At 40.7% G+C, this 72089-nt stretch overlaps 1 protein-coding gene across 1 annotated transcript; it reads left to right on the top strand.

The window, feature by feature from the left end:
• The first annotated feature begins 1364 nt into the window (after positions 1–1364).
• On the top strand, positions 1365–34446 carry LUM (lumican). Its single transcript, XM_040344143.1, has 3 exons — positions 1365–1448; positions 21766–22677; positions 31926–34446. Exons 2-3 carry the CDS (start codon positions 21786–21788, stop codon positions 32075–32077), a joined length of 1044 nt encoding a protein of 347 aa, XP_040200077.1. The 5' UTR covers positions 1365–1448; positions 21766–21785; the 3' UTR covers positions 32078–34446.
• The last annotated feature ends 37643 nt before the right edge of the window (positions 34447–72089 follow it).

Below are 72089 nucleotides of genomic sequence, written 5' to 3' on the forward strand. Positions count from 1 at the left end.
TTAGCATTAAAAGGGTTGTAAAGGTACAATTTTTCTTTCCTAAATACTGTTAGCTTCCTTTACCTTAGTGCAGTCCTCCTTCACTTACCTCATCCTTCCATTTTGCTTTTAAATGTCCTTATTTCTTCTGAGAAATCCTCACTTCCTGTTCTTCTGTCTGTAACTCCACACAGTAATGCAAGGCTTTCTCCCTGGTGTGGAGTGTCTGGCTCGCCCCCTCCCTTGGACTACTGTACAGGAGAGTCAGGACGCTCCTGTACAGTTGCAGATAGAGAAAGTAGCTGTGTGTTAGTGGGCGTCCTGACTCTCCCGTAGTCCAAGGGTGGGGGCGAGCACGACACTCCACACCAGGGAGAAAGTCTTGCATTACCGTGTGTAGTTACAGACAGAAGAACAGGAAGTGAGGATTTCTCAGAAGAAATAAGGACATTTAAAAACAAAATCGAAGGGTGAGGTAAGTGAAGGAGGACTGCACTAAGGTAAAGGAAGCTATTTAGGGAAAACAAATTGTACCTTTACAACCCCTTTAATACTGGCTCTTCCCTATATGTTTCCTAAAATGACAAGCTCATTAAATAATGGATCCAATCCTACTCTCATTTGTCACTCTGAAAGAATCTGTCGCAAATGAATCTGATGGAAGATAATGTCCTGTGCAGCAGTTCTAGGGCAGTAAAATTGAAACTACTCCACATCACTGCAAGTGACATCACTGCCCTTCAACTACTACATGGCTTACGAGTCAGGCAATGGCACCTTCCAAAGAAGATTTGGAGACACAAAAGTTTTCCAACAGAAAAGAACTGTAGGAAACTAGAAAGTGATAATGTCACAGAGCACGTGAAGGCTACATCAACCACCTGGAACCCATTATGTCAAGTAAATAATATTTTAGTTTATAGTATGTTTGCACTGAATTATGCTTTACCAAAGAATGCTAAAAACAATATCTAAAATGTGTCAAAGTTTCTTAGCTGAGAGTATTGCTAGACTGAGACAAGGACTGCTGCAAATGCCTGGTTTCTGTAGTTTACAGAGAAAACAGATAGTATCTTTCTTTGTTCCCTGTCTTTCATTCCTTAGCAATCCTTTGGATAGTAGATTACTATATACGTTATAAAACTCTCAGAAGTCTTTTTTTTTTTTTTTAACTCTGTTGATTTCTTTGTTTGAAGGGTGCAACAGATGGGCTGTACTTTGATAGCCTTCCACCTGCACTTACTCAGTATATTTTGCATGCCACACCACAAACTCACCATGATGACATAAGAGCTATGTGACTAGTTTTTTTTTTTTTTTTCCTTCTTCTCTCTTTTTCTTTTTGCTGTTCTGTATTACAGTGGTCCTGGCAGGCAGTTCTCTCCTGACACTGTTTACAGCACATGATACTTGATTCAGTCTCTTTTTTAATCTGCGTAGGGAATTAAAGAGAGCAGCATCAAACAGAGGTAAGCAACATTGTGGCTCATGTTTACATTTGCAATTGTAATGATAACAATAATTTTCTTTTGTAAATCTCTGCCAGTTCTTAAGGATTTCCTACCGAATCTATGTCTGATTTTGTACATTTATTTTCATTTATACTAAATGTTTTGATAGCAATTTTGCAGACAGTGAACACACTGTGGTTTAGTTTTACTACCATTACTTATACTTATACTTATTACTTATAATGAACATTCTATTTTTTTTTGAGTAATGCTTCCTTTTTATTAGCAGACTTTTGAAAAAATTATTTGAGTTTGATTCACATAACTGTGGATGTTAATTCCAGTACAGCAAGCATTTAAAAAGTCTGTGTGTAATAGAAACTGCAGGATTAAATACCCTGCTATAAAGACAACAACATACTTCAAATAGAATTCTTTGAGATACGTTTTCTTAATTTTCCATCCACTGATTTATTTATTTTTTAAGATCATTGGGCAGATACAGTTGTATTATATTTTAGGGTTATATATACTTGTATTATTACATTTGATGTAGAAAGAATGTGCAAATATAATGTGCATTTTATTGCAGATAATAGAAAAACATGCCAACACCTTGTTTTCTGCATGTGGTTAACACTTAATTGTCTCAGTATCCTTATGCAGAGCCTTTAGAAATTAAAATACACAGTTTAGCACTAGTTTTAGAACTAATTGACAAATTAAAAAAAGCACTTTTGAATCCTGGCTTTCAAATTGTCATATGCCCTAATTTAAATTTGATTAGACACATGTATTTTTTACTGCAATATTTTTTCAAATGTGAAAAAATTATGTTTATTGAGATTTTTGTGCCCTGTGTGCACACAGGTGAATCAATTATTGTCTTACTCTTAAATCTATGTTAGCTTTAAGTATTTATTAATTCAATTGATTAGTTATACAATTGCGTAACAAACATTTTATTGTGCAGCTTTTAAATCAGCTTTTGATTCAGACAGAATAATATACCAGTAGAACTTTTATTGACCATTTATAAATACACAGATACTTTAGAAACAAACTGCCCATTTTAGTTTTGAGTAAACTCTGCTAGTGTGTCACAAAAGTTGACGTTCCCCATTATTTTCAAGACAGTAAGTCACCTGCAAAAGGATTCTTCTTTTTGGAGTACCAACCCTTGAAAATCTCCAAGGACTACACCCAGAAAGTGGGATGTCTTAGACTACAGCTGCTTCCAATCTGCTACGTGACACATCATTCAGCAACTTATCTTTTATCTTTTATATACGATTTTTTAACCTATGCAATGTTTTCCACTATATAAAATAGACCTTAAATCAACAGCCTTTCCAAAATATGATATTAGCTGTCCTATTTGCCATACTATTTGAAAAAATCGAGCTGTGCTTCTAAAAGCTTTGTTTGGCGAATGTTTCTTATAAAAAAAAAAAAAAATTAACTACAAAGACTCCATGATTCCCTATGTTTGTTGTTGGCTAATACTAGTGTGCTTTATACAAATTCTAGTGTAGAGACAAAGGGGTGGTTTACTAAAGGCAAATAGACTGTGCACTTTGCAAATTGCAGTTGCACTCTACAAGTTCAGTTGCTCCAGAGCTTAATAAATGAGGTAAAGATTCACTTTGCAAAGAATATCCAATCACATGCAAGGAACATTTTAAAAACAGCATTTTTCCTTACACATAATTGGATGAGGAAAGTCAGCAGAGTTTCTGCTCATTTACTAAGCTCTTGAGCAACTTCTCTTGCAGAATGCAACTTCAAAGTGCACAGTCTATTTGCCTTAAGTAAATCAACCCTAAAGAGTAACATGTGACATCTTTCTTGTTAGAGATTACAGTATAAAGAGAACCTGTAGTGAATAAATCAGCAAAATTAATAATACATTTATCTGTTGGTCTGACAAACAGTTTCCTTTTGAACTATGTAATTACATGTTTTACTATTAGATAGGTGCATGTACAGACCTCTCGCTTCACTATCTGAAATCATGTCATCAATCTAAAGGACAGTTGAGCTACTTGCATATCAACACCTGGTAGATTTGTGTGTTCACAGTCTAGATAATTTGTAACTTTCTTGCTTTTTTTGTATCAAGTAGATATTTTAAGATTCAGATTTTATTTGAAGATTAAGATTTAAATAAAAAAATACCCCCAACCCACACGCATACCAAGTGCAATTTACTGCAGTACATCCTATAGAACAAACTTTGAGGGCCTTTCTTCAAAAGTCAAGTTGCTGGTTTAATTCTCATCAAGAGAACTGTGCTTTTAGATTCTCAAGTCTGTACACCTTCTGCAGTCACTATGATGGGCCCCGTTTTAGCCAACACATTTTATTCATACATTATTATCAAATTGTGAGTTAATACAGCTCTACATGAGCAGAAATTGGATCAGGAGATATGACAGGGAGATCTCACTGATGAAATATAGATAAAGGAAGTTATCATGTGCCCCTGGACCAGCAGATTACAGGTATAACTGAAAAATCACTTTTAGGTGTCCATTTAAAAAAAAACATATACAGCTAATCTACATGTAAAACTGTTTCTTTTTAATACCATTATTATATTTGGTATGAACATCTTATACCTTACAGTATTTTTTTGCTTAATCACATGTGCAATAAAGAGCCCTTTGTGATTTGGACAGACCTTGGGACAAAAAAGGTAAATTATACTGGCCTTAGCCAGTATCTGCCAAAATCATGCCAAAAATGCTTTGTTTTCCAAACTGAGCATACCTAATTTTGGTAAATTTTCACCATAGGTAAACTTCTTAACAGTCTCCAAAGTTTCTATGTCCACTTTACATTATGATGTCCAAATCTGGACATTTGGAAATGTTGGTTGTTGCAACACAAGTAGTTTACCTGGAGTCTATACTATGTATTAGAACATGGCCTTTCTTCCAAAGATGTTGCTTTTGCAGCTGTCACTGGACATTGAGTAGTACTGCTTAGTATGCAAAATTTTGATGGATTTCTTTGAGTTACTTGCCTTTGCAATATACTGTATTATGCACTGCCTTACTAAATAGCAATTAGGTGTGATGGTCAGTAAACTAATAATTAGCACTATCTATGTTCAGGCAGCAACTTGTGCAAAATAGAATAATATAGGGGTTGATTTACTAAAGGCAAATAGACTGTGCATTCTGCAAAGTGTAGTTGTACTCTACAAATGCAGTTTCTCCAGAGCTTGGTAAATGAGGCAAAGTTTCATTTGCAAAGAATACCCAATCACATGCAAGGAAAAAAAAAGCATTTTGCTTGAACATGATTGGTTGATGAAAGCCAGCAAAGCTCTGAAGCAACTGTTCTTACAGAGTGCAACTGCAGTCTGTTTGCCTTTAGTAAATCAACCCCATAGTGTCATGTAACCACATAGGTCACCATTAGAGGTGACATTTTTTGGAAACCAAATCTTAACAATTCTCCCCTTCTGCACCCAAAAGTGGAGAAGGGTTGTCTTTAACTCACACATTTTCCAATTATGGGAGATCATAGGAAGTTTTTTTAGTGAGATATTGTAGAAATATTCTCCTATTTTGAGATACCATGCTTATTCTAACCCTAACACACTAATAGAAAGGTGTTAAGATTAAAATATTAGGAATACGTATGTATGGCAAAGCAGTGTGGCAAATTATAATGGATTTTTTTTTATATATTTTTTAATTGGGTACACAGAAAGGCATCATGGTCCTTAAAATATGGAGGACTATAATCCATGTGGACTAGACAGAGAGGCTATGAGGAGAAATATATTTTAACTAAGGGTAAATGTAATGATTTGTCTCAACAGATGTGTTCCTTTGTTACAGAATCATTTTCAGGAAAAAAAAGAAACATTATAAAATTATTATTATTTATTTTCTTTTCCAGCCGCACAAAATATTTTTTGATTTTAGAAAAAAATATGTGTTGCAAAGGCAGTGCAATATATTTTGTCAAAACTGCCCAATTTTAAATCAAACACCTTACTTTTCCTATGAAGAGCTAGGTACCTACACTCAACTGTACAGTAACTGTTCTTTACTTGTTACAGTTTTTGTATTTTAGTAGTAGTCAATTATGCATTGAGTATAACATGTTCACACTTGACTTCAACACATTCATATACAGTAAATATATTTTCCCTGCAGGCTAATAAGTGTAGTTAAAGTAAATGCTTTTTATTTTTAGAATTTTTTGGGGGGGAATCAGTAATGTGCAAAACTGTTGAGCCCATTAGTTGACCAGTAGCCATCAAGCATTTTTTTTTTTTTTACTGTTGCTTTTTTTTTTACTTAGCAGTAAAATGTGCCATGGAGGTGGCATGTCCAAAGTTGACTGAGGCACTACCAAAATACGATTTTTTACTGTACTTTATATATGTTCATGGGTCTTTAGAAGTATTCTCTGTTTCTTTCACTTGCAACTTAAATCCCATCTCTTCTTTGACCTTAGCTAACAGGTCCTAAAAGTGACCTTGCCTCACACTTGCTGTGACAGTGTATGGTCATCAGTATACCAGAATGAGAAGCTAAAACGTGGAAGAAATCTTGGTTACTTAGAAAGTGCCTGCCAATGATTATGTAAAAAAAATAAAAAATAAATGTTCCCTACTATATGGATAATTACAGTGAACTCATATACTGGAAATGTGTAAAGATGTCTGAATAGCAGTAATGAAGGAATTAAATATATTCAATGCAATATTGCAATAGATTGTAGCTGCACTGAAGATGATGCTGAAGAAAAATAAAATCACTGTACCCTGTAGTGGTAATGACTCCAAGCAGCACCTCTGATGTTTGGAGGTCCAGGAACAGTGAATAACCAGATGCAGTTTAACACATGGAACTATGTGTGATGACACAACCATTTTTCACTGAGAAAAAGCCACTGGAAGCTCTTCGTGGGAGCATGGAAGAGTTCACTTAAAGTTTGCAAAACTCCACCTACTAAACAAAAGCTCAATTTGGGGTAAATCTTGAACCTGGAAAAAATTACCTCAACTATAGTTCTCAGTATGAAAGAAAATGTGTATGCTTCTAATCTGATCCCAAACACTGTTTTTCTGTGCCTGTTTGAAATAAATAACAGGACCTGATCAGCTCCTAAAGGTACATTGATAAATAAGGCTAAGAAAGCTCTGGTAAAGTTTGGATTTAAGTTTTCTATTAACTCTGCATGATTATATTTTATAAGCTATTTTATTAAAATATATATGAAGCCATTTGTTTTCATTTTGGATAGAGTAGAGGAGGGTTAATCATGGAATGTTTTGCTTTTTTCTATGTGTGTCTGATTTGGGATTACACTTTACTCCTGGTTCTCAAATTTTTCAAATGTGAAGGAAATAGAGGATAGGATGGGCCCAAGGACAGATCTTTGGGGTACCCCTACAGAAAGAGGAAGTAGAAAGGAGGAAACAGAGTTATAGTTAACACTGAAGGAGTTCTGTAATAGGTAGGAGAGCTAGGAGAGAACAGAGTCTTGAAGGCAAAGAAAGTGGAGTTTTTTGAGGAGGGGGGGATGGTCAACAGTATCAAAGGCTGCAGAGAAGTCTAGTGGTACGAGTATGTAGTAGTGGCTATTGGTTTTAGCAGATAGATCATTCGTGAATTTCAGTAGGGCAGTTTCAGTGGAGAATAGTAAGCAAAAGCAGGACTGTAAGGGGTCAAGAAGGTTATCAGACAGGTAGGAGCTCAGATGATTTAAGCGTTCTAAATGTTTTGATGCAAACAGGAGCAAGGAGATGGGTCTTAACCACTTCAGCCCCGGAAGAATTGGCTGCTCAATGATCGGGCCATTTTTTTGCGATTTGGCACTGCGTCGCGTTAACTGACAATTCCGGTCGTGCGACACTGCACCCAAACAAAATTGACATCCTTTTTCCCCCACAAATAGAGCTTTTTTTGGTAGTATTTGATCATCTCTGTGATTTTTATTTTTTGCGCTATAAAAAATAAAATAGCGTCAATGTTTTTTACACTGACTACGATATATCGGGGCTGCTGAGCCCTGACACCGTGGTCAGAGTATGTGCCTCCATCATACAATGCTACCTGCAGCCCTCTTCTGTCTCACTCTGTCCTCCTCCCTCCTCCTCTCCCTGCCTGTCATCTCTCACTATCACTGCTCTGCTCTTCTCCTCACTGCTTCAAAACTTGCTGGTCATTATATTATCCCATCTGTGTCCTAGTGCCTGTGCTTTGTTAAAAAAAATGCAGATTTCTACCTGTTTTAACAGTGTCTTCCAGCGATCACATGACTCCTGACTCTCTGCTCCTCTCCTCCCCACCTCCCTGGCTGACGTCAGCAGGGGAATCTCGGCCTCGCCCGCTGGAGCTATTACACGGGGAGAGCAGGCAGCCTGGAGTCATGTGGTGACTGAAAAACACTGTTAAAACAGGTAGAAATCTGCTTTTTTTATAAAGCACAGGCAATAGAACACTTTTTATGTGACAGAAGGGATGATGTAATGATCAGTTAGTGGCTTAACAACCACTTTAACTTGTTCAGGCTGGTGGGGTCCAGTGAGGGCTTTTTAATTATGGAGGTATTCAGTGCATGCTTTAGAGGGTAGGGAAGGTGCCAGTAGAGTGGGAGAGATTGCATATGTGAGTGAAGGAGCATAAGATAGAAGAAGAGGGTGACCGTATTTATTGTGATGGAACAGTATCCAGGGGACAGGTGGTAAGGTAGGCTTCTGAGAAAACTTTAGCAACCTCTTCAGAAGTAGCGAAAGAGGAAAGTGTTGAGCATGGTTTTGTACAGGATATGTTAAGTGGGATAGATGTCTGTGCAGGGGAGATGCCCCTTACGCATTGCATCAATCTTCTCTTTGAAGTGATTGGCAATCTTGTGTGAAATGAGTGAGTTACTGGGTTGAGATGGTGGTGGAGACAGTAGAGAGTGAAAAGTAGAGAAGAGACAACAAGGTCTAGATGACAGAGTATTAATGAGAAAGAGGCTTATTTGGTAGCATGGAGGGATGATTTTTTTTTTAAGAAGACAGGTTTAAATAGGGTGAATGCTTGCTGGGATTTGTTTTTTTGCCACAATCGCTTCAGTGCACCGCTATGTTTCTTAAGATTTCTGTTGTTGTTAGTCTGCCAAGGTTGTAATGGCCAGGGGCCTGATACTTTGTGTAGTGAGAGCAGCAAGAGAATCCAGTGTGGAAGAAAGTGAACTGCTATAGACAGACAAGGCCAGGTCAGGGCAAGACAGGGGTGAAATGTTGTCATGGAAGTGGTCAGTTGCAGAGTTGAAAAGAGAAGGATTAAAGTGGCAAAGGTTTCTGCGGGTAATTGTTTTCTGCTTTAAGGGACAGGTGGTTGTGGTTAGAGAGAGAAAATGGGGTACTGGTGAGGTTATAGGAGGTACAAAGAGAAAACAAGGTCAAGGGTATTACCATTAGAGTGAGTTGAGGACTGTGTCCATTGTGTTACGTCAAAGGATGAAGTTGATTTAAAAAGTTGTGATATAGTTGGGCTGGGGCTGTTAAAATCACCATAATTGATAGTTGAATGTTTTTTCCGACAGAATTCCACTCAAGCTTGGCTTGCACACACGGTCACACAAAAGTTCTCTGAACTTTCAACCGTCAAGAGCGCGGTGATGTACAACACTACGACGAGCCGAGAAAAAAAAAGTTCAATGCTTCCGAGCATGCGTCAAATTGTTTCCGAGCATGCGTCAGAATTTTGCGCGTTGGAATTGCTACAGACGATCGGATTTTCATATAGGATTTTTTTCCGGCTGAAAATTTGAGAACCAGCTCTCAATCTTTTGTTGGTAGAAATTCCGACAGAAAATGTCCAATGGAGCATACACACAGTCGGAATTTCCATTCAAAAGCTCACATCGGAATTTCTGATCATGTGTACAGGGATTAGAGAAATGGGAGAAAACAGCCAAATACACTGTGTGTAAAAAGAAGAGAATGATAGAGAGGGGGGGGGGTAGGAAGGACTTAAAAGGTGCTCAGTTGGAATAGACGAAAACCAACTCCACCTCCCTTCTTTCCACTAAGCCTTAGTGAAAGAGTCCAGTGGAGGCCAGTGATTGCAAGTAGGTTAAGGGAGTGGGAGACAAAAAGGTCATACATGCAGACAGAGCAGGCATTTCAGAGGGCACATGAGAGGGGGTGGTTATTGGGACCAGGGGAGTCGAGATTAGACTGAGTGGATTGTGGCTAATGTTGAAGAAAGGATGGTGCTGGGTGTGTGTGTGGGGGGGGAGATAATGAAGGGCCAGGTTTAGAGGAGATATCCCCAGAGGTTAGGGGAAGGAGTCTGAGGAAATAAGTTGAGTGTGGGATGTGTATGAGAGCACATCATTTCCTGTCCTGGTGTTTGGGTCAGCAGGTGGGTTAAGTAGTATTAACAGGAGGTGATGAGAACAGTAGTAGGGAGACTGTAGAAGTGAGGGTGATATGTACAAGTTTTGGAGTGAAGAAGAGGGAAAAATAAGGCCTTGTACAGACAACCGAACATGTCCGCTTGAAACTGTCCGACGGGCAGTTTCCGGCGTACAAGGCAGATTTGTCTTTTGGTCCGCTGGCTTGTACCCACCAGCGGACCAAATTCCCGTCGGACCAGAACGCGTGCACGTAAACCACGTACGACGTCACTATAAAGGGAAAGCCCAAAGTCAATGGCGCCGCCCTCTGTTCCGCTTTTGCTAGTTACGGGTTTGCTCGTGTTAGTGAAGGTTTGGTTAGAGCCGATTCGCGCTTTTCGGTCTCCGCGCTTTACCAGGTTGTATTCTCGGGTTCAGTGCGTGTGCTTGTGGGATCGTAGTTGGCAATCGGGTACAGGCTTTCAGGTCGTTCTGCTTTGCAGTTGCGTCCTGTCCGCTCGTATCTGTTTGTCGCACGTTCTTTGCAGGTAGTGCTGGATTTGGGAGTGCTTTCTGTTGGAGTGTGTTCTTGACTGACCAGCCGGCCGGTTTGAAGCCATGATGGAGCAGCAGCGTCAATTTTCGCGAATTGGTGCTGGTTATGGGATTGCTTCAGGACATGCTCATCGTTCCAGTAGTTTGGCCAGGAACAGGGGGAGGAGGCGTTCCTGGGCCAAGAATTGGTTGCGCCAGCGTGACCAGTTCTCTCATATGCCTCTGCTTAGGGAAATCCGGCAGAATAATCCTAATGACTATACGAACTTTCTCCATATGACGGACCCCGTATTCAACCGTCTGCTGGATCTTCTGTCCCCCTATATCACGAAGCAGGACACTGTGATGCGCCAAGCCATCACGGCCGAGCAGAGGCTTATTGCCACGTTGTGGTACCTGGCGACTGGGAGGAGCCTGCAGGACCTCAAGTTCTCGACAGGCATCTCTCCGCAGGCGCTTGGGGTCATCATACCGGACACGTGTTCTGCCATCATCAGAGTTATGCAGGAGGAGTATATTAAGGTAAGTTTCCTCATTTTAACCTCACAATCTGTCTTTAATAATGTGGGCAAATAACTTTTTCTTTTATTTCCCAGATATGCTGTGTGTTTAACGTTCCCTTTTCTCCCTATGCATGTTGATATAAGCTTTTCCATGTTCTTTTTCTTGGCCTACCTGCATATTTGTACCTTACCCAATATTAACCTGTCCAGCATGCTATCCTAGGGACAACCCCACCTTGCCTATTTTTATCTTGACTTTTTTTTTTTACAGTTCAACCCCCCCCCTTAAAACTGTTTTGTCCCCATCAGAGGACTGTGGAGTCTCTTAATTAAGTGGGCCTATATATTTGTGCCCCGAAATTCTCCCTGCACAATTTTTAAATGCAATTTGAATACTGTGAAGTTGCACAAGGATGCTTGTAGGATTATGTTTGCAATGTTTATGTGCCAAAGTACTAAATATCTTTATTTGTTTGTCCCCACAGCTTCCCTCCACGCCACAGGAATGGCAGACTGTGGCTTCCCAATTTGCCCAGCGTTGTGATTTTCCGAACTGCGGTGGAGCAATAGATGGGAAACACGTCCGCATAGTGCCGCCACCCCACTCAGGGTCCTACTATTTTAACTACAAAGGTTTTCATAGTATTGTGTTGATGGCGGTGGTGTCGGCACAGTATGAGTTTCTATATGTGGACGTGGGGAAGAACGGCCGGCTGTCTGATGGGGGAGTGTTCGCGCGGACAGAATTCTACAGTCGTCTCCAAGCTGGTGGTCTGGCACTGCCACCGGATGAAGACAATGTTGAAGGACTTCCGTTTGTGTTTCTAGCGGATGAAGCTTTCGGGCTTGGACCTCACCTCATGCAGCCTTTTCCCCAGAGGACCCTCACTTCAGAGAGGAGGGTGTTCAATTTTCGGTTGGCCAGGGCTCGGAGGGTAGTCGAGAATGCCTTTGGGATACTCTCCGACCGGTTTTGCCTGTTCCTGACAGCGATACACTTGGCGGAATATAAATTGAACACCATTGTTTTTGCCTGCTGCATTTTGCACAACTTTCTACACAGGCACTCCCAGGCGTACCTACCCAACATCGGTGCTGAGGCAGGACTACCCTCAGATACCCTTCCTGGGCTGGACACTGGTCGCGCTGGCTTGGCCCCCCAATCTGCTCGTGAGGTACGCGACAAATATGTTGAGTACTTCATGGGTCGGGGGGCCATTGCTATGCCAGATCATATTTCTTTCTAATTCGGCCCCCAAAAGAAAGAAATATTCACATAACTAATAAATAATTTGACCATTGGACTTTATACAGTTGTTTGTCATTATTGCTTTTTCTTATTTTATCTGTTTTCCTGGTTCTCCAACTAACTAGTGCACTTCTAGTGACAAATTTAGTTCTCCAGTTTTAGTAAATAACCACAATTGCACATTATTCACTCATCTACAAACTGGGTATTGAGTCTAGAAATAAGAAGCCACTAATTTTTCATATTTTGATGTCAAGCTTTTTATTTTCAGCTTGTTCATTACCCCCCAAAAAAGTATGCATTTTATTATGAAAACATGTTTTTAGAATTTGGAGTCAACAATATATTTTTTTTGTTTTATATTTTTGTCCGTTTTTTTTTTCTTTTTATAGTGATTATCAAGAATATATATCTTAAAAAAATTTCACATTTTTTGTTATCAAATATCGAATTTTTTATAATTATTTTTTTGGTTTTATATATATATATATATATATATATATATATATATATATATATATATATATATATATATATAATGAATATTATTTATATATATATATATATATATATATATATATATATATATATATATATATATATACAGTAAAAAAAATTATATTTTTATATATATATATATTTTTTGTGGTTTTCTGAAAAATAAAGCTTTATTTTTATTTATTTTTTATATATATATAATTAAAATATATATTTGTTTTTAGTTTTTTTTATATATATATATAATTATATATATCTATATTTTTTTTTTTTTGGTTTGGTTTTTGGGTTGTTGATTTTCTCAACATTTTTTTAAGTAAAAATGTAAAAATGTACAACCAATAGAGCTTCAACAGTAAACAATTTTCTCTATTCACAACAGCAGTCAGTCATGGTGTGCTTTCACACTGGAACACGCCAAAATTTGAAGATGCACACATTCAGTGTCAATTCGCAAAATCTCATTTGTTCAACAGACAAATGGCCACATGTGCTATCTGACATCATGGGTGATCAATGTATGTGTTTTGTGGGAGCAAACCCTTCCTCTCAACTACTTGAGGATCGAGGAGGGGGTTGTACCCACAAAGCACAGACAATAGATATTCTGTGATGGCAGATAGCACATGTTGGCACACTGTGTGTGCATCTTCAAATTTTGGCGTATTGACGAGTAAAACATTTAAAAGGGGTGGGGGGGGGGGGGGATGGGCGGGGGATGTTTCAGTCTTTGACACGGCCCATCATGTCAATTATATTTTTATAATTCTGTTCTATGACCATCATCCTTTGCCACATATTGTCCATCTCTGTGCTGCACTCCAAAATGACATTTCTAACATTCTGTTCAATGACAAACATCCTTTGCCGCATATTGTCCATCTCTGTGCTGCACTCCATAACCTGCTGGATAATTATTGCAGCACTTGCACGCGAAAAATGTGCAACACCATCTTCATCCCCTAAAAAAAAAAAATTTCCAATAATTTTTTTTTACTTTTTTCAGGCCTATCTACATATGTTTTGCCCTATAAAGCTGGGGTGACACTGACCTGATGGTCTGCTCATTTCCACCTCCACAATTTCACCATCTTCAATCACTCCACCTTCTTCCACCACTTCACCCTCATCTTCCACCACTCCTCCTTCTTCAACCACTTCCCCCTCATCTTCCATGACTCCTCTTTCATCTTCCATAACTGCTTCATCCATCAATCCACCTTCTTCCAAATCACCAAATTCTTCTTCCTCAACTTCCCCTTCATCTTCCATAAATTCTAAATCCAAAATGACTTCTTCCTCCTCTCTTCCTTCCTCCTCTCTTCCTTCCTCCTCTCCTTCCACATCCTCCTCCTCCTCCACATGCCGATATGGGCGATTTCTGGCGTGTCTGGCCCTCTCTGCCTCCTCCAAATGCTGGCGTCTTCTTTCCCCTAAATAACACAAAACAAAAGGTATACTCATCAGCACACAGATATTGAAGAGCAGAAATCGCATACATTGCTTAGAAGGGGTTTTCATTTATTTTCTTTTTTTGTCTTCTTCCACCAAACCTACATTTTTAGCAGACTTCTAGGCCAAGCTCTGATCCTGCCCCTTTTTAGCTAAGTGACACACATGGATGTCCCCCACTAAACTTTCTTTCTCGGAGACCCTACAAAAAATGAAAATTTTTATTGTGGAGACACAGGTGCTCTGCATTCCAGATGGGAAAACAGCTGCTTTATTATCACTGTTGAGAATGAATCCTGTTTGCCTTTCACATTCTCTCAATTTGATTTGTCAGAACTAGCTTTTACACAATGTTTGCAAACAAAGTTTTTGGCCAGTGAGCCATGTCCAGGTGTGTTGTTCCTGGACTAACCTCGCATTTCTGATAAACGATGTGATGTTACGCGGTTTACTATTAACGATATTTGCAAAAGGTAGGTATTTCGTTAAACACATACAATTTCAACATGTGTTCAAAAGTACAAGCAGGCCAAGGAGGCAGATGTCGAAATATACATGTCAACACATTCTCGAAGACAATTGCCCCCCCCCCCAAAAAAATAAGGACTTACTTTTCCTCAGAATTTTCAGGATCTTCTTCATCTGATGTGGCTCCCGCAATTTCAAGTCTGACCAACGTTTCCTGAGCTGTTCTTTGGACCTGGTGACACCAAACATCTCCTTCATTCTCCTCGCCTCCTTGTCCATAATGTGGGCCTTTCTGCGGTTAGGGGTCTTGTATGGCCCATATTCCCCGTCATAGTCCTTCCTCCGCATGATGTAAACTAACTCCACCATTTCTTCGAACGCCATATTAGTGGCTTTGTATCGTTTGGGCCTGGATCGGGACGTTCCTGCCTCTGTCCCTTTACTTGCGGCCTGAGAGCTTCGTGCACGCTCGTGCGACATCGCCATTTTTTCTTCCCACAGTGATTATGGGCGTGGAAAAGAGGAAATGTTCCGTCATGGGCGGAGACGAGGGCGGCGATTCATGCATACGCGGAGTGTAGAGAATGCAAACAACGTGTTTACGTAGGTTACGCAGAGACTATTCTAGCGATTACAGAACCTACACAGTTAACGCCATATTTCCGTTTCACATTGATTAGGGGCATGGCAAAGGTGACGAGGGCGGCGTTTCATACATACGCGGAGTGTATAAAAGGCAAACGATGTGATTACGTAGGTTACGCGGTAATTATTCGAGCGTGATAATCGAGGAGCTAGAGAGAGGAAGGTAAGAAATTTCAACATGGGATCAGCAGAGGCCTAGAAAATGGAGAGCCATGGGATGGGGGTTTGGTCTGTTGGTTGCACCCTTTTAACGCTATTATGTCTCTTGGGTACCACAATGGTATTTTGGTATCCAAATGCTTTTGGACACATCACAAAATATAGATGGGAACAATGCTCTACCTCATTAAAATTTTTGTATGGTGTATTCAGATCAGGCCAAGTATTGTTCTGTGTTGGTTGGACAGAGGTCATTAGGAAGTGTCTTTTATGTCATCAATGCTGAGGGGCAGGATATCTACACATGAAATAGTGCCTTAATGAATGCTCTCATTAATAATAATTGTGTATGGTTCTAGATTCCACGTATTTACTGCAATGGAACCAAAGGGTCTGCATGTATAAAATCAATGTTTGGTACAATCAATGGGGCAGAGCTGGCCAGCATTTTTGCAACAGGAGACACTGTGTTTGTATTTATATATAGGTCCTACATTTTGGGCCACATATTCTATCAATGTCAACGCTGAGCCTTTTTTAAATCGTGTTTTCTGTTTCTTTTTCTTTTGTTAATCTAGACTAAACTAATATAACTTAAATTGGCCAAGGAATGGACCTACTACAGGCACAGGACAATATCCAGCGCTTGCTGGATACATTTCGTGACATGCCCATCCTGTGGGATTCAAAGGAGGCTAATTACCATCACAAAGACCTACGAGCGGCAGCACTTGAACAGCTAGCAACCTACATGCAAACATGGGTGCCAGAATGCACTGCCAACATGGTGAAGGATAAACTTGCCAACCTCAGGGGCACATATAGAAGAGCTTACAAAGCTCACCAAAAAAAAAAATCAGGAGCAGCAGCAAGACAACCAAAGGAGCCCAAGCTGTGGTATTTCAAACAGATGGCTTTTTTGCGGGATCAAATAGACAGCAGGCAATCGATGTCAAGTCTTCCTTCCAGCCTTCCTTCCACGCTACCTTACAGCGGAAATTCCCCAGATCAACACAGCCCTGCAGAGTCTGAAGAAGAGGGCCTGGCTGACGGAGACGCAGATCTGCGACTCTTCGATGATGAGGTATAGTAGTTTCCCAAATATTTCTGGGCTACTAATTATTGTTGGGTTATTGACTTGATATTGTAAAATAAAAGCCAAGCTGGGAAAAAATAACACAAGTCGTGGGCAGACAAATAGGTGTCAGGGATGACAACTGCAGGGGTCAGAAGGAGAGCCTGTTCAAGTTAAAATGAACCAAAAAAAAAAAACAGTCTCAAGCATGAAAATGTGTGTGATTTGATTGGGCTAAATATTAAAACATGTCCCTTTTTTTGACACAGGAAGAAGAGACCAGCCAGGAGGTGGCAGATCCCCTGGTGAATGTCAGCCAGGCGGAAGGGGTCAGTGGCAGCCAGGAGGAGGCCGGGCCCAGTGGCATACAGCAGGTCCCCAGGCCCAGGCTAAGCACCACCAGCCAGGTTCCTCCCCTCCAGATGAGGCCACCAGGCCGAAGGAGGCACTTGAGGCAAGTGGAGGACGAGAGCCTCCGCATGATAAGGGAGGCCAGTGCTCTCATGAGGGCCCCCCTCAACCCCACAGAGGCCTACAGTGCCTCAGTGGCTCATGATCTAAACCAAGGGGGGGAGGAGCAAAGGAGACTGGCAAAGGGCCTGATCAATCAGGTCCTTTGGTGGATGGAGAGGGACCTGCTGACCAGAGACACTGGGCTATGTGACCCGGCCCGGCTTGCTGAACACCATCCTGCTGCTGCCACATCATCCCCACCTGCAAGGGGCCGTGGATGGGTCTGTCGAAGATCTGCTGTAAGGCAGCCTGGAGGGAAGGTTGGAAGGAAGAGGAGACGGTGATTCCCTGCCTTCCTTTTGATTCCCCACAAAAGTCATCTTGTTTGGACTACCACAGCTTGGGTTCCTTTGGTTATGTGCTGCTGCTTCTGATTTTTTTTGGTGCCTCCTGAGGTTTGCTAGTTTATCCTTCATCATGTTGTAAATGCAAGTCTGCATGTATTTTGCTATCTGTTCAAGTGCTGCCGTTCTGTTTATTTTGATTTTTTGCATTTACCAAAATAAATGGCTTTTTGCTTTAATTTCAAACCTTGTCTATTGTTTGTTATACTGTGGGGATTATTAGGCATCAAACATTAAAAACAAATACAATGGGTCATTTACAAAGGACACAAACTCCTTGGGGGGGGGGGGGGACATTTGGTGTGCCAACATGGTAAACAGTTTAAATAACCAAAAATAATTAATAAATAAAATAACTTGACCAAAACCTAAAATAGAACAAGTACCAAAATAAACAAAATGGTGACATAACTAGAAACACCAAAAAAATTAAGAGAAGATGAACATTAACTAAAAATAATATTAATATATACATGTGGAGGACCAACAAAAAAAATGCCACGTCTGGGCTAGAAAACATTTTCAAAATATTACATCACAAGCAACAAATGTCACATTTCAGTATGGGACAACTCAGTTGAAATAGCATCAGCAAGAGAACGGGTTTATTCTAGCAAGAGAACAATGAAGAAAACGACGCAATAAACTGTTGTTTATTGTGTCGTTTTATTCATTGTTCTCTTGCTAGAATAAATCTTTCAAATGACGAATGTGCCATATCCCAAACAAACGCAAGTTTTACCTGAGCGAGCGCTCCCCTCCCCTCATATTGTCTGAGCATGCGCGGGTTTTTTGTACGTTGCTTTTGTGTACTAACCAGCGAACAGGTTTCCAGCGCACATGTTTCTTAGCAAGTCTAGAAATATTTGTCTGCTGGGAAACGGTCTGCTGGACAAATGTACGCTGGAAAATGGTACGCTAGGCCCTACACACGACCGAACTTGTCCGCTGAAAAGAGCCCGCGGACCAGTTTCAGCGGACATGTTCGGTCGTGTGTATGGGGCCTAAGTGATGATTTGAAAGCAGAGAATACTAGTATGAGAAGGCATCCCTTCAAATTGGCCGGCCCCTATCTTTCACTTCCCCTTTTTTTTGCTTATTTACAATTGAATTCATAATTTAATCCATCCTGGTTAGAGTTATGTTTCATTGCAACAATGTTAAACTGTAGATGCACACTCCCGATTGGAGGCAAAAATGTAATATATTGCAGCTAACCAATTCTTAAAATGTGTTGGTTGGTTTCTTAATTTTATTACGCCTTTTTTTCTTTACTTGGTGATCCTGCTTCTTACACACTTCCTGTGTGGGAGGGGGTAGCTCCACTCTGTGGAGAAGCAACAAAGCTACTGTCAACCTATGGAGAGGGTAGTGTTAAATGCAAATATAGATTAACTTGACTAACAAATTACAGCTAACACCTATTTTTCAGCAGTTACAGCAACAGTTTTTTTGTCCTTTTTGAATAATGGTATGTTTCATCCCTCTACCTGCCAATCTTGCTGTGCTGTACAGCTTAGGAAGGTGAAGATTAACAGACTTACTAGTTGGATCACCAGGTGAGAAAAAGATTTAATAAAGCCTAAAAAGAGAAAACAAATTCAGCCACAACATTTATGAATTGATAATCTGCAATATAATACATTTTTGCTTTTGGGTTTAGATATTCTTTAATGTATGTAGTTCAGATGTTACTAAAATGAAACGCATCATCCTAACATAATCACTGATTAAAAGATGCTTGTCCTTTTTAAATATTTGATTACAACGTGATTCTAAAGCTGCAAAATAAAAAAAGAGTGACCATTAACAGATGGCATATACCGTATTGATCGGTGTATAACACGCATCCCAATTTTAGGAGGGGAGTTTAAGGAAAAAAAACTTTTAGGAGGGAAGATTTGATTTTTAAAAAGGTTCCTGTACTTGTTTGGTGCCGTTAACAGTGCAAATTGGCCCCACAAATAATGCAAACCATGTCTAATCTATATTACAATTATTGGTTTCCTTCACAGGGATTATGAGTCTGCTGGGATTTGTAGTCCACTATGATCTATGTTATAGTAAATGGTATCATGGGGATCAGATGTTTGCTGGGATTTGTAATCCACCATGATCTACATAATTATTAGCACAATCACAGGATTCAGTAAGCTGTGCTGGGATTTCTAGTCCACCAGGATCTATATTATAATTACTGGTACCATCAAGGGTGATCGGACGTTTGCTGGGATTTGTAGTCCACAACATTCCTTTTGCCTGCCGAGGAGGGAACAAGCACCGCCGAGATAGACCGAGCCGCATGTCCTATGTACTCGGCTCCTCTAGGCTCGTCTCGCAGTGCCGCCCCCTTGGCCCGGCTCCTATGATTGACACAACACCGGTCCAATGGCGGGACATAAATGCTAGGAGGCGGGACTGGGCATGGCTGCAGCGGAGCCGAGTACACAGTATACTCGGCTCTGTCTATTTCGGCAGAGCTCGTTCCCTTCCTTCCCTCCGAGGCAGCGGTTTTCGGCGTATAACACGCACCCACGATTTTCCCTTGATGTCAAGGGGAAAAAAGTGTGTGCTATATGCCGATAAATAGGGTATATATATATATATATATATATATATATATATATATATATACCATCTCTTAATGGTTACTCTTTATATTTTATATATATATATATATATATATATATATATATATATATATATATATATATATATATATATATATATATATATATATATTCACACACACACACACACACACAGGTGCATCTCATAAAATTAGAATATCATCAAACAGTTTATTTACTTCAGTAATTCAATTCAAAAAGTGAAACTCATATATTTTATATAGATGCGTTAAAGTGTTACTAAACCCACAACAGTCAAATCTGTCTGTATATGCAGCATAGCATGCTTGTTATACTCACTGTGGAACTTAAGAGGTTAATCCTCTGAATTGTGTAAAAAGGCTGTTTTATGCTGTATGCATAGATCCTTCCCTCCTGCACTGTCTATCTGGAGAAAGCCAACTAACACAGGCAGAGTAGCCAACCTACACATGCTCAGTTGTGTCTTTTATGCTGGAGAGATAAATTACAAGTTCTCAGAGCTAGCCAGGTCACATGATATTGGCATGAAACATGTGAGCATGTATTCAGGCTGAAGTGGGGGCAGATGAACTATTTTCACATTTCTGGGTTTAGTAACACTTTAAACACAAAGTGATATATTTCAAGCATTTCTTTCTTTTCATTTTGATGATTATGGCTTACAGCTAGTGAAAACTTGAAATTCAGTATCTCAGAAAATTAGAATATTACATGAGACCAATAAAAAAAAGGAATTTTAATACAGAATTTTTGGCTTACTGAAAACTATATCCGTGTACAGTATAGTATGCACTCAATACCTGGTCGCGCTCCATTTGCATGAATTACTGCATCAATGTGGCGTGGCATGGAGGCGATCAGCCTGTGGCACTGCTGAGGTGTTATGGAAGCCCAGATTGCTTTGATAGTGTCCTTTAGCTTGTCTGCACAGTGGACCAATACCAGCAGATGACATGGCTCCCTAAATCATCACTGACTGTGGAAACTTCACACTGGACCTCATACAACTTGGATTCTGTGCCTCTCAGACTCTGGGACCTTGATTTCCAAATGAAATGCAACATTTTCCACAGTCCGTGATAAATTGGGGAGGTATGTCATCTGCTTTTGTTGGTCCACTGTGTATTACCAAGTCCGTAGCCAGTGCAGCTCTCTAGCAGGAAATTCTAGAGCACTTCAAGCTTTTCCCTTCTGACCAGCTTTGTGGAGATGCTGATTTCATTTTCCAGCAAGACTTGGTACCTGCCCAGACTGCCAAAAATACCAATACCTGGTTTAATGATCATGGTATCATTGTGCTTGATTGACCAGGAAACATGCCTGACCTAGACACCATAGAGAATCTGTGGGGTATTGTGAAGAGGAAGATGAGAGACACCAGACCCAACAATGCAAACGTGCTGAAAGCCGCTATCAATGCAACCTGGGCTTCCATAACACCTCAGCAGTGCCATAGACTGATCGCCTCATTGATGCAGAAATTCATGCAAAAGGAGCCCTAACCAAGAATTGAGTGCACACTATAGTGTAAGCCAACATTTCTGTATTAAAAAGTCCTTCTTTTTTTATTGATCTTATGTAATATTCAAATTTTCTGAGATACTGAATCTACACACATCTATATAAAATATCTGAGTGTCACTTTTTGAAATTTAAGTACTGAAATAAATACATTTTGTGAGAAACACCTGTTCATATATATATATATATATACATATATATATATATATATACATAGTGAGAGAGAGAGAGAGAGAGAGAGAGAGAGAGAGAGATTTCTGATATATTTTTTCTTCATATTCTCTGTGTTTCATTTTGCCTAAACAATTGCCTAATAATCATAAATATGCACATTTTTTGTGTTTACTAATTCAAATATATGTTTCTTTTATTTTCCTCAGGTGCAGCATAAATAGCAACAATGCACCTACAATTCATTCCGATATTAGGGCTGCTTCTTATGGGCAGTGTACTGTCCCAATATTATGGTTATGATTATGGTTCACCAGATGATTACTATTCAAGCTTAGCTATGGGACCTTCTACTGCTAACTGTGCCCCAGAATGTAATTGTCCGGCAAACTACCCATCAGCAATGTATTGTGACAATCTTAAATTAAAGAAAATTCCTATGGTCCCTTCCGGTATTCAATATTTGTACCTCCAGAACAATATGATTGAGGGCATAGATAATGATGCATTTCAAAATGTGACCGATCTGAAATGGCTGATTCTAGACCACAATCACCTGACCAATGCAAATATTAAGAAAAATGCATTCTCTAAACTGAAGGAGCTAAATAAACTTTATATAAACTTCAACAACCTCACTGAACTTGTGGGGCCACTACCAAAGACCATGGATGACCTGCGTGTAACCAACAACAAGCTCGCAAAGATTACCCCTAACATTTTAGAGGGTTTAGAGAACCTTACTGTTGTACATCTGCAACACAACAAACTGAAGGAAGATTCAATTTCTGGTGCATTTAAAGGCTTAAAATCACTTGTGTACCTTGATCTAAGCTATAATGAGCTCACAAAGGTACCTATGGGACTTCCACCAAGCCTAAGCATGCTTTATTTTGACAATAATAAAATCGGCAATATTCCTGATGAATATTTCCAAGGTTTCAAGGGGCTGCAATATCTTCGCCTGTCTAACAATCAGCTCAAAGATGCTGGTGTACCTGGAAATGCTTTCAATATCTCAACCCTTCTTGAGCTGGACCTTTCATTTAATTCACTTTCAACCATTCCAACAGTGAATGAAGGCCTGGAAAACCTCTACTTACAAGTCAACAAAATCCAGAGTGAGTTGATAAATATATATTTAGTTAAGTTTTAGACATGATACAGAATATTTAAATAATAAAATCAATAGAAATTAAAGAAGGTAAAATGCACTTGTAATACAATTATATATTTATGACCATGAAGATTTATGGATACCCTGAAGCAGCTCATTGTTTTACTGGTCATCTATTTTGTATGTTTTAACCGGCAGTAACATTAAAGTGAAGGTTCACCCTAAAACAATTATCTAACATTACATCCAGCATACTAACAAAATGTACAGTATGCTGTTTTTTTTTTTTCGCCGTACATACCGTTATATTGTTATTTTCCCCCCGACTTCCGGGTTCTGATTCCCGCAGGACTGGACGTTCCTATTGAGAGGTTAGATGATTGACGTCTGGTGAAAAACTTCCCATGGCGCATAAGGCGCGTCACCAGTTTTCTGTAAATAGCCGACCTGCGAGCCGGCTCTATACGGCGCCTGCCGTGTAGAGCTGACTGCGCAGGCGCCATATAGAGCCGACTCGCAGGTCGGCTATTTACGGAAAACTGTTGACGCACCTTATGCGCCATGGGAAGTTTTTCACCAGACGGCAATCATCTAACCTCTCAATAGGAACGTCCAGTCCCACGGGAATCAGAACCCGGAAGGCGGGGGGAAAATAACAATATAACGGTATGTACGGCGAAAACAAGAAATACCAGCATACTGTACATGTTGTTAGTATGCTGGATGTAATGTTATATAATTGTTTTAGGGTGAACCTCCACTTTAATAGCTTAATTCGTCAGTTAAAAATTTATGTTTTTATTCTCCTGAAAGAAGGATGTAAGAGAATTTTGATGTTGCTTGCTGTAAGCAGAGTAGTTCAGAGTGCCAGAAATGAGGAGGTAGATTCTGCAAAATAACCAAAGGTTTAGAATACTTAGGGAGTCATTTACAAAAGGCAAATCCACTTTGCACTACAAGTGCAAACTACAAGTCCAAAGTGCACTTGAAATTGCACTATAAGTGCACTTGGAAGTGCAGTCGCTGTAGATCCGAGGGGGACATGCAAGGAAAATAAAAAACAGCATTTTAGCTTGCACATGATTGGATGATAAAATCAACAAAGCTTCCCTCATTTCAGATCTACCCCTCAGATTTACAGCGAGTGCACTTTCAGTGCAATTTCAAGTGCGCTTTGCACTTGTAGTGCAAAGTGGATTTGCCTTTCGTAAATAACCCCCTATATTTCTTATCAACTGTTCCTAAATGTATTTAATGTTATAAATATTATATGCTGGCTCAGAGAGTCTAGACAGAGGACAGCTGGCCTCATCTTAGCTACAATCTCAGCTATTTCTATCTTCTTTCACACAGCATACCTAGCCATGTGAATACAAAAGACCATTTTAAAGATGTGAAGATATGCATTTCCAATTTAGTAGGTAGTCATGCATCCCTCACACCAATAGCCTTAACTGGATGTTCACATAAGGTGCCAAAATGTTTAATGTTGGAGATGTATAAAAATACAAGAACTGACATAGCTCTTTCAGACTCAAGCCCCATACACACTATCAGTTTTCCTGATGGTTTTCTCTTCAGGTTTACCAAAACCATGTAGTACAAGGACCTGCCTGATTGCATTCAAATTGAAACGCTTGAGGTTTGACCTCATATTAGATGGTTTTGGTAAACCTGAAGAGAAAACCATCAGGAAAACTGATAGTGTGTATGGGGCTTCAGGCCTAGCCATGTTTGGAGTACTGAATTTATGCAAACTAACAGGAGCTAATTACATTTTCGTGTACTGCTGCATAATCCTTACAATGATTTTTTGATTGGTTACTATGAGCTACAGCAATATACCTTTTTTGTTAATGTATCAGTAGCCCATAGGGGCTGCTGAGTGATGTGGCCCCACCTGTCACCCTGCTCAGTCTGGCATTCACTTCCCAGTCACTTTTGAGACAGTGAAAAATTCTTGTGATTGTTTTGTATTTTTATTGAGGGATTTGAACTTGGATAGGAATATATGGGATGCCCAGCAAAACAAGCAATTGGTTGATTGTATATCAATCTATCAATCAGTTGGGACAACTATATACACTTGGCTTACTCCAGTCTACTCCAGCACATCTCTTGCTTGAAGACTGTAATGCACCGTACACATGTGCAGGATTTTCGTCTGGAAAAGTTTCCGTCCGAAATCCCGAGGGGAAAGCCAAGAACCTGCTCGGTCAGTCTTTCCCCCTACACACGGCCGGTTTTCCCGACAGGAAAACTGCAATGGAGCTTTGGTCTGGAATCCCGGCCGTGTGTATGCTCCATCGCAGTTTTTCTGATAGGAAAACTGCCAAATAACGCCAGGAAAAAGTCTGCCGGTTTTCCCAGGGGGAAAGAAGAGAGCTGGTTCTCTTTTTTTTGTCTGGAGGTTTTTGGGCAGGATTCCCGGCCAAAAGCTCTCCTCACAGTTTTCCCGTCGGGAAAACCGTCTGTGTGTACGAGGCTTAACTCTCTCTCTCTCCAGCACAACACTTAACTCCAGGCACAGCTAGCACATGGTTAGGCCTAACTCTGACTCAGTCAGGCTTCAGCAACTGCCTTTTGCAGGCAGGGACCGCCAGTCCCTCTAATGTAGCAACAAATAGAAATAGGAAGTCTTTTAGTGCTAGCTGTCCTATGGTGGACTACTGCTCCCAGTAAGCCCTCTTCAGGCCCTGCCATCCTGGCTGCAGCTGCCTGACTCCACTGCCCATGACATCACAGTCCTTACTGCTGGCTCTGCACCTATCCCAGACTTCACACTTCTAGTCCTCTCAGGCATACCTCCCCAGTCCTCTAGACTGTGCCTGTCACTCACCGTCCCTCCTGGCCAAACACACCAGTGGTTCCCTCTGAAGACTTGCCCAGCAGTACTAGCTCCTGCTATGCTCTCTGGCTCAGATCCTTCATGCGTTCTTGAAGGGATCCTTCCTGCACCCAAATACCAGGCCCAAGATCACCCCCCAAGACTGAGGGCACCCTCAAAGCACTCCATCCTCAGTTCTTCCACCAGACAACTCCCCCCCCAGCTGGGCTGACCCTGGGTATAACAAGGAAGCTGCCCTCTGACAATCTTAAATGGGGATTGGTCAGGGCTCCCTGGGACACCTCAGACAGCTCCACCTCTCTTCCCCTCCTCCCTTCTAGAGTCCTCTAGAAGCCAGAGGGAGGTAACCGAGAAGTGATGCTATCTGTGAGTCTCCAGCCTACTTTGAGCCACACTCAGCCCACACAGATCAAAACAAACAGGCCTAGCTTCTAGCTAGGCCTGCCTAAATTTACCTGCACTCACCAAAAATCTACCACTAGCACCTACCTAGGTAGAGGGTGTTACATTAATAAATATAATAATAAGAGGGCTAGGAGAGAGTTGCTTATTGTACCTGTTTCAGCATTTTGTATTAAGTCAAACTTTTTTTGTTTTGGGTATTGTAGGGGAGAACTAGGATTACTATTAGGTTTTCATTGCTGTCTGTATGCCTGTTAGGGATTCAGTTTCTCATTTTGTTCTGGTGAGCATTCAATATGAGGTGTCTTTTTTCTTGCTGGTGGTGTTATTCTAATATTCCATTAATGGCAGTATAACGATTTTGCAATTATGTCTCTTTACATTGACATTGCTAACAAAAATGCTGCATTGCTTGAACAAAAGTGTTACATCATGCAATTTCACCTCTGGGTCCAATCCAACACGCATTAATTTATAAAGCATCAAGAGTGTTTCATTTATGTCAATCTCACTCATATAAAGTTTCAAACACCATTTCATACATAGACAGTTGATGATGTGAAACTCCTTTCCACTGCAATGGTATAACATACAGTGATGATAAGTATAAAGAGTGCCATGTTCACAATATGCTGTTAGCAACAACAGTTCACACATCTGGTTTAACATAATATGCCCATGCATAGTTACTGCAAACTATTATTTTCCCAGTATTCTATGGCATGACTTAACACTATTAAAATATATAGTAATCTTATTTAAATTAAGTACAATTCTGTATTTAGCACTAGAAAGTTGGATAAATCAAATAAAGTACACATTTTCAAGCATAAGGCTATAGCATGAGAAACAAAACAAAAATCATAAACCAAGTGAAATGATTATATAATGTATCAATGCTAATAAGGTACCAAACACTGTAATAAATACTTAAAGGGTTTGTAAAGGATTTTTTTTTATCTTAATAGCTTCCTTTACCTTAATGCAGTGCTGTTATCATGTCCTCATTGTTCATTTTTTATCTCAAGTTGCTGTAATTCTTCTCTGATCTCCACACTTCCTGGTTGTCTGTTTCCTGATAACCACAGTGCTGGTAGCTTTCTCTCTGTGGTCACTAATCAAGGAGGTGTGATTACTGTGTGTCTAAAACCCCTCAACACCAATCAGTTTCATTTTACAAACCATCACTGCCCTGTATTGGCTCTGTGTCGTGTACATCACAGAAGCAGGAAACAGCATGCAAAAACGAAACTGAAACTGTAGGTACATTATATGATTGGGTTTTATTTAAAAGGAATCAGTTAATTGTTATGTCGCTATACCCTGTAAACAGTCATTTCAGCAAAAAAATGTTTTTCCTTTACAACTCCTTTAATATTAATTATTATAACAGTTGTTGCTATGATCACTGTCCTAATTTCTCCAGGCAGTGTTGAAAGCACTGTGTTGTACAAATAATGTACACCAGAACTATTATCATAATTAAAAATCATCTATAAGCTACATATACTGTACCCAACTTTATTTAACTGCATGCCACTGTGCAGTTGTGGGATCTAGACAGCTTTGTCACACAGAACAGTAAGATTGATGATACCACTTTTTCTGTTACAGATAAGAAAGACATTGGTGTCAAATCCCCAGTTTTCTGAATGGACAGTGAAAGAGTAGCAGTAGACTAAAGCCTTGTACACACGATCAGTCTATCCGATGAAAAGGGTCTGATGGACCGTTTTCATCGGTTAACCGATGAAGCTGACTGATGGTCAGTCGTGCCTACACACCATCGGTTAAAAAAACAATCATGTCAGAACGCGGTGACGTAAAACACGCTGTGCGTAAAAAAACGAAGTTCAATGCTTCCAAGCATTCGTCGACTTGATTCTGAGCATGCGTGGATTTTTAACCGATGGACGTGCCTACAAACGATCTTTTTTTTTCTATCGGTTAGGTATCCATCGGTTAAATTTAAAACAAGATTGCTTTTTTTTTAACCTATGGATAAATAACCGACGGGGCCCCCACACGATCGGTTTGGTCCGATGAAAACGGTCCATCAGACCATTCTCATCGATTTGACCGATCGTGTGTACGCGGCATAACAAGGCCATCACTCTGCCAACATGTCTCTTTCCTATTGGCATGTTCCTTCTCAGCACATTTGTATGTAGCACATCCGATAGGCTTCCAAGGCTGCCCTTGTCTCTTCCAGGCTGAATGTTTCTATACATGTAGTTAGTATAGACTTATAAAACATGAGTACTTTAGACTGGTTAAAAATCATTGAAAAATCCTTTTAAGCGTGTATAAATAAATGTGTAGCTCTATTGATCTTTGTCTTTTTATATTTGCAAGGAGTTCAGCTTTTACAGTTTTGAGAACCAATGCTACAACATGGCCTTTAGTGGGTGAATGATGTGGCCTTTTTCTTGTTGAAATTTAATTACATATTAGGTAATAATTAAAAATTGTAGTAGTGACAGTCGTAGTGTTATTTGCATTATTTTTGCAATAATAAAAGCTTGTGCAAAAGGGAAAGAGTGAATCACAAACTACTTACTGCCAATTAAAGTAAACCTCTACTTAGGGCTTCATTTGCTATGGGCAAAAAAAAAGTTTATTTTGCAAGGGAATTTGCACTTGTTATGGGGATTTTCCCCAGAGCTTGAGGTGGCCATAGATGGATTGAAATTAAACCAGTTTAGCAGGGACCAGCCAAATTTAGATCCAGTGTGGCCACTACAGTTGAACAGAAGTAAATCTACCAATCGACTATTCGACCACCCTATGGCCCCGTACACACGGCCGAGGAACTCGACGTGCCAAACACATCGAGTTCCTCGGCCAGTTCAGCCCTGAAGCCGCCGAGGAGCTCGGCGGGCCGAGAGCTCCCATAGAACAACGAGGAAATAGAGAACATGTTCTCTATTTCCTCGTCGAGCTCCTCGTCGGCTTCCTCGGCGAAATTGTACACACGGCCGGGTTTCTCGGCAGAATTCAGCCAGAAACTCGGTCGGAAGCTGAATTCTGCCGAGGAAACTGGTCATGTGTACGGGGCCTATCAGATAAAAATCACTCAATGGGGCAATCGGCTCTGGTTTTATTTTGTTTATCCTGCTGTCTGAACAAAGAAAACTGGACCATGTATGGCCACCTTTAGTGAACAAGCTAAAGCTCTATTGACATCTATCATGCAATCATGCGCAAGCAACAACAATGCTGCTATTTCCTTGCACATGATTGAACGTTCTTTGCATAGTGATATATCACCAAATTCACTAAACACTGGAGAAAATTATTTTGCAAAGTCAACAGTCTATTTGTCTTTGATAATGCAATCCCTTAAAATCAAACGTTTGCCTGTGTACAAATCATTCATTAGCACAGTGTAATAAGACAAAGCAATTGGAAAAAAGAGAACCTTTAGGACATAGATTCCAAAGCAGGAGAGCACTTCTGCATATGACAGTGCCTAGGCACATTCTGTTCTTTAAGCCTCTAAGGAGCCTCTAAGACTCATCAGAGGTATATCCCAATCACTCTTACCTTATTAGATGAAATTAACAGTGTGATCAGGGGGCAGGGCCTAGAAAGACTTGTCCGTTGATAGTTTGAATCTCCACGAATGTGGAGACTTCCTCAAAGACACACATCACTGTGAAATAAACTAAACATTCTAGACTAAACAGCAGCAGCAAGTGCTTTATCAGTCACAACAGGTTCATTTGAAACAAGGACTTGGCTATATGGCAAGACATGGAGTGCTTATTTAGGTCCCAATTATGTAAAAACTAAAGTAAAAAGCTGAAATTCCAAACCACTGCTTTTAATAACCATTTCCTACTCCCAATAGAAACTTACCTAAAGCATATAATATGCTTTCTGTTGTTTTCCCTATACTGCTTAAAATGTAACTATCTATGCTCACAAATTGTGAAATTGTGCAGGATAGTATAACTGTTAGTCTATGGAGGGAAGAGGGCACCTGGGTACTAAAGAGAAACTAAACTCTGGAAACTGATCCCAAAAAAGGCAGGCAGAGGACAAAGAATTAGTCACTAATGTTGCCTGTGGTTTCCTTGCAGCTAATTCTTTCCCATTACCAACTTTTCTCTTTGTGAAGGCAGCAATCTTGGCAGAGGTAGGGTTTTGTATTTTCATATCAGAACCCCCAGTAAGGAGAACAGTGAACAGCAGAAAGGTGGCATTACCAAATCGCCAGAAAATAGCAGTCAGAGGCAACGATGCTTTAAATGCTCACTTCAGATATACAGATATGAAGCTGTATGCATGGGTGTATCTAGGCACCACACATACAAGGTGAATTGCGTTTCCTCCATGCTTAGGCAGTGTACTGCTTAGGCACAATTATAGTGATTGTAAACGATCACCTTGTAAAACAACCCATTCAGTTTAAAATTTAAATGAAAGGCAAAACATTTGTGTATAGATATGAAAAAAAAAAGGTCATGAATGAATGTAATTTTCACAGCAAAAAATGCATTTAAATTGCATTGTTTATTGTTGCAGTTTGGGAGTTAACCACAGGGGGCGCTGAAGGAGTTAGGGTTCACCTAGTGTGTGTTTACAACTGTAGGGGGGTGTGGCTGTAGGTCTGATGTCATCGATCGAGTCTCCCTATAAAAGGCATCACTCGATCGATGCAGCCGCCACAGTGAAGCACGGGGAAGCCGTGTTTACATACGGCTCTCCCCGTTCTTCAGCTCTGGGGAACGATCGCGAGGGGGCGGCTAGAAACGAATAGCCGCGCCCTCGTCCCGGATCGCTCCTGAAGCCACGGGAACCGCCGCATGTACCGGGGGGTTCCGATCGGACCCACGTCTAGGCAGGGACTTACAGCTACGCCAATGTGCCTGTCCGTGCTATTCTGCCGACGTATATGTACATGCGGCGGTCCGGAAGTGGTTAAAAAAAAAAAATTGGACTCTTCATGTCTCTCTATGTCGAATCTTCTTCATGTCTCTCTATGTCGAATCTTCTTCATGTCTCTCTATGTCGAATCTTTTCTCTCTATGTCGAATCTTTTCTCTTTATGTAGAATAATATTGGACTAATAGGCCCCGTACACACGACCGAGTTTCTCGGCAGAATTCAGCCAGAAACTCGGTTCAGAGCTGAATTCTGCCGAGAAACCCGGCCGTGTGTACACTTTCGGCCGAGGAAGCCGACGAGGACCTCGGCGAGGAAATAGAGAACATGTTCTCTATTTCCTGGTTGTTCTATGGGAGAACTCGGCCCGCCGAGCTCCTCGGCGGCTCCAGGACTGAACACGCCGAGGAACTCGATGTGTTTGGCACATCGAGTTCCTCGGCCGTGTGTACGGGGCCACAGAGTTAAGGTTAGGCACATTCGACCGCAACGAAAACTAAAATAAAGCATTTGTTTATGTCGGATCTTTCGGTTTTTATCTTCTGTGCTTTCGTTATTGTTTGTTAACGATAACAAAAATACCTGAAATTCGGAAGAAAATGCATTCGGACGAAAACTAATGCACGTGTCTATTATCTAGTATCAGCATAGGAAAGCCAGTGTGTAGACAGGGTCAAATCTAGACATTGGTAGAGGATGTGTATAGCCAGCACATCAGAACCAAGGCATTGACCAAGGCATTCCAAAAGGTTAAGGTTGGTGCTTTAGATTTCTTCCAGTGTAAAATGACAAGCATGTATTTTTAATTGATTTTCTGTCTTTGTTTTGTGATAAGGAGAGACAGAACACTGCCCTGTGAATATTGTCTACATGAAATTCTGGAAATCTGTCAGACCCAACGACACCAGAGTCTTTGCAAGGGGGCTAAATATGTAGAAGGGGCTATATATGTAAAGTACGCTAAAATGTTATCAGAATTTAAATTTATTTATTTTGCTTTGATGCTTTGGTAACCATTCCAAATAATTAAATTAGAATGAAAATTAACATGATAATGTTATATCACATAACAGCAGCACCATACATTTTAATACTTTTCTTTCTCATTACAGAACTAACCGTAGGCAGCTTTTGTAAAGTCATCGGCCCACTGGACTACTCCAGGATCAGACACCTGCGCTTGGATGGAAACAACATCACCCGATCTGAAATCCCCAATGAGATTCACAACTGCCTCCGCTTAGCTTCAGATATTGAGCTGTAAAATGTAAAATTTGCTTAAGCAGTGGTTCTCAAGCTGATGATTCCTTCTTTTGTTCATTCACTCATTCAGGTTAAAGAAATCCATTAAAATATACAACAAACCTAAATCCTTACATGTTTTGTGTCAGATTAAATGCATGTGGTCCAACTGTAAAGATTTGAAGCAAAGATAAAATTCGACATAAAGGGAATTTTTAACTAACCTATAGCATATGATGAAAATATGAAAAAAAATATTAAAAACCCCTTGATGGGGAAAGAAACCCTTTTAAAAATGTAAAAATAATTCATAAATACTATATTGTAAGGAACAGTAAATGTATTTGGTTTAAAATTTTAAAAGTGCTGGCATTTTTCTCTATCTTTACAAACTGGTCCAGTGAAAATATTTAAAGTTTTTCTAGCGCCACATTTTATAACCGTGCTGCACATCTATGTTACATTTTGCAAAACATTTAAAATGCAATAGATAAAGATATAAATATTAATCTTACAGAATAGCGTGTTATTATGAGTAAATGGGGTCTATTTCTCAAAGATGTCAGCTGGTATAAAGAACTGATGGAGCTCTCCACTGGGCTGTCATTGGGAAAACATCAACTCAAACCTGCTTAATTGTAGTTTGTTACAAAAGTTACATATAGTACTACTACTACTACTACTACTACTACATGAAGCATAGTCCCCAAATGTATGTATGGGCTGTAACACACAGATTCTGTATGTTTTTTTATTTTAGTAAAAAATGTAGTGTGTATGAATTAAGCCTTTGGACTCCTCTTTTCTGTTAAATACAATCATGTGATGTCAAAAACACAAGTATTCTCAGGTATTGGAGTCCAGTAACAAGATAAGAGGAGAGTGGTATATTTCACATATTTATAACATTCTTTAACAGAGGCAAAATGACACAATTTCCTTAAAGCTGAACTCCAGGCAAACACCTGAATAGGCAACTGAAATACATACATACATATGTGAGTGGTATTACCTGCCAAAAGACTTGTACATGCTCACACTGTTAGGCTGGCGACTTGTCTTTCCTTTGCTTCAGTTAAGCAAAACATAGGTCACATACCTGCCTTCATTCTGTGACTGAACAGTGAAAGAGCAGCAACAGACCGATGAGATCACCTTTCTGCTCTCCCCTGCTGCCAACATGTTTCATATTCACACATAGGAAAGAGGACTTCTCATTGGCCTCAAACACTGCCCCTCTCTTCCCAGTGCTGCTGTAAAGGATAGTGCAAAAGGCTGTTGAGGTATATTTAACAGTCGCATTTAATATATATTAAATGATTTATTTTATAAATACTCAATTGCATTTGCGCATTTGTTTTTAAAATCTGCCTGGTGTTCAGCTTTACATTTTTGTGTGGACCTAACATCAGCCACATTAGATATGCTATTCTAGGAATATTACATTGTTGTATTAGACTTAACTTTTACATTTGCATTTAGATTTTTAATGCCTTTTGCTTTAATGCATTTTGTTCCTGTGTGATGATGACTAGCATAATGTTACATCCATCTGACACTACACATTAACTTATCTCATCCCTCATCTTGAAGTCTCTGTTGCCTAAAATCTGGGCACTTATCAACTTTTATAGTTGGGATAAAGGCAGTATATTCTCTGTAATTAAAACAGTTCATATGATACTTTTTCCCATATACAGCATTTAACATGATTCTGTTACCCTAAAGTATGCATAAATGGCAGGTATAGTATTTGTCCGACAACATGAATTTCAACATAACTTTACTTACTTTCACTTTTTCAGAGCTTCTCTTGTATATTCCAGGCACTTTCAAATCCATGAGCTTGCTATATGCTAATCCCAGTTTGCAGCCCAAGTCCAAAGTTGTGGAATACCTCTATTTGCTGTCATTAGCATAAAGCACATTCCTGGGCTTGGCATGCCAAGAGCTAAGAAGGAAAAGTTTTAAAGCCAATTAAAATTATAGGCAGATACCTTGATTTTCTGCTGTATGGCAAATACCCTAACTGCAGACTTTGATGTGACATGTTTACTTTTCAAATCTCCTTGACTATTGTGCCCATGGAAAGCCAAATCCCCTTCCAATCTCAAAAAAGCATTTTTCAGTTAGCATCCAAATGTCCAAACTAGCAGAGGACAGTTGGATACCAGATGCCAAGGGTGAAAAATTAAATCAAGCAGCTAAACAGAAAAAGCCTTTCCTGTATTTGGAGTACATGGGCATCCACTGGGGTCAGAAATGGGTTCCAGTTTACAAAATGAAAAGTTATGCATTTTCTTGAAGCATGATATGCAGTATCAAAAGTAACCTGTTTTAAGGACTGGTCTATTTGAGCAATAAAAAGCAATAAAACCTTTTTTTATAATGTTCTTGTTGCACCAAATATATTCATTTATCAACTACGGTAAGAATGAAATTAATTGCATTTACTTTGATTGTTTTCAGATTATGTTGCCTCTATTGCATGGTGTTGCAGAAAAAAAAATGAAAAACAAACTAATAAATAACTGAAAGGAATTAGCTTAGGCACTGCTGACCAAATAAAAAAAATAGGAATGTTTTAAACATCTTCCTATAAGGATACAGGGTATGCATACTAACCCTTAGTACTAATGAGTAGTATGACTTTAATAGTCACAATGTTTTTTTTTTCCTTAATCTATAAGTATATGCAAGGATAACCATAAATACAAAAACAGATTGTTCAAAATTCAGTAAGCACCACATACTGTGCCTATTGAATCATTTTTTTAATCCCTACGCACGCTTAAAGGCTATTAAACCTACATTTCAATTAGAAGACCAAAAGAAAAACATCCAGTTATTGCAAAAATAAAACATTTCCTACACTTATTTGTTTTTCTAGCCAAAAATCTCATGCAAGGACAGCCTTTAGTAAGCCTTATTCAATGTGATCCTAGTTTATCCTTGAGGCCCCGTACAGACGAGGGGACATGTCCATCGGACATGTCCGCGCGGAGATTTCGATCTGATGGTTGTATACACCATCAAACCAAAATCCCCGCGGACAGACAGCGCGGTGACGTGGCGGTGACATTGACACCGCCATGTCCGCAAACCAGGAAGTAAAATACTTCCACGCATGCGTCAAATCCATTCGACGCATGCAGGAGATTTCTGTCCGCTGGTTAGGTGTACTAACCAGCGGACATGTCGGACGGACGGGTTTCCAGCCGACAAGTTTTAAAGCCTGCTTTAAAACTTTTGTCTGCTGGAAACCTGTCTGCTAGGCTGTACACACGGTCGGGTCTGTCCGCTGAAACTGGTCTGCAGACCAGTTTCAGCAGACATGTTCGGTCGTGGGTACGAGGCCTGAGCCTCGTATGTTTCCTGGCAAAAAAGGTTGGAACTGTTGTACTAAAAATCTGATATTAGTAGACCTTTTTCTGTCGTGACCCTTTGAAATAAGCCTGCTAAATGTCTGGCTTCTATCAGACCGGTTGCAGTACACTCGGGCCGAATGTCAGCCTGCTTCCATTGAACCAGCCGACATTCAGCCCATGTGTACTAGGCTTTAGACTACCCCATCCAACAATATCTGTTCTTACTGCCTGTTATAAGCTATTTTTTGCACAATCTCTCCTGCTACAGCAATTCCTAAATAGCAGCTGTGAATACTTTGTGCAAAATTCAGCTTTACCTTTAGAAGTCTGACATCTATGAGGCCTGTGTAGATACAATGAACCATCCTTTTTTTCTAAAATGGTGAAAAAAAAATGTTTTCTATTGCCTGGCAGCACAGCCCAAAAAAATTCAGCCAATACTAGAATGTTGTGGCATGAGAGCTTACAACAACCTCTATGCACAGATACTGTTAGATGGGTTAGCACAATAAATAGCAAAGCTAACTTTAACTTCTTTAGTTTTGTTGTCAAATGATGCAATAAATATACCAGTAGTAACGGTGCTTCCTGAATTTTGGTTATTGTAAATTCTGTACATTTTGCATAATTACCCCTTTTTCTGTGATATTAAAATTGTAAATTATAATAAAAAAGCTGTCAATTTAAAAATATGCTATAAAACTTATAATTTCTATAACAAATAACACTTTAAATGTAATTTTTCATTCAAACAAATGTAACAGTGACTGTTTTAACCTAATTGATCTGATTTTAATGTTTTCAGTCCTGTTTCTTAATGTGAATATTAAACATAATTTTTAATTAAGCATAAAAAGATTTAACATTTTGTTTTGAATGTGTATTTGGTTATAGTACCTATTTAAATTATGTTTTTTTTTAACACATAAATAAAAAAATAACAATAAAGTAACAGATTTCAGTTAAAATAATCTTTAAAATTGACTTTTGTGAAAAGTGAAATATTGCCTCGGGGGTACATTATGATATAACATCAGATTTTCCTTTTTTTCCAGCCTGCTCAAGGTTCTAGCTTGAGACTGGCCAGCATTGCTGGTGATACTTTTTTCTTTTAATATTGGGCAGTGACCCCAACGTCAGTGACGTAAATTTTATTAACTAATGAATGTAAGCGTAAGCTGCTTTTTTAAGCAAAACTGTTAAAATTAATATTTTGCAGTTGTTGATTTACAGTCTGGAAGCTGGTTAACAAGAAATTTGTTCTAGTATCATTTATTCACTCTGTCAGGCCTCGTACACACGGCCGAGGAACTCGACGTGCCAAACACGTCGAGTTCCTCGGCCAGTCCAGCCCTGAAGCCGCCGAGGAGCTCGGCGGGCCGAGAGCTCCCATAGAACAACGAGGAAATAGAGAACATGTTCTCTATTTCCTCGTCGAGCTCCTCGTCGGCTTCCTCGGCCGAAAGTGTACACATGGCCGGGTTTCTCGGCAGAATTCAGCCAGAAACTCGGTCGGAAGCTGAATTCTGCCGAGGAAACTGGTCGTGTGTACGGGGCCTCAGAGTTATTTATGCATTTATTTTACGTATTTTGCTGCATGGCTTTAAGCTGAAGAGAACCCATTTAGATAACGTATTTGTCTAAGCAAGCAGCTCTAAAGTTGGCCTTGGGGATGCTAAAGTATGTGGAGCTTTTCTTCTTTCTTTCTTTTTTTTTATGAAACACATTACTTCAAGTGGATTTCCAGGAGCATATCTTTGGTGGAGGCCCGAGCAGCACTGAATTCAAAGCCATCAGAATGTGCTGTGAACATTTCAGAGATTAATTTAATTAATACAAAAATGGCATTTTTGAATATGCTATATATACATTTTGTTCAACACATCCCCGCCAGCACCAAAGATTGGGGGAGAAGTTCAGAATATATTCTTCCTCCATAAGCATGGCACTTCTCACACAGAAAATCGATCTAACAGCTTCAGAGACAGAAGGAGTCTCCTAGTGACTGCCCAACTGGCCAGTTGTCTTACTGAGCAGTTTTGGAGCCTGACATCTAGGACATGCACATTCTGACCCTATTTCTTTAATAGAAATCCTGGGCTCTGATTTATATCACCTTTTCAAAGAAGGTAAAGCCAGGCTATGAAGTAGGGAAGCTGGGTAAATATTTGCATACCAGTGAACCTCTGGACTCAAGGCACCAAAGGTACTGATTAGGAACTGCCCTGATAAGCAGGCACTTAGAGGTGCTTTCTATGTGTTGGCATTAGAGGTGTAGGTTTTTTTTTCACTCCAGGCTTCCTTTAGTAAAATTTAAAAAAATACATGTCCACCAACTTGATTGTAAGCAGGTTTAGTCTAGAGAAGACAACCCTCTGCTCATCTACAGTCAAGTTCCTATACACCTAAATGCTGGGCTGTTCAGATGGTCAAAGCTCCAACACATCAGGGTAGAGCCATGCTTTCATGCTGCACTATGCACATCCTCCTATTGGCTTACCACTGTAAGCTACTACTGGGCTGCCTCAATGGCTAATTGGAAGGTGCAGAAGGCAGTTATGGACAGGCACAAGGATGCTACAAGGAAGTGCTGGAGCATCACCCATCATTAAAACACAATGCAGGTAAGTGAAAGCGCCCTTAGTGACCGCAGGCCCAGAGTGAGAGTGTGAGAGCAGAACACAGCACTCTCTGCCCATAGAAATCGAAGAAAGGTCTAATGATGCAAATTTTCAAATACATTCACACCCTTACCATTTAGACCTGTATTGTGTTAATGGTTGTACAAGATAGTACAATTAGTAGCATGTGAGAGTATTTCTGTCTTCTGGACTTTCTGATCTCTGGTCATAATCATAAAAACTTACATTTAATTACATTCCTCAAAAGACACAATTGAATATAAATCTGTTTTGTGTACATCAAATGTCCTTGTAAACCTAGTAATTATCTTTTGAAAGCAGCAATGACATCCTCACTGTTCTGCACAGTGCCTGTGGCTCAGCCCTAACAGATCCTCCCATTAAAGGCTATCTGCAGAAAAACTACAGGGTCATGCTGCACAAGGTGAGAAAGCAGCAGGGACCTGCCTTTACAAGAGAAAAACTCATGCAGAGTTAATTCTTGCTAGATTAGTGCACAGAAATGGAAGAAATACACAAAGGACACCAAGATTCAAGTAAGACTATGCATGCCTCTTATATTTAGACAATAATTGTTTCAGCTTTAAAGTAGCATAATGCCTTTTTTTTTTTGCACATGCAGTCCCAAGTATAATATTTTTCCTGGATATGTTTGCTTTGCAAGATGGTGGTGGCTTTCTAGTGCAAGCCCAATCTTCTCACAGCCATGTATCAGTGACACAGGGCCAGATCCACAAAGAGCCGGCGTAACGTAAATTTTTCCATTTAAGTTACACTGCCTTAAAATTTATACCTAAGTGCCCGATCCTCAAAGCACTTACCTAGAAATTTTCGGCTGTGTAACTTAAATTCCGCCGGCGCAAGGCGTTCCTCTTCAAATGGGGGCGTTTCCCATTTAAATTAGGCGCGCTCCCGGGCCGGCCGTACTGCGCATGCTCGTGACGTCATTTTCCCGACGTGCATAGCGCGAAATTACGTTACGCCGAGCTTTGTGGATCGCGTCGGGTCAATAAAGTTGCGTCGGGAAAAAAAAAGATACGGCAAAAAAAAAAAATTGCGTCGCTGGACAGAAGGGTCTGCTTTTACATGGTGTAAACAGTTTACACTTTGTAAAAGCAGCCCTAATTTTGCGTTTGCAAACTAAAACTTACGGAGAAAAAACGAAGCGTAAAAGCTTTGTGGATCTCCGTAAGTGCTAATTTGCATACCCGAAGGCGGCATTTCGACACGAAATGCCCCCAGTGGCGGATGCGGTACTGCATCCTAAGATCCGGCAGTGTAAGTCCCTTACACATGTCGGATCTTCTGCCTAACTATGGGAAACTGATTCTGTGGATCAGTTCCATAGTTAAAAACAGGGATACGACGGCGTAACAGCAGTTACGCCGGCGTATCCCTTTTGAGGATCTGGCCCACAATTCCTGTTGTGTTCCTGCTGGTCAGATTCTGCATGGCATTTTGTCCATTGGAAAAAAATAAAACATGTTCTATATCTAAACACCAACGGAAAAAGTCTGATGGGGCCCACACACGATCGGAACTTCTGATGAAAAAAGTCCTTCCGTCATTAGTCGTGCACTCCACAAATCTGGCCTTTATGGAAGAGTGGCAGGAAGAAAGCCATAAGAAGTCCAGTTTGCAGTTTGCGAGAAGCCATGCGGGGGACACAGCAAACAAGGAAGAAGTTCACTGGTTAGATGAGACCAAAATGGAACTGTTTGGCCTAAAAGCAAAACACTATGGGCCAGATTCACAGAAGAAATACGCCGGAGTATCTACTGATACTCCGGCGTATTTTCAAATTTGCCGCGTCGTATCTTTAGTTTGAATCCTCAAACCAAGATACGACGGCATTTGGGTAAGATCCGACAGGCCTACAGCTTCGTACGCCTTCGGATCTTAGGATGCAATACTTCGGTACCCGCTGGGTGGAGTTTGTGTAGTTTTCCGCGTTGGGTATGCTAATTAGCTGTTTACGGCAATCCACGAAGGTACGCGCGGTCGTCGCATTCTCTTACGTCGTCGCTAGTCGGCCTTTCCCGGCGTAAAGTTACGGATGCTATTTCAATGGCTTATATTTAGACAAGCCATGTTAAAGTATGGCCGTCGTTCCCGCGTCAAATTTCAATTTTTTTTTTGCGTAAGTTGTCCGTGAATAGGAAAGGACGTAACGCACGTCCCCGTTCAAAAAATTACGTTGGTGCAACGTCATTTCGCGCAAAGCACAGCAGGAAATTTCAAAACGGAGCATGCGCAGTACGTTCGGCGCGGGAACGCGCCTAATTTAAATGATACATGCCCAATTTGAATTAGGCGGGCTTGCCCTGGACGGATTTACGTTACGCCGCCGCAAGTTTACATGCAAGTGCTTTGTGAATCAAGCACTTGCCCGTAAAACTTGCGGCGGTGTAACGTAAATGTGATACATTGCGCCGCCGCTACGTTACGCGATTCTACCTGAATCTGGCCCTATGTGTGGCAGAAAACGAAAACACTGCACATCACCCTGAATACACCATCCCACCCATGAAAGATGGCAGCATCATGTAGTGGGGATGCTTTTCTTTAGTAGTGACAGGGAAGCTGGTCAGAGTTGATGGGAAGATGGATGGAGCCAAATACAGGCAAATCTTAAAAGAAAATCTGTTACAGTGTGCAAAATACCTGAGGCTGGAGCAAAGGTTCACCTTCCAGCATGTTTTTGAAGGGCCCAGTCAAAGTCCAGACCTAAATCCAATTGAGAATCTGCAGCAAGACTTGAAAGTTCACAGACACTCTCCATCCAATCTGACAGAGCTTGAGCTATTTTTTAGAGAAGAATGGGCAAAAATGTCACTCTCTAGATGTGCAAAGCTTTATTTGTAAAAACAATTGAAAACCATTTATCATTTTCCTTCCACTTCACAATTATGTGCCACTTTGTGTTGGACTACCACATAAAATCCCAATAAATAACATTTACGTTTTTGGATGTAACATGATAAAATGTGGAACATTTCAAGGGGTATAAATACTTTTTCAAGTCACTGTAGGTGTGTGTAAACAGTCGTGGATCTCCAGGAGAAGTCAGGCTTTTACTAAAGAGTATATTCAAAATGTTGCTCATTTGATGATTGAAATGCTCTTGCTTGGTGAGCTAGGACCATGCACCTAAATACTCAAAATGTCATGTGTATTTTTCACTGTATGTGGTAGGAATATCTATCCTTTCTGTTGTGCTGTGCCATCTTTACTTTCTGCTGTACTGTGGCAAAGGGAATAATTGCATAAAACTGGAAATAAAACAAAACCTCCTACTATTTAAGTATTAAAGCAACACTAAAGGCAATTTTTTTTTAAAATAACAAACATGTTATACTTGCCTTCACTGTGCAGCTCGTTTTGCACAGAGTGTCCCTGAATCCGGTCTTCTGGGGTCCCTTGGCGGCTGTCTCGGCTCCTCCTTGCAAAAGCTTTCCACCTTCATGTGAGCGAGCTCACATGGTGGAAAGCTTTTGCGAGCGCTCTCCCGTGATACAGCGACGGGCATAGCCGCCGACATTATCACTCGGCCCTGCCCCCCCGGCGCGCCGCGTCATCCGCTGTGATTGACAGCAGCGCCAGCCAATGGCTGCGCTGCTATCAATCCATCCAGTCTAGCCAATCAACGGCCAGGCTGGGAACCGAAGAGGATCACGTGGACGCGCGCGGCACTTTCGAGGGGTCAGGTAAGTACCGTCGGATGTACCGTCGGATGTTTTTTTACCTTAATGCATAGGATGCATTAAGGTAAAAAAACATTTACCTTTACAACCCCTTTAACTTCATGTTGGGGAATTGCTCTGAAAAGCAAAATAGCAAAGCTATACAAAAGTTATCTCTTGTTTTTACCACAAAGCCCATGAGATCATAATGACAGATGATTTGTGTTATTTCATGATGTATAGGGCATTTTTCCCAGTCTTTTTGATCTCCAGACATGTTTTTTTATAAATGTAAGGTTTAAGAATTACCAGTACACAAAACAATGCTTTACAGACAATTTAAAAGCCGCAAATGTAACTTTGAGCTCTTAAGGAAAGTCTTATAACCTCATACATACTGTGGTTATTCTGACATACGAGGAAACTTTTTTTTCTGATTTGAGGATAGGGGAGTACAGCTTTTCCAGGCTTGAGTTGCTTGTGGTGAACCTACTGACCTATTAGAGCTACTGAAGGAATTTGCTTTGTGTGATCAGTGATTTACACCATGTTAACACAGTTGGTGTAATACTATACTCAACTTCATTGCTAAGTCTGATGTCTGAGAAAATATTGAAAGGATGGGAGCACCACAAAGCTTGAGTCAATCCAGTAAAAAATTATATTTCACTACAATAACATGCTATCGTCTTTCAAATATTCTAGACTACTCTGGGATACCCAAGTCAACAAAGAGCTGCCTCTAAAAGTTAGATTCTGACTCCTCAATTTTATCTACTCTGAGGCCAAAGTTACACCACCATCACATATCCATATACCTAGAAAAGTCTATGAATATGCAAAGTGGAAACTGCTTTAGAGATTAGCCATCCTCTCTTAGCGCCCAGAGGCGATTTAGTTCGCATGCACCGCGCTATATAAGTTTTTCATTCATTCATTCATTCTCCAGTACTTAGTGCCTGCCCTGGTGTAGTAGGAGGTTACAGCATCTGTTGTAGGGAAAGTCTGCTGCTTCTGTTACAGTGAACATCATTATAGAAACCTAAAATTTGTATGTCTCATAGGGATTCATTAGCATGCCTAATATGACAAAGCTATGAGTAATAATAAAAAATACCTACATATTCCTGACTAGAAGCAGTAGAGAACTAACCTATATCTGATGGTGTCAATGTACCCTCTGTTCTTCTAGTCTCCCAGGTGTCAGGATTTGATATTATTGAGGGCATTACCCACCCACTCCTGCACCTGATTAATTGTTATTGTTAATAAGGGGCCGGGTCCAGAACATGGCAGGCTCACAGTACTGTGGAATAGATGTAGGATAATCCTAGACAAAAGAGCAGCTATAGAATGCATACTGTAAGTGCTACCTCCTTCACAAGTGAATTTCACACTGTTTAAAAGCTAAGGTTGCCTCAGTCTAGAGCAGTGGTTCTCAACCTTCTAGTGCCGCGACCCCTTGATAAAATTTCCCAAGTTGTGGGGACCCCTAACAGTAAAATTATTTTCATAGAGTGGGTTGAAAGCACCCAAGGCAAGACAAGTAATTTGCGCCCCTAACCTGTGGACATTTAGCGCTCCCTGATTGCCTTCCACTCGTACAATATTAAAACCCCTTATAGTACATTTTAGGGTGTACAACTCTTTCTCTTTGCTCTCCTTTCCTTCCCTTTCATCTCTCTCAATCCTAATTTCCTTGTTTTTTTCCCCATCGCACCCTCTGACTGTCTTTCTTGCTTTCTCTTTTTTCCCTTTCTCTCCCCTATTTTTTGTTCCTCCCCTCTTATCTCCCTTCCTGGGAGAACAGTGCGGGCTTCAGGTACAGCCCAGGATTTGGTGACCCCTGGCAAATCATCATTTGACCCCCTCGGGGGTCCTGACCCCCAGGTTGAGAACCACTGGTCTAGAGTGTCTATAAAAATATGCTGTTCAGATGTCTTAAACCTTGTTTACAGGCACCATGAATAATTTCAGGTATTGCTTTTAATATAATTATCATCTATGATTGTCAGATTCGTCTAGTGGCCATAATGCAGTATTTTCCTAAATACCTCAATCAAAAAAGCAAAAACAAAACACATTATGACCACTAGATGGCGGAAATGACTTAAAATAAAGTTGAAAATTGAGTTCTATTTCAATCTCTTTCCAACTGCACAACCACCCTGGGCTTACCCAACATTCCATTCTATACCCCTTGGTAAACAAGTGTGAGTGAAAGGGAAAGCTGTCCAGATCCATCTGTGCTGTGTAAATCAAGTGGAGAAGGAAAAGTGAATGATTAGTCTGCCATAATAAGCAAATATGCATAGATGCTTGCGCATTATATTTATTGGTGTGTGTGGACCCTTTTCCCATCATTTCTCGTTCCTAGGCAACAGTGGTATAAAAATGTGAGTGACTTTGACCCTATTGGAGTTACAGACATAAATGACAACTCAGCAGCTCTAAACCTTCTGTACACTACTTAAAACAAATACAAAAAATGTCTGGCATTCAAACATTGGCCTTTAAAGGAAAGTAGAGTACATTTTTCAGTAAACGCATATTTACACATAAGTTATTATTGAAGTTAAAAACATTTTAGTAAAGCAATTTTTTTGCTCTTCCATATTTTTGCCATTGTATTAAATATATTGATTATTAGCCACTAGAGGGCGGAATCACTCAATTTACAATCATAACCACAAAAAATACATTCATTATTAAGCACCTCAATTCAATGTACTATAAACAATAAACTGTGCTTCACCATAAACACATTTTATTAAACCATCATAACACTTTAAAAACACTGGTGATGGGTCCTGTCATATATTTAAGTAATAGAATAGACAGCAACAACCGCTCACAATGAATTAAACTGTTATATTCTCCTATATAAATACAGTGTTTAGGGTATTACCAAACACAAAATAACCATTCATCTACTGTGATAAAGCATCCACATGGAGCTCCTCTTATGCCCTGTAAACACGATCGGATATCTGATGGAATCTAATCCGATGGATTTTTTCGTCGGATATCCGATGAAGCTGACTTTAATCAGTCTTGCCTACACACCATCAGTGAAAAATCCGACCGTGTCCAAAGCGGTGACGTAAAACACTACGACGTGCTGAGAAAAATGAAGTTCAATGCTTCCGAGCATGCGTCGACTTAAATCTGAGCATGCGTGGATTTTTCTCCGATGGAGTTCCACACAGACTATCGTTTTTTTCTATCGTTTTTTAACCATAGGAAAATGTTAAAACATGTTCTATTTTTTTTCACATATGTATCAGACAAACCGATTGCGTGTACAGGGCTTGACAGATACATATAGAAAATACAGTACAAAGACTAAACCATCCAATAAACTATATTTTCCTCACAATTACCATAGATAAAATCTCAAGGAGAAGCTGCATACCAATACTGGCCTAGATTCAGGTAGAATTAGGCGGGCGTAGCATATCTCAGATACACTACGCCGCCGTAAGTTTGAGCAGCAAGTCCTGTATTCACATAGAACTTGCGCTGTAACTTACGGCGGCACAGTGTAACTGGGCCGGCGTAAGCCCGCCTAATTCAAAATAGGCTGGTTGGGGGCGTGTTCTATGTAAAATACTAGTGACCCCACGTATTTGACGTTTTTAATGAACGGCGCATGCGCCGTCCATGGACCTATGCCAGTGCGCATGCTCCAAATGACGTTGGCAAATCGTCATGCTTTCGACGTGAACGTAAATTACGGCCAGCCCCATTCACGGACGAGTTACGCAAACGACGTAAAATTTTTACATTTCGACGCGGGAACGACGGCCATACATAACATTGGCTGCGCCATGTATTTGGTGGAATAACTTTACGCCTGAAAACCCCTTACGTAAACGGCGTATCTTTACTGCGACGGCCGGGCGTACGTTCGTGAATCGGTGTATCTAGCTGATTTACATATTCTAGGCGTAAATCAGCGTACACGCCCCTAGCGGCCGTTGTAAATAAGCAGTTAAGATACGACGGCGTAGGAGACTTACGTCGTCGTATCTTAGCAACATTTAAGCGTATCTCAGTTTGAGCATACGCTTAAAGTTGCGACGGCGGGGATTCGAACTTACGACGGCGTATCTACTGATACGCCCATCGTAAGTCTATGTGAATCCACCCCACTGTCTTCACAGGCAAACTTTATTCATAGAGGTTCCTCTGTGATCTTGCTCATTAAGTGAAATGTGTATGAGGGGTGGTTCTTGAGGCGGGACCATAAGCTGAAGCATGCATTGAGAACTGGACAATGCATAAGCATTTTAAATAAAAATAATAAAAACAAATCTAAAAAAAAAATGTTAGTAGCATTTTAGTAGTATTTATAAGCAGTTGGGAACATTTGGAGCATTTAGGAGCATTCAACGTTTTTTTCTGCTGGAAAAAACGCTCCAAAAAACTCCACACGTGTGGACACATAGGATAACGCTTCTAGGTGCAGAAAAAGCTTATAGGAGCTTGAAAAAATGCTAGTGTACATGGAGCCTAAACATTTTTACAGTTTACCTGTTTAGAGTTATAGAGGAGGCCTAGCGCTAGAATATTGCTTGTGGCGATACTTCACAAGTGTGGTGTAAATGCCATTTACATATGCATGCATGACTTGCATATGCATTTCCTTCTGCACTCGAGCATGTAGGGATGGGGGCGCTTTAAGAAAAAAAACATTTTTATTTTACTTTTTATTTTTATACTGTCCCTTTAATTTTTTGTATTACTTTTATTCCTATTACAATGAATGTACAGTAAATATAGATTGTAATAGAAGTAGGGATGACAGGTCCTATTTGGGGGGGAAAAAAGACCCCAAATCTCTCCATTACCTTTAAAAGCAAAAGATAAAAAAAACTGGATCAGAACTCTGTGCATGCCATGATGCTGTTGCTGTAACCGCTTTTCATGTTGAATGTTTTTTTACACGATAAAGCTATTTTTCTTATTTTTTGGACTGCGGTCACTTGCTTTGCTTTCTGAACCCATTCAGATGGTGACAATGGCCTTTTTTCCACAACCATGGGTGGTGGTTGTGGGGGTCTGCAGGCAGGGGGCTTATCAAAATCTGGGAGATCCCTTTATCAAGAGAGCCCCCAGATCCCTCCCCCCATGTGAATGAGTATGGGGTACATAACCCCTAATCATTCACCAAAAGAGTGTAAAAAGTGAGTAAAGACACAACATGAGTTTTTGACAATTCCTTTATTTAAAAAAAAAAAAAAATATCCCCTGGTGTAGATCCATTGTCAACCTTGCTGCCTGCCACCACCACCAAACCTAAAAAAAAAGAACTCCAGTCTAATCGAACGCCCCCATTGACTGCCTGCTCCACCGTCTGTCATTACTTAAATAGCTAAGGGGCGGAGTCACCCAATGACATCAGATGATGACCCTGCCCCCTTGTGATGTCAACTCTCATGCCTTTACTTTTATGTATTTTTTCAGGTTTTGGACAAGTATCATTCTACGCATTTGGCGATAATTATTGTTAAAACATTATTATACAAAATTTATATAACACCGTTATAACAGTTTACACAGCGCTTTACAATATAAAGGGAGACAGTACAGTTACAGTACAATAAAATACAAGAGGTTTAAGAGGGCCTTCATAAGAGCTTACAATCTAACAGGGTGGGACAAGTGGTACAAAATTTTAACTGTGGGGGACAAGCTGATGGAAGTGATAAAAGTTCAGTTAGTTGGAGGCGTGATAGGCTTCCCTGAATGATGCGTTTTCAGGGATTGTCTAAAGGCAGCCAGAGTAGGGGATAGCTGGACAGATTGAGGTAGAGAGTTCCAGAGGATGGGAGAGGCTCCGGAGAAGTCCTGAAGATGAGCATGGAAGGAGGAGACAAGAAAGTTTGCGAGCAGAAGGTCTTGAGAGCAGCGGAGAGGATGGTTTTGGTGATATTTTGAGAGAATATTGGTGATGAAGATTGGGGCAGAGTTGTGAATGTTGTCAATATTTTCAATTTAATTCACTGTGCAATTGGAAACCAGTGGAGGGATTGGCAGAGAGAGGTGGCAGACACTGAGCGGTTGGTAAGGTAGATAAATCTGTGGCACCAGCATTCATGATATACTGAAGAGGGGATAGCTTATGGAGAGGTAGGCCTATGAGAAGATAGTTGCAATAATCAAGACAAGAGATAACAAGAATGTGAATAAGTAGCTTGGTGGTTTCATTCGTTAAAAAGCGGCAAATTGTAAAGATGTTACAGAGGTGAAGTCTACAAGCTTTTGACAGGAATTGGATTTGGGCTGAAAGGACAAGTCAGAGTCTAGGATTACACCTTGTACACTGGCGTTAGGGGAGTGATTGGTTGCATTATTGATCTTGATGGAAAAGACATGGAGGCGGCACAGGTGGGGAAATATAATCAGCTTGGTTTTAGAGAGAAGGAAGTGCTGCGATATCCATGCTGAAATGTCAGTAAGTAAGTTAGTAATGTGAGAGGAGACTGAAGGTGTAAGGTGAGAGAGATAGCTTTGGGTGCCATCGGCATAGAGGTGGTATTGGAAGCCATTGGAGGTTATCAAGTGACCATGGGAGGAGGTGTAGATAGTGAAGAGACGGGGTCCAAGAACAGAGCCTTGGGAGACCCCTATAGAAAGAGGTAGTGGAGAGGAGAGGACAGAGTTAAATGTAACATTGAAGGAGCGCTGTGTAGGAGGATCACCAGGATAGAGCAGAATCTTGGAGGCCAAGACTGTGGAGTTAATTGAGAAGGAGCTGATGGTCAACAGTATCAAAGGCAGAAGAGAGGTCTAGTACTAAGAGTATGGAGTAGTGGCCATTGGTTTTAGCAGTTAGTAAATCTTTAGTGAGTTTCAGTAGGGCAGTTTCTTTGGAGTGATGGGAGCAAAAGCCAGACTGTAAGGGGTCAAGGAGGTTGGAGGAAACTTTATTCTGGTGACTTATTCTAAGCTTGATAGAAGCCGATTTGTGCTGCTAATTAGAGATGGGCTGAATGACCCCCTGTTCAGTTCATGCCAGAACTTTCGAACATTGCGAAAATTCAAAGCCGAATAGCGTACCCCTTTGAAGTCTATGGAACACGAACTGGAAAAATCAAAAGTTTCCATTTTAAGGGCTTAGATGCAGGTTATTGGGTATACAAAAGGGCATGGGGGTCTGGGTACTGCCCTGGGGGACATGTATCAATGAAAAAAAAGTTTTGTAAAAAACATTATTAAATAAGCAGTGAAAATAAATAAATATAGTGCCTGGGGGGGGGTCCTGTTAGTCTGCCTACCTATTCTGTACCGTGTATATAACCTGCTGCAGCAAAAATTACATTTAGAAAGGCCGAAGAATGCTCTCTCTGTCAGGATGAGTTCTGAAACTTTCCCTTTGCAAGGGTGGTCAAGGAGGGTTGCCTTGAGAGGAAACAAAGTCCTCCTCTTCCTCCCACTGCTCTTCCGCGAGTGCTCTGTCCAAAATGCCATGCAGAATCTGACCAGCAGGAACACAACAGGAATTGTGTCACTGATACATCTATTGTCACGGCTCACCATCCTTGTTGCCTCCTCAAATGGTGACAGTGCAATGCATGCATCCTTTATCAGCAGCCATTGGCAGCCATGTGCAGCCACTGCAGCATTGCCACAGTTGAGTTCCATCTGTTAGGCATGTCACAAATTAGGGGTAGGTCCGCCCATGCTTTCAACTCCTGTACAATCTTGGCTATCTCCGGGGGGTAATTCAGACTAAACAGTATAAACAGGAGTGTTCTATGCCAATGCGAATACCTAGGTAGGTAATATGATGTTTTGCTACTATGAACGGGGGAAGAGTCCAGCCATACTCGAGCTAGCTGTGGGTGGAGAGACAAAATTTCGCTCTTGTCAAAATGAACCCGGAGCCCCGAACAGGCCAAGAAGGTCGCAAACAGAAATATTCAAAGAAGGGCTGGTTGAAAATAGAAGAACGTCGTTGGCGAATAAAGCGGAGCGTAGGACTTGGTTGCCTGCCATGACACCACTGACCCCTGACAGTGAATTTAAAAGTCTGGAGAGTGGTTCAATGGTTATGTTAAATAAGAGGTTATAGAGGGCAGCCTTGGTGAGTGCCTTTAGTGAGTGGGATGTCGGGGGTTAGGAGTAACGAGGGGGGCTGTTGCTAAGGGGTACATCTTTTGGGCAAATTGTAATATGGGACCAGTCACGCCGACCGCTCTCATGACCATGAATAGCCAAGAGAAACTGATGTTATCAAAAGCCTTCTCGCCATCCAACGATATAGTGGCTGTATCATGGTCAGGGTCTGTCTTAGCAAATTCAAGGGCCAAGAGGACTTTAAGGATGTTGAGGGCAGCAGACTGCCCTGGGATAAAACCTGATTGGGCCTAATGGATCATTGATGAAAAGATATGCGCCAGACAGGATGCAACAATTTTAGAGAGAATTTTCACATCAACGTTTTAAGGATATAGGCTAGATGAACCCGGGAGAAGGGGGTCTTTTCCCTTTTTGCCAATGAGTTTGATGTGTGCCTGAGTGCCCGAGGGAAGGTATGGTCCCTTGGCCTACAATGCTTTGTAAACATAGGACAAGGTATCAGAAATTTACTCGGATGTCAATTTGTAGAACTCTTGTGAAAAGCCATCTGGGCTCTTTTCCAGTAGAGAGGAATTTGATGGTAGAGCAGATGTCCTCAGGAAAAATTGGGTTTTTAAAGTCTCCAGCTGATCAGGAGATAGGTTAGGCAGTTTAATTGTTGCAAGTATTTTATTTACTGCTTCCACGTCAATAGGATCTTCAGAGTAAAGGGTGGTGTAGTAATTAGTGATGATGGCTCTAATCTCAGAGGGCACATTAGTAATATCTCCATTGGGGGAGCGTAAAGCTCCAATATGAGTCGGCCGGTGGCGCCACTTCGCTAAGAGCTTGCCTGCCTTATTGCCGTATCTTCGAAACTGAAGAGCAGAGTAGGATTGCCTAGTAACTCTTGCTGTGTAGACCAGTGGTCAAAGGTATGCAAGTGCACTGGCTACAGTACGGTTTAAAGTTAATGCTTGGTGTGCCAGGCATAGGGAATCACTGGCCTTCAGATATTGGAGACAAGTTTGTTTCTTGAATTGAGCGGTATAGGAGATAATGTGTCCTCTTAGAAAAGCTTTCCCTGCCTCCCAAATCAGATAAGGGGTGGAGAGATGTGCCCCGTTGGTTTCTGTAAATTCAGCCCAGGCTGTGTGAAGGATGTGTTGGAAATTGGTGTTGTCAGACAAAAAAAGATGGAAAAATGCCAAGTGCATGTGCTGCGGGGGGGGGGGGGGGTTAAAGACCCAGAGATATGGACACTAATAGGGGAGTGGTCAGAGATCACCATGTCTTCGATGATCGACGAGGACACAAAAGGGTGTATACCTGGCGAGCAAAAAAGATAATCTATACGAAAAACAAAAAATTGTGAGGGTGTGAGAAAAAGGTAAATTCCCAATCGGTGGGGTGGGAGACACACAAAATATCTGTAAGGAGAAGCGAGGAGGCCGATTGAGCTAGCATGATGGGAGAGTCACTGATGCTGCATCTGCCCCCTGGCTTTTTTTGGGGGGGGATATTTATTATAGCAAAAAGTTATAAATATTGTTTTATTTTTCAAAATTGTCAGGTGATCAAATACCACCAAAAGAAAACTCTATTTGTTTGTTTACAACGTCACATGACCGCGCAATTTTCAGCTAAAGCGACGCAGTGCCATATCACAAAAAAATGGTCTGGTCATTAGGGGCGTAAATCCTTCCGGGGCTGAAGTTTGTGTTTTGGCACCAAAAAAATCCCACTATACTATGACTGGAATGAAGGTATTCATGATTCACAGGTAAAGGGTATCTTTGCAGAGTGTCCTAACAACAAGCAGTGAGAGGATGTTGTTTTACCCTTTAAATAAAGCTCTACCAGCAAATGTAGGGAAAATTTCAAAACGTAAAAAGGTGTTCAAAGGCTATTCACTAATTCAAAATCCAACATATATACTCCTTGGATGCTGTGCGCTCTCTAAAGGTTTCCTTTTCAGGCTGAATGGTGGTGGATGAGAAGTAGGCTGCAATGTCTTAGCTGGATGATGGCAGATGAGGTGTAGGCCACACTTTCTCCTTTACTGTGAAATATTCTTTCCACAGTCATGTCCCTTCACTCCTAGTGGTTCACACGGGTCTCCGCCACTCTCACCTGGCATTTTCCCTGCCTCCTAGCTTGTGATCCTGCATGTTCTCTCTTATTCTTAGATCATGTCCCTGTGAATCTACCCTCCTCCAATCACAGCACAGTGCTGCTCTGCTCTTTGTTCTCATGACAAATCTCCATGAGGGTTCACTTCTTCCATGCTCCTTGCTATTTATATCATTGCCCCCTTTATATCTCTCTTGTCTTTGCACCATCAGCCAGGTCTGGTGGGTGGGAGTTAAATTCCCAGCTGCAGTTGTGGCCAATTATAGTGCTCATCCCTCCCCTTTTTGGAGACTGTCAATTTAAGGCAAAAGAGGAAAGGGTGGAAGTCTAGCATCATGGCAGTGATGATTCCTTGGGCTTTGCAGCTCCTTCTGGTTTAAGGGCCACCAGCCAGGGCTAAGCATACATATAGGGCTTTACATTTTTGATCGTGCATGAGACCATACTTTGCACTTAGCAAATTAAAACTAAGAAGGCCTGAACATTTATAGCCATATTCTGCCTGATGTTCAGAAAGGGCTTTCAGAGCCTTTGTATATACTGACTTTGATTGGTGAACTCACTTGTAACATGAACATTAGGAAGCATTCATGGTGTGTGTCTGTATACCACTAGTTTGCACAATTTAACAGTCTCTTAAGACTTTTTGAGCATGTTGTAAATGTTTTTTAACAGTGCTTTTAGCAACAGCTGGTAAAAAATGAGACCAGTCATTTACCATCTGCCTGCACAATGTGTCTAACAAGGAGAATTCAGTAACGTTATTTGACAGAGCATTGTGAAATATTAGGTCTTTAAATCATATTCCTCTAAATTAGTCTAGAAACATGTCTTTTTTCTCTCAGAGCTTTAGGCTAACCTGTAGACAACACCTGGACATGTGCAATATGAATTCTGTCTCTACCTCCAGGCCAGGACCAGACATTTGAGTCCAATAAAGTTTGATAAGAATAACACCCTTGGAATTTATAATCTGTATGGATATGCGCATGACTTCACTTTAAATGAGTAAACCATTTTGAATATCTATCTGTGGAGATGTGTTACCTAAATGTTAAACAATTATCAGTTTATTAAACTTTACAACCTATATAAGACTATGTTATATTTTACACATTGTTTTGCAGTTGAAACATATGGTATGTTGAGTCAAAACCTTTATGACACCTGACTGTGTTTAGCTGGATTTATGTGTCCTCTTAGCAAATACTCAAATGTTAATTAAACTGTAAAATGCTACAATACTTTCTTTAGTGTCCCTCTGTGAGTTGTATTCCCAATGTTGTCTTTTCAAAAACTTTAAGGCCCCATACACACGGGAGGATTTATCCGCGGATACGGTCCAGCGGACCGCTTCCGCAGATAAATCCTCTCGAGGATTTCAGCAGATTTCTCTGCGATGGAGTGTACTCACCATCGCATTGAAATCCGCGCCGAAATCCTCTGGCGATGACATGTCGCGCCGTGCGCGACGCTGTCATATAAGGAATTCCACGCATGCGTCGAATCATTACGACGCATGCGGGGGATCCCTTCGGACGGATGGATCCGGTGAGTCTGTACAGACCAGCGGATCCATCTGTTGGGATGGACTCCAGCAGATGGATATGTTCTGCATGTCAGCAAATATCCGATCTGCTGGAATCCATCCCAGGGGAGATATATCCGCGGAAAAAGATCCGCTGGCGTGTACACACCATAGGATCTATCCGCTGAAACCCATTTGCTGGGATTTATCTGCGGATGGATTCTATGGTGTGTACGGGGCCTAACACTTACTTATAACATTTTGATTGTTGAAAACCTAATATTAAGAAGTATAATTTTCCATAATTGTTTAGAGTAATCATTTTTTTATTTATCTGTCCCCATCCTGAACTGCAATTCAGAGCATAGTTCTCAGAGAGCCAGTATAATCTAAGGTTATGTTTTGAGAGCATATTTAACACCACATTATAATTTAAATATATTTTGAGGGAGCTATTATACAATGTTCACCAAATCTATTGTCTATATGTCAGGGCAACACCAGTATAAATTGCATCAATCACACTATTCTTCTAAAAGATTATATTGTATGTTTGTCCTATTTCTCACTTCTCCCCCAATATTTTCCTTAACATTTTAGAAGAAAAGTACACTTTATACCATTTACATAGAGCCTACATGTCTACATTTTATGGACCTTCCTTGTTCTGTAATGGTAATAAAATCAAAGTGTATATAAATCCTAAAGATTAGCTTCTCTCATTTGATCCTTTTTAAATATGCCATTAGAAGCATTTAGTTACACTGTCCTATAAGTTGTGGCTTTAACAATTGTGATCATCCTTGCCCTGTTTTCCATTGTTAACTACAGAAACTCTATCCCCAATGTTAGGGGAGATAATGAGAGGAGGTGTTACTGAGTCCCAACACACTTTCTGCCCCCCTTTCTGCTTCTTCTCCATAGATACAGTACAATGCAGCATTTCTCAACTGTTGTGTGCAAGTAACCCATGAAACAATTTTCAAGTTACACAATGACAGCAATAGCATATTTAATTACATTATTACTACTGAAAAAATCTGCTGAAAGTAAAAGAGTAATGGCAAGTTGATATCAATCTGCTTAAAGTAGAGTTCCGCCAGAAAAAAAAATTCAAAGTCAGAAGCTACCAATACTGCAGCTGCTGACTTTTAATATTAGGACACTTACCTCTCCAGGGCACCCACAATGTCCTCACCTCAAGCCGATCTGTCCCTCGGCTCCTGGGTGCAGGCGCCTGTATCTTCAGTAAGGGAATCAGGAAGTGAAGCCTTTGCGGCTTCACAGCCTGGTTCCATACTGCGCATGCATAAGTCGCGTTGCGTGTCCTTACCGGTCTATTCTGTTTTCTGGGACCTGTGTGTCTCCCAGAAGAAAGCGGGTGGGATGGAGGAGGGGCCGGACGTGTCGTAGATTGCTGCGGAATCTGCCGCAATCTAACGCCAGAAGTGGGAGCAAATACCTGCAATAGATAGGTATCTGATACCCCCTCCCCCGTAAGGTGCCAAATGTGACACTGGAGGGGGAGGAAGAATTGGAAAAGTGGAAATTAAATTTTTGGGTGGAACTGCGCTTTAACATTACTCAGTTAGTGCAATTAAAAGCAATCTTTGTAGGATATGAATCTATACAGTAGTAGCTTGCAGGGCGGCTACTGAAGCCACTGCTAGGCAAATAAGAATCTGCTGCAGCAGTGCAGGTGACACAGTCCCAGGACCTTTAAAAGAACCCTATAATGAAAAGCCCTATAATAATGATTAAGCATTGTCACCCTAGAAGTGTGTTACTGGCAAGATTACCAAGTAAAAAATCCTGGAACAAAGTACTGCAGCCACCACATTTAAGAGTTTGCAATAAATTGCATTTTTGCTCTTGATTTACAATACAATTTAACTACTGCTTTGTGTATTACCACCAGGGCTCAAGTCCTGCGGGAACGCGTGGGAACGGAGTTCCTGCACTTTTTTCACAGCAGGAACTCAGTTCCCTTTGCAGGACTAGAGCAGCCGAGCCAATCCTCCACTAAGCGGCTATGCCCAGCTCGAGTCACTGTCAGGGGCAGGCGAACCTTCGTAAACCTTTATGTTACTGGCCACATCCTGTATATGGATTCATCGGGTATTGTGCGGGTATTCCATCACTTTCTCAATGCCGCAATGTCTCCTGGGTGCTTTTGTCATTGTTCACAGAAGACATTGCGGAGGTCTGCCACGAGTTATCGCGGGATTTAGAAAGAACTTGCTTAAGGTTCCCATGATAACTCGTGGCAGACCTCCGCAATGTCTCCTGGGAACAATGACAAAAGCTCCCAGGAGACATTGCGGCATCGAGGAAGTGACGGATTACCCAAACACTACCCGATGAATCCATATACAGGAAGCGGCCAGTAACATAAAGGATTACTAAGGTACAGTGGATAAAAAAAAAACATGCGGTTTAGTAATTATGCATATGAGCGTATAATTTTTTATTATTTGGTGGGGAAGTGGATCTTGGGTGGGAGTTCCCACACTTTTTTCCCCAGGACTTGACCCCTGATTACCACACAATTCTTTTGATAGCAAACATTTTGTTAGCAGTCTTCTTTATCTCCCAGATACAAATGTAACCATTATGTGATCTTTATTTGAATTTTGGGATATCATGAAAAATTTGGGCTTGAAACTTGGTGTCAAAATATGCATACATATGTTTTCGAAAGTGCATGTATGTTACCAACACTTTAGCATATATGGAAAGGCAATAAAATGAACAAGTAGCACTATATTTACCATAATGGCATTTGTGATCTAGTGTTAAGGGCAGCAGGGTAAGAGGCCAGCCATAGGCATGCACACAGGGTGTGCCAGGTGTGCCCAGACGCACCCTAATCATCCTGTGCAGCACAGATTCCCCCCCATTGCCCTCCACTCCCACCACGCTTCTGACTTCCCTCCTCTCCTCTCCCGTTGGTTGTTGCTCTGGAGATTTTTTAGGATGAGTGGGGGAAGGGGCCGGTAAATATGTAATTTACCGGCCCCTTCCCTTTCTGAATGAACATTGTAAGTTATTGGTAATGTGTTAGAGCTTTGGGGTGCAAACCCTAATGCAATAGGCTGTGAACACCTATGGGGCCAGCACAAAACCTTAAAGCGGAGGTCCACACAAAAAGGGAACCTCCGCTTTTCGGAACCCTCCCCCCTCACATTTGGCACCTTTCAGGGGGGATGGGGGTGCAGATACCTGTATAATACAGGTATTTGCATCGACTTCCGGGCATAAATAGACACAGAATCTGCGGATATCTAAGCCACTTCCCACCCCCCACTGTGTTCTGGGAAACACACAGTTCCCAGAACACAGCGGGGACCAGTGAAGATGCGCAGCACAACTCGCGCTTGCACAGTGGGGAACCGGGCAGTGAAGCTACAACACTTCACTTCCTGGTTCCCTCAACGAGGATGGTGGCGGGACAGCCGAGAGACGTGCGATTGCTCGTCTTCGCGGGCATCCTGGACAGGTAAGTGTCCATTTATTAAAAGTCAGCAGCTGCCGTATTTGTAGCTGCTGGTTTTTAATATTTTTTGCTTAGGTGGACCTCCGCTTTAAGCTATAAAAATTGCGATACATTCTGGCTGCCTCAGGAAATTTGTGTCTCAGTTTAGCAAGAGAACTGTAGGTGGGACAGGGCATGTACAGAGACAAAAAAATACTCTTTATTATTCAGAAACCATTCAGCTATTTCTCCTTTTCTTGTTACCTGATGACCCAAACTTTAAAAGTGACTATCAGTGCAGCACAATGCCTTAGGCCCCGTACACACGGTCGTTCCAAACCGATGATCGGTTCACCGCTGAAGTGGCCTGATGCTCTGATGTGCGTACACACCATCGTTCCAAAAACCGATCGGGTCAGAACGCGGTGATGTCAAACACACGACGTGCTGAATAAAACGAAGTTTAATGCTTCCAAGCATGCGTCGACTTGATTCTGAGCATGCACAGGTTTTAAACAGATGCTTTTCTGTACTAACCATCGGTTTGGACCGATCGGGCAGCGGTGGAAAAATTGGTCTGAGTGTTGGTGGTGCCTTCATACTATAACCCTATAGAGGTATTCTTGATGAAAGCAAGAATTGGCCTTTCTGTAAAAAATAATAATTATATGCACCTGTCAAACAGGTGTGGAAAAATTGGTCCTTGGGTGTTAATTGTGCCCTTAAAACCTACACCAAAACAATTCCTTCAGATAAAATCAACACCCACAAAGCTAGGCAACCTAGACAGTCTTGCAAAGATTCCACATCCCAAAAACACTTGATTGGCAACATCAGCATCAAGGGCTTGATAGCTGCTGCTAATCCAGGAATGATTCATTTTTATAAATGTCAGCCGGTCAACAAAGTCTGTGGAGAGACACGCTCTTTCATCTGTCACAAAACCTCCAGCAGCACTGAATGCCTGTTCGGAAAGCACAATGGGTGCAGGGCAGTCCAGCAGCCCAATGGCATACTGTGCAAGTTCTGGCCAGTGTTCTATTCTCATGATCCAGCAACCCAGTGGATCGTCAACTGGAAAGCTCTCCATGTCTGTTTTCGGCCCTAGATTATCTCCCACCATTCGATGCAGACACTTATGATAGGATGTGGAAGCTGATAGCCCTGGGCACTGAGGACTAAAAAATGTTTTGAAATGCTTAGGCTACACCTACAGTAAGTAAATGATTGCTGGGAGGAAGGAAAATATAAATAGCAATTCCTCAACCAAGCAATAGATACTGTCAACTCAAATGTAATTATAATATGAGGTGTGTTTCTCTGAATTAAACAGCACATATAGAAAAAAAGGGGGAAAGGAAATGTATATATTTTTTGAGCAATCCCACATAAACACTGGTAAAAGTAAACAGTATGACCTCCACCACATTCAATCAAAAATAGACAACATTGTCTGAAGGCACAGGTAGTTACCATAGACATTCACTCTACACATAATTCATGAACCACTAGATCAACGAGGGCTGGCTCTAATGAAAGGAATTGTCACATGACTAGCAGAGCTGGCCTCTCAATATGATTTCAGTGTGATAATCCACAGAAGAAAAATGACAGCTCCACAGATAATTTCAATTAGGGATAAAGCAGTGTGGTCCATATAACGGACATTCCCCGATGTAGGGAATAATATACATCAATTAATTCTCAATTGAGAGGTGACAGAGGATCCTGGTGACAGCAGGGGTTTAGCAGGTGAAGCCACCTGGGTTCTCACAAATACACAGTCTAGGCCAGGGATCTCCAAACTACGGTAAATCCAGCTGTTGCAGAACTGCACATCCCATGATGCATTGTAAAACTCTGACGTTCACAGACATGACTAGGCATGATGGGAATTGTAGTTCCTGAACAACTTTGAAGACCCATGGTCTAGGCCCATAGTGCAAAGACCACCGGGGCTGTTGGAAAGACTATTGAATGTGTATAGGGAAGGTGAGTGTGTGTGTAAGTAATCAATTCACAGCCAGCCATGTGCAGTTGATATGGATACAGCTCACCACTTTCCACATTCCCAGTTCATTCCAAACTGTCAAGCTGTCAAACCACCAGACCATCCAATCAGAGTAGAAGTCCTCACGAGATGGGAAAGGAATAAATCTGCTCACTGCTCAGCTTGTGCCATTGGCATCTCACGTTGCGGCTCCTGATAGCATTCAGGATTTACTTCCACATACCTACGAACATTCGGGGGTGTCAGGTAGGAGACTGACTCTGGCAGACAGTCTGTGCCATCACTTCAAAGAGCGTGATGGTGTCATTCTGATGCGTTTCACTCGAGACACGAGTTTCTTCAGAACACGTGACAGTATTCATCCTTTATCAGCTGCCATTGGCGTGAGAAAAAAAAAAGCTGAGTTTCCCTGAGCCTCTCATTTTGCCATACTCACACAAGTACTCATTGAACGCCCTCTGCTGCATGTGCAGCCACTGAAATAATACCAAAGTTGAGTTCCACCAGGTGGGCATGTCACAAATCAGACGGTTTACGGGCAGGTGGAATTCCCGCTAAATTTAAATCAAACACTGGCTGTGTATGAGGTCTGAAATTACTACAGTACCTGTTTAAGAATCGCTGCACCACCCAATTGTGGCACATGTGTCAACTTTCCCTTTTGAAGGGCGAAGAGGAGGTTAGTGCCATTATTGTACACCACCATTCCTGGCTGAAGCTTTTGTGGCATGAACTACCTATAGGCCTGCCCCTGCAGAGCTGAAAGAATCTCTGTTCCGGTGTCCATGCCTGCTGGACCATGAGTCAGCGGTAATATGCACCTTACCACTGACTGCCCTGCCCAGCGAGGCATGGACATTGCCCTCCACATGCCGGTAATTTGAATTCCGCGCCCGCGTAGCGTTATGCCGATTCTCAAAGACAGTTATGCTGAAAAAATAGGCTTCCACCGACGTAACTTGATTGCGGCGGCGTAGAATTGTGTGCAATATAACTTTGGCCACTAGGGGCGCTTCCGTTGTTGTCGGCGTAGAATATGATAATTTCCTAGATACGCCGATTCACAAATGTACGTGCGCCCGGCGTTCGTTTTTTACGTCGTTTGCGTTAAGGCTTTTTCGGCTTAACATTGCTCCTGCTATTAGGAGGCACAGCCAATGTTAAGTATAGATGTCGTTCCTGCTTCGAAATTTGAATTTTTTACGTTGTTTGCGTAAGCCGCTCGCGAATAGGGCTGGACGTAATTTACGTTCACGTCAAAACCAATACGTCGTTGCGCCGTACTTGGAAGCAATGCACACTGGGATATGTACACGGACGGCGCATGCGCCGTCCGTACAAAACGTCAATCACGTCAGGTCATCATAAATTTAAATAAAACACGCCCCCTTCCACATTTGAATTACGCGCGCTTACGCCGGCCCCTTTTACGCTACGCCGCCGCTGCTTTGTGAATACAGCACTTGCTCCTGTAAGTTACGGCGGCATAGCGTAAATACGAAACGCTGCGCCGCCGTAACTATGCGCGCCCGTACGTGAATCTACCCCAATATTTTTTAATTTTTGCTATAATAAATATCCCAATTAAAAAAAATATAATAATTTCCTCAGTTTAGGTCGATACGTATTCTTCTACATATTTTTGGTAAAAAAAATGCAATTAGCGTATAGTGATTGATTTGCGCAAAAGTTATAGCGTCTACAAAATAGGGGATAGAATTATGACATTTTTTTTTTACTAGTAATGGCGGCGATCTGCGATTTTTGTCAGGACTGTGATATTGCGGCGGACACATCGGACACTTTTGACACTATTTTGGGACCATTTACATTTATACAGTGAACAGTGCTATAAATATGCACTGATTACTGTATAAATGTGATTGACAGGGAAGGGGTTAACACTAGGGGGCGATCAAGGGGTTAAATGTGTTCCCTGGGAGTGATTCTTACTGTGGGGGGAGGGGGACTGACTGAGGGAGGAGACCGATCTGTGTCCCTATGTACAAGGGACACACCATCGGTCTCCTCTCCCTGAAACACACAGGCTCTGTGACTGCCGATCGCGGGTCCCTGGCGGACATCGCGGCCGCCAGGCACGCCCACCGACACCCATGCGAGCACAGCTTTCCCCTGAAGCGCACATCGCGGAAGTAAACAGGAGGCAGTTTAGGAGCAGTGTATACTATCTTCTTTGCTCCTCCAGCAGCTGAATAGTGTGGAAGGGGAATGAAAGTAGCATGAATAAGTACTGCTGGGAAGTGGACCTTACTACATACATCTGAGCAGATAAATAAGTTAACACATTGTATGGGTATGTACAAAACTAGGTTATGAACATGATGAAATCTTTTCATTATTGTTATTTTTAATATGGGACTTTCATGATATTGAATTTTAAATATATGAAATTCACATATTTTTTGGTGTGTGGGAATATACTTCACATATGCATATTTTTTATTTAAATATACCATATTTTTAACAATACCAAACATCCTAAGCTTTTATTTATTACAAAATATGATCCTGTAATTTTTACATATTCACATATTTTTTGCTGTCGTATTAGCAAGGCTAAATATAAGAAAGGGGTTTCAGATTTCCCTGAATACATGACTTATCTCCTTATCTCCTGAGGCTGTTCTGAACTTTACTCTGCATGACTGGCAGTTACTGTCAGGTTAGAAAGATTCAAGCTGTCAGTATGTTTATGTACAGATCTTGCAAGCAAACAGTACAAATGAAAAAAATTAACAAAACTGAACAACAGTAAAATGATCAATTATAATAGAGGAAAATATAAGTGAATAAATATATACATATATGGGAATAAATACAACAATTTCACAAATATAAACATGCTTTTTTTTTGCTTTTAAGGTTTTATCACCTTCCTACCCCAAACATGCCCAAGAGTTTTGTAATTTAATCTAGATGTGTGTACAGTCCCCTTGAGCAAAGGGCAGGTAAAGTATATGAATACATATTGGTATGCACATATCATGCCTAAACATGTAGGCCTTTATGTGTTTTTGAAAAATACTGGCATTTTATAAATCTAGGGCTAAGCACTGGACAGGAAATTCCTATAATTTGTTTTATTACAATATTATATATGTATATATATATATATATATATATATATATATATATATATATATATATATATATATATATATATATATACACACACACACACATACGTTTACACTCCCTGGCAGAATTTATGATTTCTTGGCCATTTTTGGGAGAATACGAATGATAACAAAAACTTTTCTTTCACTCATGGTTAGTGTTTGGCTGAAGCCATTTTATTATCAATCAACTGTGTTTACTCTTTTTAAATCATAAAGACAACAGAAACTACCCAAATGACCCTGATCAAAAGTTTACATACCCTGGGGATTTTGGCCTGATAACATGCACACAAGTTGACACAAAGGGGTTTGAATGGCTATTAAAGGTAACCATCCTCACCTGTGATCTGTTTTCTTTTAATTAGTGTGTTTGTAAATAAAAGGTCAATGAGTTTCTGGATTCCTGTCTTGTATCTTTCATCCAGTGCTGCACTGATGTTTCTGGATTCTAACTCACGGGGGAAAACAAAAGAATTGTCAAAGGATCTGTGGGAAAAGGTAGTTGAACTGTATAAAACAGGAAAGGGATATACAAAAATATCCAAGAAAATGAGAATTCCAGTTAGCAGTGTTCAAACTCGAATTGAGAAGTGGAAAGTTAGGTGTTCTGTTAGAACCAAACCATGGTCAGGTAGACCAACTAAAATTTCAGCCACAACTGCCAGATACAAGATAGAGAATGCTAGCCTCTCACCTCAATTGCGATCATGTAAGCCTGTTAAATAGAGTATGAAACCCAACAGCACACGCTCTGCATCCAGGAAGGCTCAGGTAGCTCCAATCCTCCACCTCCAAGTTCCTCCAGACCACTCTCGAGGCTTACATGATCGCAATTGAGGTGAGAGGCTAGCATTCTCTATCTTGTATCTGCACAGCTACACTGGAGGATTGTGTGGTGGATTGGAGAATTGTTTTGAACAACATTTCACCTCTGGGAAATTTTGAAATCTTGCACTTTATCTATTTTATATTTTTTTTCATTTCTTGCACGTTTGGAACATTCTTTATGAAGCATTGGAATCCACTCTGAACACCCCATCAACTTGAACTATATATTTTTTTATGAAACTATAATTTTCTATGAATATATTTAAACAGTATTTATTCACGTTGCACTTTTTAATCTTTGTGCACATTGGTTCATTTGTCATAATATTTTGTAGTTTTGACACAAAGTAATTTCATTTTTGGGATTTTCTATATTCACGTCAACACTTGAGCACCTATTTTGGCGTTATCACTGGAAGTTTTGTTTACACTTTATTTGCACATCCATTACAACCAATGATTTTCATATTATCATTGTAATTTCATTTCATCCATTATATCCACTATTCCTACTCCTCACACCTGAATTATGGATGTCATGAAGGGTTTTCAAGGAAACTAGGAGTGGAACACTTATTGATTGAAATCACTGATTAATATTCATACGTTGTTATACGTTGCTGTGCATTAATTTTATCCTACTATATTTTAGTTTCCCTTTGGCAAGCGCCATTACACTCCCTGTTATACATATGCTAATTGGTGCGTGATCACTGTTTTAGTAGTGGCTGCTGCTTTTATAAAGTAATTTTTATTATTATATTCATTATTCAACTGAGCTTAGTTGCCCTTGGTTAGTTTGGTTTTGCGCATTAGTTCCCCCCCTTTTCATTACTACGCAAATGCCACAAAGTATCCCGCTTACAATATGCCAAACAGCGCAGAGACAAGCCGCAAACCTTCTGGCACAAAGTCATTTGGAGTGATAAGACCAAAATTGAGCTTTTAAGCAACAACCATAAACGCAACATTTGAAGAGGAGTCAACAAAGCCTATGATAAAAGGTAGACCATTCCTACTTTGAAACACAGAGGTGGATTGCTGATGTTTTGGAGATGTGTGAGCTACAAAGGCACTGTAAATTTGGTCCAAATTTATGGCAAGATGAATGCAGTATGTTATCAAAACATACTGGAGGAACATTTGCATTCATCTGCCAGGAAGCTGCGCATAGGACGTACTTGAACATTCCAATATGATAATGATCCAAAACACAAGGCCAAGTCGACCTGTCATTGGCTAGTGAAGGTTCTGGAGTGGCCATCTCAGTCTCCTGACCTCAATATCATTGAGCCACTCTTGGGAGATCTTAAACGTGCAGTTCATGAAAGACAGCCCAAAAATGTATAGGAACTGGAGGCTTTTTGCCAAGAGGAATGGCCAGCTTTACCATCTGAGAAGATAAAGAGCCTCATCCACATATACCACAAAAGAATTCAAGCTGTCATTGATGTTAAAGGAGTAATACACGATATTAAGAACTGGGGTACATAAACTTTTGATCAGGGTCATTTGGGTAGTTTTGTTTCTGTTGTGATTATGATTTAAAAAGAGTAAACACAGTTGATTGCTAATAAATGGCTTCAGCCAAACACTAACCATGAGTGGAAGAAAAGTTTTTGTATTATTTATATTCTCTGAAAAATGGCCAAGAATTTCATAACTTCTGCCAGGGTATGTAAACTTATGAGCACAACTGTATATAAACGGTATTTGTATTAGGACCATTGTTCTGCTTTTTTAGAATTATTTTTTCCTTTGGTATATATATATATATATATATATATATATATATACACACACACACAGGTATATATATATATATATATATATATATATATATATATATATATATATATATATATATATATTGTGGGAGATTAGCTTGTGGGGATCACTGTGCAAACAGAGAAATGCATCTTTTCATATGAGCATAATCGCATTGCATAGGTTCATCATTCATAGGACAGTTGGCAGCAATATGCCCTAATGCATGGTAACGAAAACACTGTATATGCTCTACCTCCAGTCCTCTTAACGGTCCCACAGACCTTCCTGGCTTCTTTGGCCAGTCTCCAGGTCTAGGACCCACAGTCTCATCAGCTGTAACAACACCAAACTGCCCCATGCTTTTGAACCCCGGAATAGTCTTACTAGAACTGCTGGGAGATCGTGCACCCCTAGACACACCTAAGTGGGGCATAGATGGGTTCACCAAGTCCTCAGTAGCACTGTACCTCTCCACTAGGTCTACCAGCTGGGCTGCAGTTTTGGGGTCCCCCTGTCCGACCCACTTCCTCAGAGCAGCAGGGAGTGCACGCAGATACCGGTCCATTACCACACGCTCCACGATCTGAGGGCCTGTCAAAGTCTCTGGCTGCAACGATTACCTGGTGAGGTGGACCAGGTCAAACATTTGAGAACGCGGTGGTTTGTTGCTGGAATAAGTCCACTGATGAACGTGCTGGGCCCGGAGATACCCAAGTGTGCGAGTATCTCTGTCTTTAGAGTCTCATATTCCTGGGCTTTATCCGGTTCCCGATCTAAATAGGCCTTTTGAGGTTCTCCTGACAGAAATGGGGCCAACAGACCCGCCCACTGTTCTTTTGGCCATCCATCGCGGACAGCAACTCTCTCAGAAGTCGCAAGGTATGCCTCGATATCATGAGCAGGTGTCATCTTCTGCAGGTGGTAGGAGGCACGTATCATCTTTGGTTCCACTGGCACAGAAGGTGTGAACCCCTTTTTCAGTTTGAAAAAGAGAAATCACCGCTCTAGGATACTAATCAGAAAGTCTCCTAACCTTATCCAAAGCCAAGGGTGCTGGCAATGCATGGAATGATGCAAAATGAAGGAAAAACATTCTGGACAGCCGCACTCCAAAAATAAATTGCTTTTATTTTAAAATCAAATGATCATAAGAGCTCCATAAGAGAAAGGGTAAATCTAACTTAGATATTGGAGACAGGGTGCATGACCCGAAGTAAGCAGACCCTCCATACACGATGCAATATTGTGTATCACACCTGCATGGACGAGATGCATCTATCTTGGCCAGATTATCACAATAAAATCCAGAATATTTGATCCTGGCCAAGATCATCAAACGATGCATCTCGATCTCGGCAGGTGTAGGCACCCGTCTGAAAATCAAATAAGGCCACACACACCAACATACAAACGGTTTGGCACGATAAACATGTAAAAGGTGCCAGAGAAAATTGGATACCAATACGCTCACAGCCGTGAGCGGACCCTAGGTTCAGTCCTAACATCAAGCTGGACCGCGATACTGCAATATGGACTGACCTGTAATTGTGTAGAGTAAGGAAAAAACAGAAAACAAAATTTAAATTTAAATAAAATAACAATTTAAATTTAGATAAAATAGGATAAGGTAGAATAAGATGAGGTGGTGAAATATGAGTAAAATAAGATGAAACGGTACAACCACATCACCATATTAATTATAATCATGGGATACATCCCATTCGAAATTAAGTCCTAACGGTATTCTGGTATGTAAAGAAAAAATCCAAAAAACTTCACGCTTACATAATATCCTAAACCTATTGCCTCCTCTGATGGGAACCTTGATGTTCTTTATTTCCTGGATAGAGAGACTGGAGGTGTCATGTACCAAATTCCAGTGTTTGGCAACACTATTTTTATCACCATACACTATACAATCAAAGGGATTTTGTATCTGCAATCCTTTATACGTGTATTGTTCATAGATGTATTATGTACATAGGGACTTTAGCATTATTTTTTATTTTTGATTCATTCAATCTGTTTTTCTCATTCTCAGGACTATTTCTGGAATGAGAATAACTATACGTGTTTTGTGGTCTTTTTAAACTTCAAATTAAATTTTACATAGGTGTGTTTGCTCTCTCAACCATGCAATCTGGATTTGTCTAGGTTCACATCAGATACTAATTGGTAACTTGCTAATTGTATTGTTGATTGGGTTCCCAGCTGCTATCCTTTTTGTCATGTGACCTATAGTTGTATATATACTGGACATCCACTTTCTATGTTGTCAGCTATGAATAAGCACTAAAGTTTGGTGTGAAACGCATCAGCTTTTTACCCTGTCTGCTGTGGCATACTTTTTGTGTGTTTTTTGATTTTAAAATAAAAGCAATTTATTTTTGGAGTGCGGCTGTCCAGAACATTTTTCCTTCATTTTGCACCCTTTTTCAGTTCCACCAGAGCCTCTGCGAACTGCCGTTTCATCTCCTGCTGGGACGCCTGTTGTGCTGCAGCGGCATCTGCAACTTGGTGGTACATCTCCTGCTGGGCCACTCGTTGTGCTGCAGCGGCCTCTGCGACTTGGCGGTTGGTTTCCCGCTGGGCTGCATTGGCCTGTAGCAGGGCTTTTAACATTTCCTCCATCTTCAGAAAAGTGCCCACTGAATCCACCACGTGTGGGAGGTTAGCTCGTGGGGACACCTTTTCTGAATGACAGTCAGCAAACAAGTACTTTCTTAAAAATCTGGCGAATGTATATTTACAGGAGGTTTGCAAAATAAAAATAAATAAAACAGTAAATGAAATCATTGCCGTCTGGCACTAACTAAACAAATAGTCTCCTCTCTATACAGTGCGGGGCTGGTCCCCGTCACCCACAAAACATGCAGTAAAGCAAACCTTTTAGTCCAACACCCTGCGCTCCTCTCACTCAGGTTCCTTCCTGAGTCTCAAAACCAGAGCACTGTTTTGCTCTCTTCCTGGTCTTTTAAATTCCAGTGTGGACTCAAGTGGACTCATGTGGACCAGAACATCGGGACCGGAACTCAGCCTGCCACAGAGGCTGGAAAAACCCGGGCCGGATTCTGGTTCATTCCCTTACAATAGAGCGAATGTGAGGTGAAATGTAGCGATTATTCACTACATCACCTCGCATACCGTCATTATATATATATATATATATATATATATATATATATATATATATATATATATATATATATATATTGTATGGGGTTAGCTCGGTAGCGGGGTGTGTGACCCCCTGGATGGGTTCACTACACACTGAATTTATACATTATAAAATAATAATACAGTTTAATTACTAGTATACATATTCCAATATAAATTCATGATATCATAAACAACTCTTCCCATTGCATCAGTTTAGCATGTATAATTGTGATTCTATTTTTTATGTTCTTTATTGTTAAAACTGTAATAAAAATACAATGCTAAAAAGTGTTCTGGTCAATAAAATACTGTGAATATAAAATATATATGAACACCCATACGTGTTCTGTAATTACAAACAAGCATTCATAAAAATGTTCAATGTTTGCATAATAAGAAAGTATTTTTTAGAATGTCAACTTAAATCATTTCATTTTACATGGCTCTATGTTAGCAGCTGTGAAGAACTTTAATGATAATGCGTTCTGAGAAGCCAGCAGGTGCTTTGGACTAAATAGTTAAATTAAATTGTAGCCTGATCTTCAGCCACTAATGTCTCATTATTCTGGTTACAGCACTGGAACTGATGAAAGGTAATACTTGTTTTGAAATGGAATTGACACAAAGATGTTTGCAATATGATGGTATTTCTGCAGGTTTATAACTATTTAAAGTTGAACCTCAGGCACAAAAAATCGAATTTTAATATATATTTTTCAGTTGCCACAAAAAAACTATTTTGTGTGCACCAAATGCCTTTGCAAACCTATTTATTACCCTACAATTACCGTAAAAGTAGCAATAACGTCATTGATGTCTTGTACATAGACTGTGCAGAGAGCAGAGTTGTGAGAGACATTTCGTTGGTCCCACCTATGCCTGCAGAAAACTACAGGAGGGGGTGGAGACAAGACCAGCCACCCTGCACAAAGAGAGTGAGCAAAAGTGACCAGTCTTTATTATAGGAAGCTCCTGTGCAAAGGAAAACATTTTACATTGGGTTACTGCACAGATCTGGAAAAATACACAGAGTACACACAAATTTAAGTAAATATACACATGCCTCCCATGTATACCCAATATTTTCTTATTACAGAGTTCAGCTTTAATTACAGTTTATTTGTTTTATATGTTTGTACATGATTTTGCTTATACTTTGCCTTATACCTTAACTTGCCTCCACTCTTGACTTATTTGTAGTGATGATATAAAGAATAATTACCTGGCAAGCAGGGCCCAAGGTGACAGTAACTTGCTACTATCAATTTACTGAAGCATTAAATACCATCTACAGAAGTTTACAATATGTTACAGTAAAGACATAGGCCAGGGGCTTCTTCTTTGACAGCACTGACATAAGCAGTAATATCTTAGGAATTGAAAATGGATAGACAGATCCCTGCCCACAGGCATATTCTTTGAGTGCCAAGATCCAAACACAGAGATATAATACTCAGTTTGGCAGAGGTATGCATTCAGAGAATAAATATGACAAAAAGGTTAAATACATCTGTAAAGAAAGTTTTTTTTTTAGTTTTTTTGCAGTAGACAGTGTTGGAAACATTTCTAGAAACATTCTCAGAAATAACAAAACTATTACAGTTATTTCTCAAATCAGGCAGATGAGAAGAAAATAGCCAGTATCATGTCCATAGTTTCCCTCTGGCAATGTTACTATTTGCTATGATGGCTGGTGTTGCTGTTTGCAATGTGGTATAAGCTTCAGAGAGCTGTTAAAGGGGTTGTAAAGGTAAACGTTTTTTTACCTTAATGCATCCTATGCATTAAGGTAAAAAAACATCTGACAGCAACCGCACCCCCCCCCCTCGTTTTACTTACCTCACCGTTCGAAAGTCCCTGGCGCGTGCTTGTCATCTTGTTCGGTTCCCAGCCTGGCCGTTGATTGGCTAGGCTGGGCGGATTGATAGCAGCGCAGCCATTGGCTGGCGCTGCTGTCAATCACAGCGGATGATGCGGCGCGCCGGGGGGGGGGGCCAAGTGATACAGTCGGCGGCTATGCCTCTGCTGTATCACGGGAGCGCACTCTGAAAAGCTTTCCACCATGCGAGGGAGCTCGCATGAACGTGGAAAGCTTTTGCGAGGAGGAGCCGAGACAGCTGTCGAGGGACCCCAGAAGACAGGATTCGGGGCCACTCCATGCAAAACGAACTACACATGGGAGGTAAGTATAACATGTTTGTTATTTTTTTTTTTTTATTCTGCCTTTAGTGTTTCTTTAAACCTTACAATGGGCATAGAGAGATTGAAATCTGGAAGTTTCAGAAGGGACCGGCTGGATTTTGATCTGTGTGTAGCCATTTCTGTTCACCAGAAGACAATCATCAGATCCATTCTTTGTCAAACGGACACGCTGTAAAACTTTTTTCAGATCAGCGTATTTTAACAGCATTGTATCAGAAGACAATGTCGGGTAGGGTGATTCCTCCATCCACCTCGCTTGTGTGGATGGAGTATGCCCAGCTTTAAAGTCCAAAACCAGCCAAAATGTGTTTCTATATTTTGGATAGACTGAAATACATTCAAAGAAATAAGGTGAGAAGTTGTCACAGAACAGGAATTTACAACCAGTAATAATAACTTTTTACAGAAGAAATTGTGCTTTGTTACAGTCTGTTTCCCCACTTCCTATCCTACCAGATAGATAGGGAAAAACTTCAATACAACAATTCTAGTTATCACTCAAAACTAAAAGAATATTTTTTTTTTTTGGCAGGAGTTAGGCCATTTAAGAAACAAATATTATTGTAGCCCACCGGCATATGCATTACATTGAGTCAACAAGAGTAATGGTACAGAATCATATTGGCCCATAACATCATCATCCATAAGCTGATCCCCCTTCTCTACCCTAATCACAGGACATGATTAATAAACAGAGAGACTAATATTCCAATAATTATCTATATTCCTTAGATTCCAAAACCTCTCTTTTTTTTTACTATGTATAAATCATAAACAGTCATTTAATTGTGTATGACTAAAGTAGAGGCTGGGTTTGTAAAAAGTCCACGTGCCTGGTGAAGGGGTCCTGCGTGGCTCTGAAATGTTGCACTTTCAGTTCTTTGCAGTGATGTGATCATTCTTTAATGAAAACCTTTTGGAAGTTATTTGAAGATCTGTGATGTGATGTAAAATATGTACACTGATCTAGGGTTTGTAAAAAGGGCACATATATTGTGAACCAAGGTGGTATTGTTATCAGTCACATACTGGCATGCCAATACACACTCATTGGTTAGCACAGTATAGTATGCACCACTCACCCTTGCAAGCTTCCACAATATCAAGACTCTGACTTCCGCTCATGTTCTGTCCTCCTCTTTCAGGTTGCCAAGTTTTTTGTGATGTTATGATGTGTATTGCTGATTTGTGGTTATAACACTGTTTTAGTTTTGGACAGACATTCCATATACCAATCAGAAGAATAAAGCAGGCTCAAATGACATCTCTTGGCATGTCATCATGAGTACTTTACAAAAAAATATTAAAGAAAAGAAGTGGAACCTCTAAAATTTATGAAATGTCAGCAGATGCCAAGTCCTTGTCTTTGCTGCCATAATCATGTTAGTGCATTACGAAGCATAGCTGAGCCTGTTGACTGGAGAATCAATTACCTTTGCAGAGTGGTCACTTGGAAGAAAAAGGGAATAATAAAAGGGAATAATAAAAATTACAGTTTAATCATGTACCCAACAAAGAGGCTTAAAGCTATTTTTTAAATGTACTAATTTTGCTGGTGCCACGTGCTTTATTTTAAATTAGGAGATGCAACAGATGTGTTGGACTATTCTTTATTTTAGGGCCCTTTCACACATACGGACCGTATGTCCGCATTTTCATCCGTCCGTTACGGATGAAAACGGGACATACATGGGTCCCTATATGATTACGGGTGTCAGCGGATGACCATCCGCTGACACCCGTAATTTGTCCGCCTCCGCAAAGGTCTGCATTTTCGGACGGAAGAAAACCCTATTTTTCTTCCGTCTGCCAGATCGGATGAACACGGCAGACGGAAGGAAGAGGGAGAGCGGAGGAAGGACAGGGCGGTCCCTGCACAGTGTGCAGGGACTGCCCTGTCAGCTCAGCGTGGATTTTACGGAGGATCCCCGCTGAGCTGTACGGACATAATCATAGGGTATCTATTATATATTACCCTATGATTAAGTGGCGTGAACAGTGACGTAACGCGTAAGGGAGGTCAGGGAG

Source organism: Rana temporaria, chromosome 3 (assembly GCF_905171775.1).
Source record: "Rana temporaria chromosome 3, aRanTem1.1, whole genome shotgun sequence".
NCBI lineage: Eukaryota > Metazoa > Chordata > Amphibia > Anura > Ranidae > Rana > Rana temporaria.

Coding starts and splice junctions, on each gene's coding strand:
- LUM (XM_040344143.1), top strand. CDS start 21,786: ATGCACCTACAATTCATTCCGATATTAGGGCTGCTTCTTATGGGCAGT. Junction 22,678..31,925: donor ACAAGTCAACAAAATCCAGA/GTGAGTTGATAA, acceptor TTCTCATTACAG/AACTAACCGTAGGCAGCTTT.